This window comes from Zingiber officinale, chromosome 2B (assembly GCF_018446385.1).
Source record: "Zingiber officinale cultivar Zhangliang chromosome 2B, Zo_v1.1, whole genome shotgun sequence".
Classification (NCBI taxonomy): Eukaryota; Viridiplantae; Streptophyta; class Magnoliopsida; order Zingiberales; family Zingiberaceae; genus Zingiber; species Zingiber officinale.
The window spans coordinates 122731983-122804071 of NC_055989.1; the positions used below are offsets into that span (position 1 = coordinate 122731983).

The following is a 72089-nucleotide window of genomic DNA, read 5'->3' on the forward strand; positions in this document are numbered from 1 at the left end:
TACACACAACCACGCAGTTTATAATACAACCTACTCGACTGATACAATAAAACACGCAACCACGCAGTTATATGTAAAGCAGCCCACTCGGCTGTACCAAAACCAAAAATACAACGGAAAATGACAGACACCAAATACAAACCAAACACAAAACTGCTAGTCGGCTAGGCTTACACAACCAACAACCAATACAAAATATCACATAACAACTTCAACACTCCAGAACAAAACCGGAGCACAAACTAAACACACTGACACATAAAACAAACAAAAAATAAATGAAACCGATAGATCTTCTGAGGTGACGTGGGGACCAGCAGACATGATACTCCAAGCAACATCATAAACAACTTGGTACCTGAAAACAATAGTGTCCACGGGGGTGAGTTCAACAACTCAGCGAATACCAATAGACATGCCTAGTAAGATATATCTAACAACAATAAACATAGAATACAGCTTCCTAATCATATATAGAAAATATGCAAAACTGAAAGGTAACTGAGGAAGCTGTACTGACCAGGAACTCCTATCTAGAACAAAAGGGGTCGTCAAACCAGATACACAATATGTCTCCTGTATGCATGTCAAACAAATGCATCCACCAAAATACAGCATATAAGTGCAGCAAACACAAGCAAATAAATGCAATAAAATGCATATGGTGCCAATGACATGTCCTGGTCACCCCTACTCTCCAGTCAGCCGTCTCACACATGATGGTGAGACCGAGTGGGTAGGGCTGTGACAACCGTGCACTCTGCCATCACTACTCCTGATGAGTGACCGAGTGGACGGAATACTGTCGGAGTACACCTATCCTCCTTACCCCAAATCATAAATGGGGGAGCTCAATGCTCTCATCTCCCGGTACACGATGACGGGGAGGGGTACCTGTCCTGCTACAACGCTGCGTCACACTAACCCATGAGTGGACCAACGGAGCCCTTGACAGAGCACCTACTGCAACACACTCTGCCTGAATATACCACTAACCCATGAGTGGTCGTGTGTGCAGATACATGTAACTAGCGATGTGCTCAACAATAATGGAGCTGACAATCGCACAGCATGCAATCATGCGAATGGTCCATGACACTAAGCATGACAATATCCTGTACCAATCCATATATATATAAAATGCGTACCCTGGTACCAGTAAGTCAAATCCACAGATCTAGGTTATACAGGTCCTCTATGGTATAACAACCTAGGTCCTGAACATATCCACTTCCATAAAATATGTACCAACAATATACATGGATCAAAGCAAAAGAGTCTAGGTACACAGATCAGATATGATATAAAAATATAGGTACACATGCCAGATAATAAAAATCCATAATCTAGTCCTAAACTCAGTAAAGCATGGTATGTCACTTACTCTAGGAACTAAGGTACTCATGGCAATATTCGCGAGATATAAACATTGATCGATAACAAGCGACAAACAGAACATGCTATGGGTATCAAACTCTGACATACTAAAGGCAAACATGATCATTGCTTGTAGCTATAAAATACTATACATATCCAATTGACAATATCATAAAAGATAAGTCAAGAGGTACCCGCCTCCAATAGAAAGGTCCAATCCGAAATAGATCCCTCGTCGAGACACCGTCTCAAATCAAAGTCCTGTAGATAACGTGATATACAATTTAGCTAATTTTATAAACAACAACTAGCTAAATCCAACTCAACTTAATTAGGGAAAACCCTAATCGATCCATCATTAACTAATCCTAATTAATGATTAACTTGAATTAATCTCCTTAATCAATAATCCTCAATCAACACAATCATTTCCTTTCGCTGATCAACTTACGATTAGCAGTATGATCATCTCTAATAAATCCAAGGATTAAATCTAATCCAACATAAATCAACTGTACTTAATTCATCACAACTACAATAGATTAAGCCTTCACAACTACAATAGATTAAGCCTTCCATAATCACATTAGATTAAGTTAAACATGAATCCATCATAACTTACCTAAATCCACAACTAACCAAGCAACTGCAAGTTACAACATCTCCAACATAATCCGATACAAATGCATATCCTCCAAATATTCATAGAAATACAACCAAAACTCCACACATAGCTTACCTTAATCAACGACTGTGATTGTTGATCCACAGCAGTGAGTGTTGATACTGACAACAAGATGGCTACAGATGGAATAGCTGCCGGAACCAAGACCCTCCACCTAGACCAACCTCCTTGCTGGATACTTCACTGTTCGGATCAGATGAAATCAAGATTGATACTCAATCAAACAACAATCCTAATCAACAACCGAAGCTTACCTCAACACTGACCGTCGGAAATCCCTAGATCAACGATGGCGGTATGTGATCGGCAGAGGACCTCAACTTCTAGCTCCTGTCCAAAACCAACCCTTGCAAAGGTAGCAGTGGACTAAGTCTAGGGCACGGAAGCAAGCAATCTACAGCGATGGTCGGCGCTGCTCCGTGCGGCGGTGACCACGAATCGGGATCTAGGGCACGGCGCAGTGAACACACGGTGTCGGCGGAGTCAAGTTGATGGAGAGATCAGTGAAGGGGTGCTCTGCCGAGGGGCGTCCGTGCGGAGATGGCCGAAGAAGAGAGAGAAACGGGGCGGTCAGTGATCGGCGATGCCGGCAGTGAAGTCGACGTCGGTTGTTGGTTTTCGGTGGCAGCACAAAGAGAAGAAGGGCGTCGGCTATGGCACTCGAGATGGAGGAAGAGGAGAAGGAAGTGACCCAGCAAGGGAGAAGTAGGGAACCACCGAGTGCGGTTAGGGCACGGGCGTGAGAGGAGGCTCGGTGCGGGCATCGGGTGAGCATCGGCAGGGGAGAAAGAATACAAAATTTTAAAAGAAAAATAAAGGAAAAGAAATATAAATATAAACATTTCCGTACTTAAATGGGACAGCTTAAACAGGCTTTCCCCGGGCCCTCCGTATTTATCCCCGTAAACTCACCCATACGAGCTCTGAAAAATTCCCGAAAAATTTCTAAAAATTCTGAAAAATTCCCTTATCATGATTTGCCATTTTCCCGGTATTTTACAGCCACCTCATGAGGGAGACTAAGAGTCATGACTCTTGGTATTACATGGAGGTTTAAAACCTCTCATTTAGTGGCCGACCACATTAGTGGTGAGTGAATTCTCTTTCAAGGCTTCTTCTTCCTCTTCCTCTCTTCTCTTGCTCTCCCTCTCCTCCATTGTCGAAACCACTTAAGGGTGCTAGCACACTCTAAGTGGTTCTCTCCACCTTTTGTCCGTGTGGATACGTGTAGAGGAGTGTACACTTGACACTCTACGAGATCCGACAACCGTTTGGACGAGCGGGATAAGCGAAGGGCATCGCTACAAGGGTATACTTCTTTTCATGTAGATCTAAGGTAGATCTAGTGTAGACAAACATGTACATGTACAATTTTATTTATCTTCGCACGGATAATCATTCGATTTTAGATAAAACTGATTGTTGTACCAAACGTCAAATTGACGTTTGAGGATATTAATATAATCATAAGAGATAGACAAACATATAAAAACTAATTTCATATTAATCTGAGATCATTTAATCTATCAACTAATTTTATTTAAAATTAATTTTAATAAAAAAATAAAAATAAATAAATCAGTCGACGGACTTAGATTGGATTTAATTAAAAATTTGAATGTTTAAAATAACAGTCCACTGATAAAAATAAAATTTAAAATAGATATTTAATTTAATAATTTTAAAATTTATTTATATGATTTCTTAATTTTAAAAATTTACTTATGTGGTTCTGATAAAAAAAAGTTGAAGGAAAAAACTGAGCGCATGCTTATTCGCTTAATAGATCAAACCATCAAGATTGGAATTTCTAGGTACGAACACAATGAACACGTATACCATATTAACATCGAATACTTTTTTTTTAAATTAGATTTTTAATTTTCAGGAGGTAATCAATCTGGTACAAAATTTTTAACTGGCTAACAAAATAAATTCTAGAAGAGTACTGACTGACGGCAAACGGTACCAACCCAAAATATCGAATACATTTCTGGAACCAAGAAACAAAAGCAGGATGATACTCGTAGAGCCCAAAATATCTCGTGCCAAGCCTAAAATATATTTTATTCGTGGGATAAGGCAACAACAGGTAGCACCACCCATTTTGCTAGCCAGATAAAGAACTGATTGTTGAAGCTTTTCTTCAAACAAGAGATGGGCACGCTCTCGCACCACGTTGTATTCCTTCCGAGTTATCTCGCGGGAACGGCCTCCCGCCAGACCAGAATCTCCTCGATTAAATGCTCAAACAGAGGCTTCGCAACTCCGCAGCGCGCTCAAGGAAGCAGAGGCTTCGGTGTCCCGGCACCTGCCGACCACAAGTCTCGGTCCAAAGGAGATGACACCGCGCTTCGCGGCGACGGCAGCGGGAGCCGCAAAGGCAGCAGCGAAGACGACGAGATTCCCCAAGTGGTGTTGGATCGGATGCTCCGGCGGATTCTGATCTCCGTCGGGGGTCCGATGGCGTCCGGCTTCGTGTTGCTGTACCTGGAGGGGTTGGTGAAGAAGGGCGGGCTGTGGGAGGTTCCGGCGTGGCTGCCGTTCCTCACTATCTTGCTCTCGTTTGGGACGTCAGCGATGGGGATCGCCTACGGGACTCTGTCTTCGAGCTGGGACCCGGAGAGGGAAGGGAGCCTGCTGGGGTGGGAGCAGGCGCAGAAGAACTGGCCGGAGCTGTGGAAGGAGGAGAACGAATGATGCCATGACGTGTGATCGGAGTGCCGACGGCTTGGTGGAGGACCAGTGGAAATTGTATGTTCTTGTTCAGGTTTCCTTCTGTCTGATTAGTTTAAAAATATGATGAGACAGTAAAATTAAATCAAGTATAAATTGAAAAGAAGATAAAGGTAACGTTATTATGTTCAACAGAATGAGAGTTTTGGGAAGAATATGAGTATCTGGGTTTATGATCTACAAAGTGTGATAATGGCATAGTATCTAGTTTCTATCAGGAGACATGGTGGTGAATGAGCAAATGCTCATGCCACTCTGCTACCTCTCAACTCATAGTCCCTTAGCTTCTTTTGTCTTAAAATTTGAAACGAAGAGAAAAATTTTTGTCCTCGTACCGTTTTGTGAAATTTGAAATGAAGAGTTAATTGATCCCTCCTGCCAGGACAACACGCCAACGTAACACTTTGATACATGAAGATTTACAATCACCAGTTACACTGGGGATAAACTCCCTGAACTCTCCACTCTAATGGTATAAGTTCTTACTCTACGAGCTTTTTATGGCAGGCTCCAGTCCAATTATAATAGTCCTTGTAGTTATGGGTCTGAAAATGACCCACAGTGGCCTTCGGTATTGTACAATTAGAGCAAACGTGGTAACGCTCGCTCCTGACGGCTCAGTATTATCGTTTTCCCAGTTACATATATGCAGATAAATTATGGAAATTTTGAATCGAACTAAATCATTAAACACGAAATAAGAATATCGAATTAAAGTCGGATTGAATCCAGCAGTTATTCCACCCTTAATTTTCCTATTTTACTTTTCTTTCTGATCTTCCAGCAAGAGACTAGCATCAGCCCTCCTCTTCTCAGCAGCAGCAGCCTTCCTGCTTACGCTGCTCTTTTCCAGCAACCACAGCAACAACCGGCCATTACCAGCAACCCGACACCGCTGGTAGCCTTCTGTTTTTCTTCACGGCATCCAGATTCCAGTGACTTCCCTTCTCATTGATGGAATTATAATAGAAATTCATTGTGCGAAATAATAAATCATACCTCGTTACGGTAAAATTCAGAGAGGAGAAAATGTTGTATAGAGGAAGGCGCCTCTTGCGGTCAGAAGAGCGATCACAGAATCGAAAAACTCTTCATAATTTCACAAACTAAGTCCCGCAGCCTCATATGTTCTTCTACGTGAAAACAAATCTCATATTTACAACTACTCAACCCCTTCTCTATTCTCGTTGTTAGAGTGTATACTGAAAGCCTAAACTTTTGTAGACATTTATTTTGAATAAAGAATCACATTTGGTCAAATTGTCTATATTTGTTTGTAGTTGTTCAATTAATTTATATTGTAGATAACATAGTATGTGGTATCACATACAGAAGATAATGTTATCAGTACCTTATAAATTATAAACAGTAGCTCACGACTAAGATGGAAATGAACAAACCATTGGAAGGTCGTAGTGTAATTAGGTATTAGTTTATCTTAACTATATAATTACACTAGTACACTTAAAGTGTATTGAATAGGACCATTAGAGGTCGTTTTTTTTATACTGACTTTATAAAGGAACAAAAACCTCAGTTATTATGGAAGTGTGTGCTCTTAATCCTAATATAATAACAAGCACATATATTTGATATTTATTTCTTTAATTTATCAATGGGTGAGATTTAGTTTGATAAATCAATAAGCCCAATAAGTTGGGAAATGATATCACTTATAGTGTGTGTTGTTGATTATAAAAGGAAACTGTGTCCTAGAAATCTAGGTTGAGAATGTCCCCAAGAGGAGCTCATAAGGATTGTCATGTTAAACCCTGCAGGTGGACTTAGTCCGACATAACGATAAGGTTGAGTGGTACTACTCTTGGACTAAGATATTAATTAAATGAGTTGTCAGTAACTCACTTAATTAATGGACATTCGACATCCTAAACACAGGGAGACTAACACACTCATAATAAGAAGGAGCCCAAAAATGTAATTTGGGATTGGTGCGGTAGTTTAATAATAGTTCTCTAGTGGAATGAATTATTATTGATAAAATTAAGTTGTGTGTTTGGGGCGAACACGGGATGCTTAATTTTATCGGGAGACCAAAACCAATTCCTCCTCTCGATCCCTATCGTAGCCTCTTAGTTATAGAGTACTATACCCACTTATACCCACCTTCATACCCATGTTATAGGGGACGGCCAAGATAGCTTGGGGACCAAGCTAGGGCCGGTCAAGCCTTGGTCCATGGGTGGCCGGCCCTAGCTTGAACCCAAGTCTAGGTGGTCGGCCATTAAAAATACAAAAGGAATTTTAATTTTAAATATTTTCTTATGTGGAATACATGATTTAAAAGAGAGTTTAAAAATTAAAATATTTCCTTTTATAAGATTCTACAAAAGATTAAGAGAGTTAAATCTCTTTCCTTATTTGTAGATTAAAAGGTTGATTTTAATTTTGGTAAAAACTTTACTTATTTATCATCCATATGTTGAAAAGTTAAATTTTAAAATTATAGAAATTTCCTTTTATAGCATCAATCATGAAGGGATTATTAAAAAGAAATTTTATTTTAAAATTTCTCCGGAAGCAAATTAGGAAGCTTTAATTTTTCTAGCGAAAATTTTCCTTGTTTGCTTATTTGAGGTGGCCGGCCATATACACTAAGAAAAGGATTTTAATTTTAATTAATTAAAATTTTCCTTTTCAATGGCAATAGAGTTAAGAAAGTTTTTATTAAATTTTCCTTATTTGCCAAGCCTAAAGGATTATAAAAGAGGGGGTTTGGGTGCTTTTGTGGTAACAACCTCTATTCTATTTTCTCCCTCTTTTCTTCCTTGGTGTGGCCGGCCCCTTCAAGTTCTCTCCTCTCCTTGGTGTGGCCGAACCTCTCATCTTCCTTGGAGATCAAGTGGTGGCCGGATTTTAGCTTGGAGAAGAAGGAGAGAAAGCTTGCATCCCTTGGAGCTTGGTTGGTGGAAAAAGATCTTCATCCTTTGGAAGCTTTGTGCTTGGCCGAAACTTGAAGGAAGGAGAAGAAGGTGCTAGGTGGTCCTCGTCTCGGAAGATCGTTGCTCATACAACGTCCGAGATTAGAAGAGGAATACGATAGAAGATCAAGAGGTCATTATTCACAAAGAAATGTATAACTAATATTGTTTTCCGCATCATGTTAGTTTTGTTTCTTTATAAAAATACCAAATACAAGAGGCATGCGATTCTAGTTTTTCGAATTAGTTTTCGAAATTGTGTTCTTTTATTTTTTTTCTTTTCCTTGTGATTTGATTGTTCTTAGAGGTTAACCTAGGGTTACTATGGGAAGGTTAAATATTTAATTTCCTTAAAAGGCTTTGTCTAGTCGGTGGTGGTTGCTCCCATATCCAAGAAGGTCATGTGCCTCGCCATGCAGTACTGGAAGCCGATTTTGGAAATAGATATTTAATTGTCTTGGTGACCTAGGTGATTTGGATCGAACGTGTTAAGTTCTGCAGGAGATCCAAGTCTAAACCTAAAAGAACAAATAAATTAAACTTAGGATCAAACGTGTTAAGTTCCGCAAGAGATTCAAGTTTAATTTAAAAGAACACATGGTAGCTAGGAAAATGTTCAGACCTTTGTACAAAATTTGTGTACGGTGGAACCGTTAGGTTTTCCGAGTAGCAACCAACACTCGTCACGTCACATCTCTTCTCGTTAAATGACTTGGATATATTTATAATGGGAACCCTAAAGGGTAGTATGGTCATTTGCCCCAATTAAATGTGGGCATTATGCGCATCATGGGCAACCCCCATGATCTCATATTTCCATTAGGAACATCTCCCACTCATCCAAGTCAAGTTACCAAGGCTAATTAATTTCAAAGACTAAATAGAATTAAGTCACATAGACTATACGAGAATCTAGTCATAAAGACTATCTAAGAATCAAGTCATAAAGACTATATAAGAGTTAGTTATAAAGACCATATCAGAGCATCCAATTCATACTTAGAGAAAATGGTTCGTGCGACAGCAAGTACACTGAGCGATAGATGCTAAAAAGATTGTTACACCTTATATAGTCATTATTTGAGCAATCAATGCTAACAAAGTTATTACACTTTACTTAGCTGCTCTTCCAAATGAATCAGAGACACTCTCATAATGACATATAGTCTCTCTCCTAGCGGTACATATTTGTTATGCAGGAAGTATCCAGTCTCCCAGTGGCACACAACTATTATCTTGGAGATCTCCATGTCTTGCTATTTACCAATATTAAATAATCTTCATTTACATCAAAATGAACATCTCTACTCCTCATAATGACTATTTTGTCAAGAGTATATTCCATATTCAATATTCACAATCATTTCTATACATAACAGAAATAGGTCGACCAGTAATAATATCAAAAGATGTAAATCTATTTAATCTTCATTTTTAGATAGAATCTATTCATTCTAATCAATCTCTTTCCTAGTTATGCTCTATAGACCGAATCATCCATAGTCATAGGATACATGCTAAAATAACAGACACTGATTAAAACTTCAAGTAAACAGTTAAATAGTCACTAAGGGCAAAAACTGAGATTAACTTATAATCTCAAAGGTCTTACATAGTAGAGAAACAAGGATCCATTCTCCTACTACCCTTTTTATCGCAATGACACATGTGGTATAAATCACATACTACATCGTTTTTCTCTTTATAAAAAAGAGTGCATGCTTTTCTCAAATTTAACATCATACATATTTTGATCTAGACATACCTAATGTCTAATCCTGAATTCAATATATGAATTTCAATATGGTCTTTAACAGGTTCAATAAATGGTGGGTGCATTTACTTTGATCATTATTAACACATAAATGATCTCATATTGACACACTTATCAAGACAACCTTAACTTATGGATCCGTCTCTATTCACAACTACTGCCCATAAATAACGGTCAGAGACGGAGCCACTAAGGGGCTATCCTGGGCTGTAGCCCAACCCTGAGTGGCTCCATCCATGTACTATGTAAAGAAGGGAAAAAAAACAAAACCAATAATTCTTAACCATTGTAAATACCAAGTCAAAAGAAGAGAAAAAAAAAAAAAGCATATGTTGCTTTGTTTTCAATTTTTTTATTAATTCAAAATTTTTAATTTACACGTAGGGTTGGAGACATAGTTTACAAATTTATGGTTGACAAAAAATTTTTGCACCTTAGATTTTATTTTTAATTCAACTATATATTTGTTTAAATAATTTTTTATTATAATTATAAATACAGATATTTTCTTTCTCCCATCCATTTAGATTAAACTTACAACATACATACTTGCTATTTTTTTAGCTACCAGCCAACTCTAGACATGGACGGTAGCCATTGTTTCTACCCTCCTTATCTTTGACTCTGAAACCATAGTTCAATTCTTCGTCTCACTCACCTCGCTCGTCCCATTGTCGTTTTCTACTCATCCTCCCTCGACGATATCGTCTCCCTCCTCCCCCTTGTTTATTCGTCCTCATGCCCTTTCACTGTCGCTACTTGTGGCCAAGCCGTCACCCCAAAGGCGTAGTCATCAACATGATCACTTTCAACCGCGGCTACCATGTCTGGATTGACATGTCCTCTATGTCGGCATACCCTTACATCGACGCAGGAGGTAAGCAGTTATAGATTGAGCTCCCACATGAGACGATCAAGCATGGTCTCGCACTGGGCTCATGGACAGAGACTACCTCTACCTCATTGTCAACAACAAACTCTTTAACACCAACGTCAATGATCAGACCTTTTACGATGACCCCTAAATTTTCAGTATCTAAGAATTAGATATTATTATTGATAAATTAACTTAACAATTTCATAAATAATAAAAAAATCATTTAATAAAATTTAAAATTCAGTGAAATATAAGAAAGACGAGATGGTAACTTGATCGCATGAAGTGAACTCAGACCTCTTCTATGGTGTCCTTGGCATGACGGACTCACTCAATTCGGGATTAGCACAATCCATCTCTAATTTCTAGATCCATCCTTGGTAACAGTCTTATCTCTATTTGTACTTAACAAATAAAGATGATTGTCCATGTGAGTAGACCAATATCTACCTGGCACATGCTCACTGAGATCTTATATGAATGTAATAAAAATAACATATACACTGAATAAATTATGGCAAATAAGATAATCAAATCACAACATCTGATTGTTATTACAATCTTGTTATATTCTACAAAGTCCTAAAAACTTTACATGTTCTTTAAATGACTCTCTAGTCATTAACTTAGTAAAATGATCTGTAAGCATAGCACATGTAGGGACATACTTAAGAATTACTTTTTTTATCCACAATATCCCTCACAAAGTTATATTTTATAGCTATATGCTTGTCTTTGCTGTGATATTTGGGATCCTTGAAAAATGTTATTGCAGCTTGACTATTATAGTAGATAGTTACTGGACTTCCACTATCTTCAGTAATTTTCAGATGCTTTAGGAACATTCTCAACCAGAATGCTTTTTGCATAGCCGTTGAATATGCCACATATTCAACTTCGATAGTTGACGAATCTACATAAACTTGTTTCTTGTTGTTCCATTAGATGGTGCCACCATTCAGTAAAAACGCATAGCCTAATGTGAATTTTCTATCATCCAGGTCACCAGCCCAATCTGCATCTGAATAACCTATCAAACTCATATCTGATCCTTGGAAATAGAGACAATAATTTATTGCCGACTTCAGATATTTGAATATCATTTTTACCGCCTTCCAGTGTCTAGGTCCTGAGTTTGGCTGGAAGCGACTCACTAAGCCAACAACAGGGCTGATATCGGGACGTGTACATAACATAGTATACATCAAACTACCAATAATACTGACATATGATTTTTTTATTCATTTTAGCTATTTCTTATGGAGTTTTGGGACATATACTCTTGCTCAAAATAGTACTTTTCACAATAGGTGTATGTTCTACATTGTAATTTGACATGCTAAAATGATGTAACATCTTATTTATATAAGACTCTTGTGACATACCCAAAAGTCATTTAGGATAATCTCTAATGATCTTTATCCCTAAGATGTATTTAGCTTCTCCCATATTCGGTGTATCAAATTGTGATGGCAGTCACTTCTTAACTTCTTTCATATACCTTATGTCATTTCTTGCTATCAGCATATCATCAACATATAGTGATAAAATAACATATTTTTCTTTTTCTCTTTTCAAGAAAACGCAATGATCCTCATTGATCATCTCGAAATCATAAGATAAAATGACTTCATTAAATCTTATGTTCCATTGTCTTGATACTTACTTTAGCTCATATATAGACTTTTTAAGTCTACATACTTTCTCCTCTTGGCCTTAAGCAATGAAACATTCTAGTTGAATAATATAGATTTCCTTGTCAAACTCACCATTAAGGAAAATAATTTTTACATCCATTTGATTAATTCCAAATCATGATATGCCACAAAGGCCTAAATAACTCGTATTGATATAAATTTCAGTACGGGAGAAAATATCTCTTCAAAGTCAATAGCCTCAATTTGGACGTATACTTTTACAACCAAACGAGTTTTGTATCTATTAATCGATCCATCAGCTTTCCTCTTTATCTTGAGAATTCACTTATTCCTAATAGTCTTTCAGCTCATAAGAAGATCGACTAAGTTCCAAACATGATTCTGAATCATAGACTCTATCTCTTCAACTATTGCAACTTTTCATTTTTCTCTAACTTTACATCCCAATGCTTCCTCAATGGATTGAGGTTTGTCATCGTCAACTAAGAGTGTCATCAATGCCTCATTCTCAATATCAAACCTCTTCTTAGGTTTGATTTTACGAACACTTCTTTGTAAGTTGGGCTGTTGAGAAGTCAATTCATGATTTGGCATATCACTCTCACTTAGTTGACTAGACTCAGACATCCCTTTTGACACCTCTTTTGTTGATAATATCTCATCCTTCTCAAATAGAGGAACTCTTTTATTAACATCACCTCTGGTTGGGAACTCTGTTTAGAGAAAAATCGCATCTCTTGAATCTATTTCGGAGATAGTTTTATCTCGAATGTTAGCCAACTATCCATATCAGGCCCAACATTAACCAATTGTATTTTTCAGGACATATCAGACCAGACGTTAGACGTTAGACGTTAGACGTTAGCCAATTGTATTTCCCAAATTCTTATTTTCTTTATATTTTTATTAATTTCTTTTTGAAATTATATTTGTGTTGCTTTTTGACTGAACTTTGTTTTATCCCCTTCTTAAGATGATAAAAAACGGACATGGTTAAGTAGTGATAGTGCCTTGGCCCATTTTGAAGCTCTTAGACTTGAGAATAAAAAAATGGTATCTATATACAGGATCTAAGAAAAAATTCAGAATTGTAAATTTGATACATCTATAACCATCTGGTTCATCATATTTTGACTACACAATTGTTGTTCATGCTATATTTTAGGGTGATTTAGCTGTTGCAGATGATGGAATGATTATAGAAGAGAATGGAGATGACAATGAGGTTCCTCTTGGGAAGATGATGGAAATTCTCAAAAATCAAGGAGCCAAGAAGAAGAAAAAGAAGAAACAAGTGAAAAGGGACATATTTGATGATCTAGAAAATATTGACAGCGAGTTTGACATTTTGGGTGTGGTGAGAAAAATAAATTTAGACAATTTTAAGCAAGCTCAAGCTGCAATAGCAATAGTTACAAATCAGAGTCACAGAAGTAAAAAGGCAGTTGGTAAAATCAATACTGAGAAAGAAATATCATCATCAAAAAGAAAATAAGTTGGACCTGATATGAAATCATATTAGGCTCAATGTGGGTCTGATATCATTTTATATCAAGTTCAATTTAGACGATTCCATATCAGGCCCAATATGGTAGTTTTTAGCGATTCTTCTTTATTACATTTTAAAGCATTCAAAAAGTTGAAATAAACAATTGATAACATATTTGAACTCCTTGTAACCTCAAAAATTCACCGGAATTTAAATGTCTGCAATCAGAGCTCTCTAGATCTATCAATGGATTTTGATTAAAATCTACTGATGGACCCAAAGAGCTCCGATTGCACCCATTTCAATTTCTGTGTATTTCTGATATTGCAAAGAGTTCAAATATGTTATCTATTGTTTATTTCGACTTCTCCAAATGTATTAAAATGTTATAAAAAATTAATTAAACCTTATAAAATGTTATCTATATGTAATGCATGCATGAAAAAAAAAGAAGAGAAGAAAAGAAAAGAGAGAAAAATTAAGAGAAGTGGCATGCATAGGAGAGAGAAAATAGAAGAGAGAGAAAAAAGATAGAGAAAAGAAAAATAATAGAAAAAGTCAGATTGTCAGAAGGGTAAAATGAGAAGAGCACTTGAAAAGATACATCCTTTGGTAAATACTAGAATAACATGTATCTTTCATAAATTCAAAAACTTAGGTGCTCCGTTTGATAAATTACTGTTGTATTTTTGTTTTGTTCCATCTGCTGTTCCATCCATATATAGATTTCATTGCATACAAAGAAAATAATAAATAAATTTGATAAATTTATTAATCTAAATGTGTGGGAATTACATCGCGGAGCATGATAATCCTCATCTAGATCTTGATCTTAATATCTGAATAGATTCATTCTCCGCTATTGCAATAGCGCTACCTTCTACGACACTATCGTCACTTAAGAATAGAGAGGATTTGTTAGAAACGCCCTCTGACGTATGTTTCTGTGTGTAAGACAATCTTCATTGGGAAGGCATCCACTTCAGGATCCATCATGTATATTAGCAACATCATGTCCCTACGAGTAGCTGTGGTGGTCAGTCGAGGGGTGATTTTATTGGAATTGAATCTAAGTAATAAAAATCATAAGTTTAAAATGACGTAGGATATCTCTATTGATATGAAATTTTTTGAAGAGAACTCAAGAGTAAAGTCATAAAGGTCTAGGTCTAAAGTGGACAATATCATGTCATTGTGGAGAAATATGAACATCCTTTGATCGCAACAAATGGTATCAGAGCCATGGTCTAAACCAAATGTCATGTGGGGTGGTCTTGAAAGAAGTTGAGGTGGGCTCGGGATAGGTTAGGTTGATCGGATGCTTGCGGGAAGGTCCTGAAGCAGGTCATAATGATTGGATGTTTACGGGGAGGCCTGGAGAAAATCAGGGTGACCGGATACTTGCGGAGAGACGAGTAAGTCAGGGTGACCCGATGCTCGTCGGGAGGTCCGAAACAGGTCAAGGTGACCGAATACTCACCGGGAAGGCTCGGAGTAGGTCAAAGTGACCAGATGTAGATGCTCGCGGGAAAGGCCCGAGGCAGGTCAGAGTGACCGGATGCTTGCGGGGAGGTCCGGAACAGGTCAGCGTGACCGGATGTTCGCAGGGAGGCCTGAAGCAATTCAGGATGACTAATTGTTTGCGGGGAGGCTCGAAGCAGGTCAGGGTAACCAGATGCTTGCGAGGAGACCTGAAGCAAGTCAAAAAGTGATCGGACGCAGATGCTTACAGGGAGTCTTGAAACAAGTCAGGATCATTAGATGCTCACGGGTAGGTCCGGAATAGCTTAAGAGTGATTGGATGCTCGAGGGAGGCCCGAACCATGAGAGCAATTGTGGTTCGTCGTTTAAGAGAAAGATTGTTGGGATTCAATCAAAGTCCTATATTGGAAATCTTTGGTAAAGATAATTAATTTAAAATATATAGAATATCTTTATTGGTATGAGACCTTTTAGGTAAAGTCCAATAGTAAAAATATGAGGACCTAAATTTAAAATGGACAATATCACACTATTATAAACTTACGTTTCACCTTTGCCAAATATTCAACCGCATCAATATCTTTATTAAATTTTTGTCAAACTCGTTTCTTTGGTCATTATAGATAAATTAAATCACTCTCAATTTTTCATTAGAAGTATAGATATGATTCAACATTTAAAGTGAAAAGGGAAATAGAGGGGTGGAAATAGAGGGGTGGCAAAGTAGGCCAGTGGAGATCTCGGATGAAGTAACTGTGAAAGAGACTTTACGCGAAATCAAATTAATTAATCCTTTCTAATAACTCTTTTCTTTGGTCATTATCGATAAATTAAATCACTCTCAAATTTTCATTAGAAGTATGGATATATGATTCAACATTTAAAGTGAAAAGGGAATTAAAGAGAGGGGAGGCAAAGTAAGTAAAGCTAGTGGAGATCTCGGATGAAGTAACCACTATGAAAGAGACTTTACGCAAAATCAAATTAATTAATCCTTTCTAATAACCACAGAATTCAGGTGGATCTATTTTTGATCATTTGAAAATTCACATATCTTAAAGTGGAGACTCTTTTAAGTGTTAGTGTGCCAATATATTTAATTATTAATCTCTACATCACATGCCATGAGCCATATCACACTCCAACAACACCAATTAGTTATATATAAAAAAAACAAAAAACTTAGATATAGTTATTGTTTAAGCTTCATGTGCAATACATTAGGATGTAAACAATAATGATTTCAAATTAACATTCTTGATTCTTACTAATTCATCAACCATTTCATGTTAAAAGATTTACTTATGCTATTTATTTTTATATCATCGTCTCAGGTCATATATATATATATATATATATATATATATATTCTAAGGTTTTTGTCATCAAAATTATGTCTTATAATACTTTCTTCTCTAAAAAACAAAATTGTAAACTAGGATTGAGCTTAGCAGAATATGCATTTAGGAGCTGGGAAAGGGCCAAGCCGAGTTGAATTTAATTGTGCTCAAGCTTCTTTATTTACTTATCAAAAAATCTTATTGAATTCAAGCTCAAGTTCAAGCTCAACTTTTCTTATTTTTAATATTTTATAAACAATTTTAGATTATCAAAATTTATAATTTTTTATATATTTGAATAAAAAAATAATAAATAAATTTATTCATAAACAATTCCTATAATTAGGGTCTTAATTACATCCTTATCACCACTTGTAAAAGTCCATTGCGATTTCATTTGCGTACATGACCTGCCTTCTTAGATCAGCATTTCTCCCCTCCACCTTCCCTTGTAAACTTCCACCCTCACTTCCCTCCTTCTAATTCACTTGTAGAAATTAAACCTTCACTCCTTCTGATTCACTGGCCAATTGGGCAGCTGGTGGTGGCTTTTCTAAGAGAAGATGAAGGTGACTACTGTTCTTTCTATCATCCTCCATGTCGCTTCTTCTGCAAAGTGGATGGCTTACCAACTCTGTGCCATCTTCTCACCTCCTAATCCTTCAATGAATGTTCTTGTGGAGTTTAAGGATCTTAAAAAGCTCGTTCTCTGCTAAAATTAGCCCTCTCTTCTTCTTTCAAGTAAAGAAGAGAGGGAAGGATGAAGCTATTTTTCAACTTTAATTACCTTTTTCTTTTGGTCGAGATCATTCTTTTTCAACATATATATGCTGGAATTTAGCCATCCAAGTATCATATCCCACACCTTGCTGAATTGTTCATACTGATGTGTGTTTCGCCTGCAGAAAATTGTGGTCAAACTGAATTTACGTGATGGTAAGGAGAAACAGAAGGCGATGAAGGTTGTATCAACCCTTCAAGGTAGTATTTTGCCTTGTAATCCAACTTGTTGAATTTCAGACTCACTTTATGCTCATTGTATAGTTGCATTGCATGTGTTATGTGTACAGTATACTTGTATCATATTGTAGTTTTATGGAACAGGGATTGATTCGCTCGCCATCCATATGAATGAGAGGAAAATGACAGTGGTCGGGTCCGTCGACCCTGTGGATGTTGTGAGCAAATTGAGGAAATTCTGGAAGACTGACATTGTCTCGGTAGGGCCGGCGAAGGAGGAGAAGAAGGAAGAGCCTAAGAAAGAGGAAGCAAAGAAGGATGAAGCAAAAGAGGAAAAGAAAGAGGAAGGCAAGAAGGATGAGAAGAAAGAGCCCCATGAAGGAATGATCGAAGAGCTACTCAGCTCGTACAATCCTCACACGAACACCTATTACTTCGTGCAGAGCGAAGAAGAGAATCCAAATTCTTGCAGCATCATGTGAGGAGGACTTCCATCCTTGGAGTGAACCAGGGCTGTACAAATTGGAGGTGTCAATGTTGTAGAGATTTCTAGAAAGTCTAAGTTTAAGCAACAACATATGTTTATTAGAAAATCTAAGTTTATAATGATTCTCTAAGCAAAAACATGATATTCTAAGTTTATAATGATACCGTAAACAATATCTTTATATTCTAAGTTTATCATTCATTTACTTTAGTGTAGAGGAGAATTTTGGTAATATGATACGAAGATCATGAGATGAAACTAAGCTCAAAATGCTTTATTTAAGTTTATTTCAAGTGATACAAGTTTAATAATGTTTCAAATTATATTTTCATTAGGTAACAGTGTACATGAACAAAGCTTGGATGTATAATCGATTAGAAAATGAATTTCTCAAAGCTGATTTTATTGCTGAAGTTAAACAGTTTGTGAACTTTGTTAAAAGTCATCCAGAATGTATGAATGGTGCCGAATTACAGTGTCCGTGCAATCATAAAAAATGTCAAAATAGAGCTTTCCGTGATGATGATACCGTAAAAATGCATCTATGTAGAAATGATTTTGTGTCAAATTACTACAATTGGTATTGTCACGGAGAGCCTTATTTATATGAACCAATTGGGCCTTCTGGTGGGTTGTCATCTGGGATAACTGTTACCGCTCTTGAAGCATCAACTAATATTGATATTACAATGCAATCAATGGTTAATAATGCGATGAATGCAGTTGATTATTCCAATATAGATGAAATATCAACACCTGAATATCAACAACTATATGAGATGTTAAAGGCTAGTGAAAGAGAAGTGTGGGAAGACATTCCTTCCGGTCATTCTTAACTATCAGCTATTGCAAGATTATTGAATATGAAAGCAGAACATCATTTTTCTAAAAGATGTTACGATGATATCTTCCAATTGATGTCAGAGTTGCTCCCTGCTGATAACATAATAACTGATAGCTTCTATGAAATAAAGAAATTGATCAGAGATTTAAGTTTGTCTGTAGAGAAGATTGATTGTTGTATAAACAACTGTATGATATTTTGGAATTAAGACAACGATCTGAATGAATGTAAAATCTGTACTGACCCTTGTTTTAAGCATCGTACTCGCATACCAAGGAAGAAGAGGAACAATATTGCTTGGAAAGTAATGTATTATTTTCTATTAACTGCTAGACTTCAACGCTTGTATTTATCTGCAGCTACAGCTTGCCACATGATGTGACATCATAAGCATGAGCACGAAGAAGGTATAATGTGTCATCCTTGTGATTCTCCTGCATGGAAACATCTTGATACTGTATTTCCTTTCTTTGCAATGAAACCACATAATGTGAGATTGGGACTTTCTGCAGATGAATTTCAACCATTTGGTCAGTCAGGACAGCAATATTCATCTTGGCCAGTTATATTAACACCGTACAACTTACCGCAATAGATGTGCATGAAAGATGAATTTATGTTCCTTACCGTGCTTATTCCTGGTCCAACCAATCCCAAAGATAAGATAGATATTTTCTTGCAACCTTTAATTACCGAGCTGAATGAATTATGGAATGTAGGGTCGATGACTTATGATGTTGCAAGTAAAACTAATTTTACATTGCATGCTACCTTATTATGGACGATCAGTGATTTTCTAGCATACTCAATGTTGTCAGGATGGAGTACGGCTGGTAAATTAGCATGCCCACATTGCATGACAGAGTCCGATGCATTTTCATTACCTTGTAGTGGGAAGGTATCTTGGTTTGATAATCTCCATAAATTTTTACCAGTTGATCACCCTTTTAGGCGAAATAATAAAAAATTTCTAAAGAATTTTGTAGTCAGAAAATCTCCCCCAACAGTCCATGCTTCAGGTGAAGAAATTATTGAACAAATAGATAGTTATGGATTTCTCACAGTATCTCAGCCTAATTCTGATGAGATAAATAAATATCTTGTTAGGATGTGTAAGTACGGTTGGAAGAAAAGGAGCATTTTCTAGGAGCTGCCTTATTGGAAGTATCTACTCATTCGACATAATATAGATGTGATGCATGTTGAGAAAAATTTCTTTGATAATATCTTCAACACTGTGATGAATGTGCATGGAAGAACAAAGGACACTGCAAAATCATATGAGGAATTAAAAGAATTAGTTAACATGCCAGAGTTGCATCAGAATGAAACAACTAATAAGTTTCCAAAAGCGTGTTATACATTAGACAAAGATGGTAACCAAGCTTTATGTAGTTGGTTAAAAGAAATCAAATTCCCAGATGGATATGCTTCGAATATGGCTCGATGTGTTGATATGGACAAGTTAAAGATGTTTAGAATAAAGAGTCTTGACTGCCACATGCTCATGCAAAGACTTATTCCAATAGCTTTTCATGATTTACTTCCCAATAATGTTTGGCAAGCACTTACGAAGTTAAGTCTATTTTTCAAAGATTTGACAGCGAGGTGTATTATGATGACCGATATGCTTTGGCTAAAAACAGACATTCCTCTCATACTTTGTAAACTGGAGCGCATATTCTCACCTAATTTTTTTTATTCAATGGAACATCTGCCATTACATTTACCATATGAGGCACAAACAGCTGGTCATGTTCAGTATAGATGGATGTATCCATTTGAATGAGTTTTTGAGAAAATTAAAGAATAATGTTCGTAATAAAGCAAGAGTTGAAGAGTCAATATGTAATGCTTATATGGTTGAGGAAACATCTTCTTTTTGCTCCTATTATTTTGCTGATAATGTTAAAACCAGACGGAACAAATGTCCTAAAATTCCGATGATACTCAGAATATAGACCCATCGATGCTTTCTATTTTCAAATTTGTTGGTAAACCAATGGGTGCATCTATTTCTAGATGGTTAAATCAACAAGAATATCATGCTGCAAGAACATACATACTCTTAAACTGTGATGAGGTCAAACCATACATCAAGTAAGTTAACTTCTCCACTCAAACTTTTATCTCGTTATATTTGTTTTCTTAATATCCTAATTGTCTCAAAATTACCTTATTTCACAGCTTGTATAAACAACAATTATATCTACAAAATCCATCAATGAGTGTAAGTGAGGATGCTGAAAAGTTAGAGACTAAATTTGAATTATGGTTTCAAATATATGTAAGTTAGAGAAATCTTCATAATTCTTCATTAAATTAAGTTCGGTCCTAATTTATACCATAAATCTTTTGATAGGTGAAAGACCGCAAAATATCAAATGTGCAAGATGATATAATATTGAATCTTGCATCAAAACCCCTTTGCCAAATAATGGCCTACTCTGGTTACTATGTTAATGGTCTTAAATTCCATGTGACATAACAAGATTCACGGAGATTAACTTATAATTCTGGTGTTTGTGTTAAAGGATCTATCGACACCAATAACACTGAGTTTGATTACTATGGTAGACTTGAGGAAATTATAGAGGTTGAATATTCAGTATTACCTATAAAAAGGTGTGTGTTGTTCAAATGTTCATGGTATGATCCGACCCCAAGAACAGGTGTTAGAATACATCCATATTATAATTTAGTTGAAGTTAATGTAAATAAAAGGTTCAATAAGTTTTAACCTTTCATTTTTGCAATACAAGCGGGTCAAGTTTTTTATCTTGAATATCCTATGAAGAGAAGAAGTGCTACTGAATGGTTGTCTGTTTGTCAAATGAAGCCTCGTTCGACCATAGAAATGTCGAACATCATTACTACTCAAAAGCATAATGCATTTTAGAATGATGAAGTAGAGAGACATTAAGTTGATTCACAACTCCAATCTACATCACAATTACTTGTAGATGTTAATGCCACTGACGAGGAGATTGATGATGGAGAGACATCCAATAGTGAGGATTTTGCTGACCTAACAGAGTCCAACGATGACGCCTTACAAACTATTGATGTTGAGTAGAAATGCTTCCAGAGTCTAGCATTGATTAAATTTTAGCATTATTGTTCATCAAGTAAGTTATGCTTCAATCATGTTTTATTGCTTGATTATCATGTTAGTAAACTTTATTATGATGTACTGTAATGTTATTTTGTAGATATTATATCTCATGGCAGATCATCCAACACCACCACTCCATAGATCTATAGTTCTTAGGGTTGTTGGGCAGTCGTAAGTATTTTTTTATTATTAGTAATTCAAGTTCTTTTTTAAAACTTATATCTTATGTCTTAAATTGTTTATATGCAAGTTTACTGCTGACGGTCATCGAGTATCGACATATATTACCAAAAAATTTAAAGAAAGAGTCTGCATTGTTGGTACGACATGGAGACATGTAGATAGTGAGACTAAAGATTTTTATTATAAAGAATTTATGGTAAGTAAATTGAATATGTACATTATATTTATCCTTTAAAATACTAAATTTTTAATTTCTAATTACAAAAAAAATATATATGGGAGGATGGACACGAAGCAGAATTTGCAACGACTTGGAATATTTACTGTGCCAAGTTATACAAAGACCTCTTATATTATATGAGAAAGGATGACACTAGACCAGCTTATGTATTCAACGAGATTTGGGGTGCACTGGAACAGATTGACGGGGACATTGGAGGTGAACGTATTTACCTTTTGTCATCATGATACAATTTGATCAAGATCGGATTAGTAAGGATTGGATTGGTACATCATATTGTTAAGGTTTGGGACCCTTGGCATAAAAAAAAAAATCATAAGATAACTCAATTTAAAGGTCAATGCACAAAAAATTATTGATTTCATTAATTCCAACATGAATACCAATAGAATATAAGAAAATAAATATTTAAAGAGAAAAAGGAACAAATATTTTTAATGATTAAAGTGGTCTAACATCACCTAAATAAATATTTTAAATAGTCTCAAAACTCTAACTCGATGAAAGACGAAATCATGACTTTAAAAAAAAAATAATCTTAAATATAAAGTAGGAACCTTCGAAATGATTTTAAATAATATTTTTTTAATTTAAAATTAGATTGTTACATGTTATACTTAATAATAAATATAGATCTGAAATTCGATTTAATATATTATGGATCTCATAATTCCATCCAAATTAAAAATTATGATATCTTAAAATGTAAAATCATTTAAATATAACATTATTGGATCATTTTGGACTCAGAATCATGAGTTTACAAACCATGTGATATCGAAGGAGTATTGAGTCGAATATCTAGAGCGTTCTACCTGGCCTTATATAAGTCAAATACAGTACAAAATATATAATTAAATTAATCTAGGTATTTCCTTTTAGTGATCTCAAAAATTTATAAATTTAGAAATTAATTTGTAAATCAACTCGTGTCTACATTTAAAGCAATAATAATAATAATAATAATAATTTTAGACTTTTAAATGCTTGAAATGTGGTAGGTTATCTAAAAAAGCTAGGACTACTTGTGTCCATATTAATGATGCTGCAGGCAACGAACATAGATTTAGGGTTGCAATGCGTGGACCTGATCGACATCGCTCTGCTTGTAAAAAAGAAATTATTAAATTAAATAATGTCAGAAGTGGGATTTGAACCCACGCCCTCGTTAGAGGACCAGAACTTGAGTCTGGCGCCTTAGACCACTCGGCCATCCTGACTTTTGCTTTTTTTTAATACGTACATTTTATATGAATAAATTTTATCTAAAAGAACAGTCAAGATGACCGTTAAATCAGTGAGGATGATTCAGTTGTGGACCATTTAACGAAACGGCTGATCTTCTTGTAAACGGAATTTTGTATACCATTTTGATTAACAAGAGCTACTCATCTTAGCACTGTTTCTCGATAGAATTATTATTGTGTAAGGAGCCATATTTTAACATTATCTCTTACATCAATTTTGATAAATGCATAGGTAGAGTGTTTGCTTCTTCATATGAGGTTGATCTACATTGATAGTCGATGAAAAATTTTCATGAGATCATGTCAATCATTTTAAAAATAGTCAATGTGGCTGACTTAATTTATTATTATTTTTACTTCCCAATGTGAGAGTATTTACTATAATTCCTTAGACCTCCATTTTGAAATTGTCATTGTCAACATATAAATTCTTTTATATCATTTATTTTATTATTATTATTATTATTATTAAAAAGACGTTTGATATAACGATAAAGTTATTGTGTGATATGGAATTTATGTATTTGAGTTGTGAAAATAATCTCTTGTAATAAAGAATAAGATTGTGTATAATAAATCTAATATGATCCAGCTCTTTTTCGAGACCTCATATTAATGGAGTTTCGTGCATCGAACTACTCTTTATATTACTATCTAAGTCTTCTTTAATTTTTTTTCTTTATTAATATGTCTATTTATTATAGTCTTATATCTCTTAATTGAGGTATTTATTGGATGTCTAGTAAGTATTCATACCATTTTAAATATATATATATTAAAATTTTCTCAATATATATAATCCTAATTTTCTATCTAATATTTTTTTATTTCTTATCCTATTCATCCTTATATCATTAAAAAAAAAAAAACCATTCTCATGCCGCTCTCTTTGTTTTAGTCATGTATTCCTTTCCTATTTCAATATTTTAGGTATTCTTTACATAAAGAGAATGATTAATTTCTTTAGTTGTGAAATACCTATTAAGATAGTTTTCTTCCTTACTGTTCTATGCTCTTGGAGGTTTCTTTAAGTCATAGATAGCTTTTAAAGATAAGTTGCCTTTGTCTTCTTGCCTCTAAAATAGCTTTAAACTTGTTCACATAAACTTTTTCAAAATCTCTCTCTATAATGATGATTTAGCATCAAGTTGTGTCAATTGGTATATCATGCCTACAATTCCATGTCCAATTAAGGTTGTGCATTGGGGAGTCTCCGGGGCTATCGGTTATTTTTTTAAAATGATTAATCAAACATTATGAATTTTAATTGTGATATATTATAGAATTTTTTTTTCATTGTGATGATAAATCTATGAACATTGGCAGTTTGGATGAACCTATGTGAGCACTTCCTTATTTATCCGGATGATTAATAAAAAAATTTCATGAAATCAAGCTAATCATCTTCAAAATTAATCGAAGAGCTAAATATTTAAATTAAAAAAAAAATTAAATTTATGCATTGTGGCCAAGCAAGTTGCGAACACAACATTGATTGCATAGCAATAATAAGATTGCGAGCGTCTAAAATGTTCATAAGCATGCATATGAACAAATATAATCATGAGCATGAACATAGCATATCATGAACTTAACATATTTATATGAACCTAACATATTCATAACATATCATAGACTTAACGATTTCAGAGCATAACATGAATCTGAACTTAGCATATCCTAAACCTAACTTAATCATAACATAACATGGAAATTGATATTGTGCTCCTTCTGGGACCTTGTCCCATAAATGGGATTCCTCTGGGATATTTTTTCTCACAGTATTCCCATCAAATCCTCATCATTCTATCATAGTCGTCTTACCCGATATTGGGATCCTTCTGGTGTCTTTTCCCATAAACGGGCTCCCTCTGGGGTCTTTTCCCGTAAACGAATTCCCTTTGGGGCCTTTTCCCTCACGGTATCCTTATTAAATCATTATCATTATAATTATCACTTTTTTACAGTCAGCTTACCCGATATTGGGATCCCTCTGGGGCCTTTTCCCGTAAACGGGCTCCCACTGGGGTCTTCTCTCACGATATCTTTATTAAATATTTATCATTATCATTATCACTATAAGGTATCATAATCATACATACGAAGAACATGAATATAAACTTAAACACCAACATGCAAATTCATACATAAGCTTAATCATGGGTTTCAATGTAATTCTATGCAAAAACTTAGTGTGAGCATGCATTACATAAACATGGCATAATTGTGAATCTAAACATAAGCATGCAAATTTGTATCATATCTATCACCTACTAAACCCTCATGATGTGGAGTAAGAGTAAACACAAGCCTACTTAAACTAGAAATCTGAAAGTTACAAGTTCTAGGAGCTAGCATGATATCAACTTCTAAGTAGTAAAAGAGCATGGAGACTTATACAATCCGAACCCTACAAACCTATAAAAGTCAACAGAGTATCATCTTCTTAACCCATCCATACAACCAGAAATCGAAACTTACTTGGGGTATCCTAACTAGAGAGACTAACATAAACATACTATGAGATAGTCATGAAGAAACTACATCATGATATTTAACCCAGAAATAAAATTTAAACTTGCTTTTATCATGTCCAAAACATGCAAGATCTATAACTTCCTGTGAGCATTAACATGGTTGAAAGCATGCACAATTCATATGAACCGAAGCATGCTATCATGGCAAGAAAACAATCCAACCTTATAAGCTATAAAATTACCAACTTCACAAGATTATAGAAACTAACTAAGAGCATTAACATAATTAAAAACATGCACAATTCATTTACCTGAAACATGATATCATAACAAGGAAACAAAACAACCATACAAGCTATAAAATTTCCAACCTTCATAAGATTATAGAAGCTAATTAAGAGCATTGAAAATATGCACAATTCATTTAATTGAAACATGATATCATAATAAGGAAACAAGCCAACCTTACAAGCTATAAAATTTTTAACCTTCACAAGATTATAGAAGCTAATTGAGAGCCTTAACATTATTGAAAACATGCATCATTCATATGAAACCGAAACACGATATCATAATAGGGAAAAATAAACCTAACCTTACATGCTTCCTAATCCAAAACTTCAAAGAATTATAAAAACTAATTAAGAGCATTAACATAATAGAAACATACACCATTCATTGGAGCTGAAACATGATATCATAATAAGGAAACAAACCTAACCTTACAAGCTCCCTAATCCAAAACTTCAAAGAATTATAGAAACTAATTAAGAGCATTAACATAATAAAAACATGCGCCATTCATTGAAACAGAAACATAATATCATAATAAGGAAACAAACCTAACCTTACAAGCTTCCTAATCCCAAACTTCAAAGAATTATAGAAACTAATTAAGAGCATTAACATAATAGAAACATGCACCATTCATTGAAACTAAACCATGATATCATAAAAAGGAAAAAAACCCAAAACTACACAAGACTATAGAGGCTAACTACAACAATAACTGTTAGTACAGGAAGCATCCCACGATCAAACCTGTGTTTTGATTATGTCAAAGGGTCTAAAGTTAAGTTGTTTTATTATCTAATGTGTTTGAATGAGTTTGCAAAAAAGTCCTAAGTGTACTTAGGCAAAAGTCCTAGCTGCAGTTAGGCAGGTGGAAAACTCTAGGGGGTGGTAACCTTAGGTCCCAGGGGATGGTAACCCTAGGCAAGAAGTCTTGGCGGGTCGAGGGCTTCGGGCAAAAGTCTTAGAGTCGAGAACTCTAGGTGGAAAGTCTTAGTGTCGCGAACCAAGTGAAAGATTGGGCAGGTCGTGGAGCGGACGCCCAGCGGAAAGTTCTGGAGCCTCGGGCGCTGAGCAAAAGTCCAGTCGGTCTTGAGAACCAGTCTGGAAACAGGTATATTCTCTTGCGTGGAGTAGGTGAAGACGCGTTCCCTAATGAGGGAACAGTAGGCGTTGGTTTGACCTAGCGTTTTCGGTCAGAAATTCAAAGTCAGAACTGGATAGTCCGAAGACTGTCAAATATGTTATTTATCATGCCTAACTTTGTTTTGAAGGGTATTGTTAGTTTCTTGGACTAACGTATTTTGTAGGAAGTGAATTGGGCGTGCTTGCCTCAGGTGACCTGGAGAAGCAACCTCGTAGCAAGGGGCGAGGGTGCCCTTATGGAGCTTGAGGGGACCTTGGACACTGGCGCGAGGGCGTCCTGGATACTGGCGCGAGGGCTCCCTCTATGCGGTTGGATGCGCCCTAGGGAGGATAAGTAGTGAAGGGCATAGCTTAGCTGCGCGCGATTGACTCGGTGGGTTGTAGGCGCCCTCAATGAGCTCGAGGGCACCCTCCACAGGTTATAAAAGGTAGTCTCGAGCAGCAGCTTGGAGAACAACAAAAATTACAATTTGTCTTCTCCGTGTTGCTCAAAAGACAATCCAGAAAGGCTATAACAAGATTCCGACGACCAGGAGCTTCAAAACTTATTACTTTTATTGTCGGTATAGATTTTACTACTGCTCTATTACTGTACTTAAATTGTAAAAAAATTTCTGTGCTTATAGTGATTGTCCAAAGTAAATACTCAACGAGCATGAGTCTTGGAATAGGAGTCGCCTTAGGCTCCGAACCAAGTAAAAAAATTGGTGTTTGCATATTTGCAATTATCTTTCATATTTCCGCTGCGTTTTATTCTTAAGTCTTCCGAAACGAAAGTGAAAGTTATGAGCGCTATTCACCCCCTTCCCCTCTAGCGCTTTCGATCCAACAATAACATGGTTGGGAACATGTTTTAAATCTTAGCTATTAATCCCTCCTTTAGCTACCTTCTATTGGAGCCCTAGAACTAATGGAGTTGGGGTAGGGGAAGGCTTAGGGCCAGCGGAACAAGAAAGAAAGGGGGGGGGGGGGTGTTTAAATAGAAAAGAGGCTTAAGACTTCGTCTAAGTTTTAATTCTTATAAATTTTATAAACGCTACATAGGTATTATCCTTATAAAACTTATTACTAAGTATAGATAGAAACCTATATCCATGGTTATATAATTCTATGTATATTTTATTTAGTAATATAATTTTCATTCGTACATCATAATATATAATTTATAATACTATAATTTCTTAATTTGTCATGTGCGCGTTCTATAATTTAATTGCATTGAGATTTATATCATACATTTTATATTAGGTAATATATTATCTATATTTTATTTCTATATTAATTAGATGGACAATCCCTAAAAATTTATACATACTAAGTTAATCTCATTATAAATGCTAAGCCCTATAATTCCTATATACTAAGTTTTATCTATTTATAATTTACATATTATAGTTTCTTAATTATCATATACACGTTATATTAAATTTATACTCTATATTATATATATAATATATATTATTTATATTTCATTTCTATATTGATTAGATGGATAATTTACACATAAATACTAAGTCTTTATATATTTGTATCTTACTATTTTCTTAATATAATTCACTAATCCAATTTCCCTAATTGTAGGCTAACTTAATTAATTAGGTATATTCATGTAAATAAATTCTTAATTAAATCAAATGAACAATTACAATTAACCCAATAAATATCCTTAATTAAATAAATTTGAAATCTAATTAAATTGTAATTAATCTAATAAAATTGTCCTTAATTAAATAAATCCGAATTCTAATTAAATTGTAATTTAATCCAATAAATCCCCTTAATTAATTATGTGGTTTTGAACACTGCAGTTTGTGACTGAATGCTTGTTTATTATTGTATGCTTGAAGTCAACTCCTCCAAGACTTTACCACGTAAGGTCCACTCCTTACGATTTCATTTGGCAAGTATATGGTCACCCTTGATTTACTTAGACTTACCTTTACCTAACCTCTAGTTAGGACGAGTCACTCGATAGACTTCTCACCTGCTTAACCCCTAGTTAGGACTAATCACTTCGTAGATTTCTCACCTGCCTAATCCTTCTGACCAAGACTTTCTTTTCCAATCCCTCTGACTAGGATTTCCTTGCCCAATCATTCCAACCAAGACTTTCTTGCTCAATCCTTCTGACCAGATTTTCTTGCCTAGCCTCAACTAGGGCTTCATATCTTACTAGTCATTTGATTAACCTTGACCTGACTAAACTTCTCTCTTCTAAATATCAAGTCTTGTTTGGATCAACTCTTAATCAAACTGACCAGAGTTAAGTACATTTTCAAACATCGGAACTCTAAAGACTGATTACACCAACAATCTCACACTTTTTATGTTTGATAATTTTCTTAACTTTGGTATTGGTCTTTAGGGTTCTGTGCAAAGCTAGGAGATTCTAAATATTTCCAACTTAAGGTTCACTTTCCCCCTTTGACACACATCAAAAATATAAATTACCTAAGATCCACCTTAGGCTTTGCACCAACAATGAGTTTTTATTTTGAAAACACTTAAAAATAATTTTAGCTAAAGTATTTGTTTTCAAAAATTATTTTTGAAATAAGAATATTTCTAAGTTCTTCAAGTTTTTTTTAAAATAAGTACTAAGTACTAAAAATTTTCAAAAATTTCAAAGTGTTTTAAAAAACCTTTTCAAAGAATTTTAAAAATAAATTTTCAAATATTTTAAAGAGTTTTACATGTATTTTCAAAACATTTTCCAAACAGTTTCCAAGAATTTTCAAAAGAATTTCCAAGTATATATTTTTTTCAAAAGAATTTCCAAGTATATTTTTTCAAAAGAGTTTCCCAATAATTTTCAATGATTTTTAAAATAAATTTCTAGATTTTTCAAAGGAATTTCTCAAAGTTTTTTTTTAAACCAATTTTTCAAAGAATTTTGATCTTTTAATCAGAACTCCCGTTCAACCTGATACATACTTAGGAATCCTTATTAAATACAAGGAAAACTATCTATATGTTTTAGGGGTTGATCTAAGTCAAAATAAAAATTAAGGTACATTTTTCAAAATATTTTCAAACCATTTTTCAAAATTATTTTTCAAGACATTTTTTTAAGACTTTTCAAAACTTTTTCATAAATTTTCAAAAAGTCTCTAGATTTTTCAAAGCATTTTTTAAAAGGAACTTTCCTTTCCAAAGAATTTTCAAAAACATTTGAATAATTTTTAAAGTTACCTCCCCTTAACTTGACCCCCCTAGTTATCCTTGTTAGCCACAAGAAATTCTACCTAAGTGTTAGGGGACTTGTTTCCAATGTTGACTTGGGGATTCTATATCTGAGTGTTGGTCAACCAATTTTCAAAGATATATACATCTTTTAAAAATTTATCTAAGTGTTGGTTCACCTTAAGGTTCTTTCCCCCTTTGAATTTAAAAATTTAGGGGACTTGGTTCCAATTTATCTAAGTGTTGGAAGTTGCTCCATCTCATCATTGGTGGATTAAAAGTTGAGCTCATTAGGATTCACTATTTCTTTGCTCCTCCAAGATCAAGATGATGAACTTCCTCATCCTTAGCATTCTTCCATTGTAGTCGGAACTCAAAATTGGTGTCAAAAACGTATAGAGATTTCATAATTGAGAATAAGAGTAGAAAAAATAGGTATGGAAATAATAAAATAAACTCTCTATTTATAGAGTTGGAGAGTAATAGACACTAAATCATAATAATTAATCAAAAAATGGTTAAATGATCTCAACTGTTAAAAAAAATATTTATAAAATCCTCTCATTTATCCCCAATGGCAAGAACAACTCGTCCCAATGTTCAAACGCAGAAAACAAAATAAAAACCCCTAAATTGGCTAACTGATCTAGCAGTTAACCGCTAGTTTGGAGGTTATTTTAGCTGGAACTATAACCGACTCGGCAAGCTAGTTATGATTTTTGACCCAGAACTAGGTCAACGGGTACCCAACCCACTTTGGTTTGAAATATAAAAAAATACAAGATTTTATTATCAAATTGGGTATTTTGTCTAGTTGTATGATTCTCACTTAGGGTGCGAGAGGTTTCAAGTTCAATACTCCAATTTATATATTTTACTTTTTCTTATTCCTACAATTATACTTGAATTTATGATATTAGTTAGTTGCACAAATATCAAACTTAAATATTATAAACTTCAAAATATTAAATATTGACTAATAGCTTTCTAGAATTTATTATTAAATTGGGTATTTGGTCTAGTGGTATGATTCTCGCTTAGGGTGCGAGAGGTCCCGAGTTCAATTCTCGGAATACCCCAATATTTTACTTTTTCTTATTCCTACAGTTATACTTAAATTTCACAAATATCAAACTTAAATATTATAAACTTCAAGATATTGAATACCGATTAATAGCTTTCAATATTGAATATTTATTAATAGCTTTCTAGATTTTATTACCAAATTGGGTATTTGGTCTAGTGGTATGATTCTCGCTTAGGGTGCGAGAGGTCCCGAGTTCAATTTTCGGAATACCCCAATGCACATATTTTATTTTTTTCTAATTCCTACAATTATACTTGAATTTTCGATATTAGTTAGTCCAAGCACAAATATCAAACTTAAATATTAAACTTATAATGACTAATAGCTTTCTAAATTTATCAATGAAAACTTGTAATATCAGTAAATGGTAAGGGGATCCAAACCTCATTATTTCCATTTCTTTTCTTCCCTAAATTTCATTCTTTCTCTCTTCACCATTGAGTCTAAGGGGCTTTGTTGGACATCTTTGGCATGCGTTAATCTACGTGTTAATTAATCTACACATGCTTATCCATGGAGGAAGCTTCGACACCATCACCCAATGAGAAGGGGGATTTTGGATGGATCATAACACATAAACTCTCGAGCTCTCTACACACTCAAGATATTCCCTACGGATAGCGAGGATGAACTAAAAATCTATTCATCCTACCTTAATAGCTAGTGTAAGAGTTCTTCTCAAATTATTTTAAAATTATTTGCATAGACCAATTTTTATAAATTGATCAGATCACTTATTGGGAGAAGATGAAATAAGATAAAGAATCACTTTATTCTCTTCGGTTACACTCAAATCTTGTTTCAGTGATGTCATGTGTTGAGGCAAGATGCAACATCAGTTGATAATTATACATAGGAGTTTTGCCAGTTGATTACTCAGAATGATCAATCACAGAGACAGGAGCAAATAGTGGCATGATATTTAAAGGAGTTGAGTCAGCCCTTGTAAAATGTTCTCAATCTTCATTCATTGTGGACTATTTCAGAAGCCTACCAACATGTCCTAGCCATTGAAAAATAGTAATACAAGAAAACCAGTGAATAGGGGGGACCAAAATAGTCAGCTAGTTTGCTCTTAGGATTCACATCCTATCCAGCAGCAACCATGGGTTAATTCTAGCCTCCTATCAATTGTTTTCATTGTGGTGAATAAGGGCATAAGCAACCGATTGCAGGAAACCTACAAATCAAAAGGGTAAAAATTTATTAATTGAGGAAGAAGTGGAAGACGAGACTAAGGCGATTGGCGAGATAGTGTCTGATGATGATGAAGGTGACGAGGTGCTTTATGGAGATGACTATGAGACTTTAGTTATTTATAAGAGTTTGCTGACTCCCAAGGGAGATTCAGTAGAAGATTGGTTGAGGACTAACATTTTCCACATGACCTGCACAGTTGCGATAAAGTCTACAAAATGATCATTGAAAGTGGCAATTATAAGAATGTTATGCCCAAGGAGGTTGTCCATAAATTACAATTGAAAATGGATCATCATTCTAAACCAAACAAGTTATCATGGTAGAATAAAAGAAGTGAGGTAACAGTAGATAGATGACACCTCATAATTTTTCAATTGGCAATAAATATTATAATAATGCTTGATGTAGTGTTGCGGCTATGGATGTTATTGGTGTTGGGTGCATAACTTATAACTTAGGGTTTTGATATGCGATTAAGGTTAAGTTAGGTTAGTTATAGTCTAACCAGTTGTGTCAAGTTTCCAAGTACAAGATACTTGACAGATGTTAAATGCCCTAGTTGTGAACCATGCAATGATCAAGTACTAGTGGATCTAGGCATTTAAGTCTTGGTTGGAAATCAAGCATGAGCTAACTCTTGGTTGGAGACCAAGTAAACAAAATTCTTAGCTCGAGGCTAGGTGAATCAAATCCAAGTGATTAAGGCTTGATAGAAAAAATTTCTAGTTGGAGGCTAGGTGAATCAAGTCTAAGTGATTAATGCTTAACAAACAAATTTCTAGATGTAGACTAAGTGAAGCAAGTCCAAATGATTAAGGTTTGACAGACAAATTTTTAGCTAAATGTTAGGTGACTCAAGTCCAAGTGTGTGGAATTAGCTGGAGGCTAATTGCTTGGCACAAGTCCAAGTGTGTGGAATCAACTTGATGCTAATTGCTTTGCAAAATAGAACTAGCCCAGTTAATCTAGTTGAGTAAGTGTGAGTAACTTTATATTATATATCATACTCATTACGTGTAACTACTATAGGAAAGCATGCTTGACGGTTCTAAGTAATCGGATGGTGTCCAAGGCAACTGGCTGGTGTTAACTCTCGACGAAGGGATTTTGGAGGGTCCATCTGATCGTATGGGCTACAAGTGACCGGAGAATACGAGTGATCGAACTATCTTTCATGTGATTGGGAAGATAAAGTTATCGACAACCTAATTGAGTTGGATCGTAATGAGATTTGACTCCTCGAAAGTGATTAGGAAGCGGTCCAGTCAACCAGGAAGCCAAAGTTAACATTATTCATATATAAGTTGTAGCCACATCAGAACCTACACAGGCGACTAGGAGTCTCCTAGTCGACTAGGAGAGTCCTATATAAAGAGCTTTGAGACAAAACTTCAAGATATCACATCTACAAACAATTTACTCTTGTTCTCGTGCTTTGAGCGCTCTTTCGTCTTCTACGATACATTGTGACTTGCACTTCATTTCTGATCAGCAACACCTAGAGTAACATTTTCCTTTATTTTAGTGCTGCCTTAATCTATTTTATTGTGCTTAACTTTTTCGATTCTTTTTTTTGTAAGGTTTCTCCACCTAGGAGAAATTAGAAATAAAATCTATTTTTTTTAATTGATGCATGCCTATATTTTTTGACTTGGTTGATTGGTTTGCATACTTAAATTGTTAGATATTATTATTGTTTTTTGTCTTTAGTTGATTGAATCAGTCTAAGTTAATTTATTATTGATTGATTCAGTTATTCTCTGCTCATTTATTTTAAAACTTATTAACGCTATTTATCCTCCTCTATCATCGATTTCGATCCTACAATTTGGTATCATAGCAGATTGAGCTAATAGAAACTAGGAAAGCTTGGATAGTTGCATGTCTAGGCTAAGTTTCCATACCTGGTGCTTCTAATCAAGTGTTGCTAGCGAAAGTTATCTCATCTCATTTTAAACTAGCTACACCAAGGCATTGTATTAAAATTGATTTAGCTCCTAATTCTTAAAAAGGTTTTTGATCCGGTGATAAGGGCGGGGGACCCTAGTGGGCGGAAGGTCAGCGGCACGTGGAGGTCAAAGGTCAGGAAATTCAACCTCGAGACATAACCGAGCGGACAAAGCAGGCCGACCGACCGAGCGATGGAGGTCAAAATTGATTTATCACATGCCTCCCCTTCAAGTCTAGTCGAAGGAGGCTCTAAGTCCGACTGACTGGACTATGAGTTTGGTCGAGCGACATTCACTTTGCCGTTCCCGAAAGTGTATTTCCGATCGTCTCTAGGAGGCCCCTTCCTCCGATCGGTGAGTTGATGACCATGCCTTGTAGTTTTGATTTCCATTCGCTGCTTGTTGCGCTACTGTTTTGGGGGCGGTCGGAGTCGTCGGGTCTCCTCGAAATTCATGCCAATCCTCATTAAGCTGCCCACGCGCGAGTAATGGCTCTCATTAAATGCCGCCCAATAGCTGATCGCCACTTGGCAAATCCGCCGTCATCGTACGACGAGGGCGTCGGCTTTGATTGGACAGGCGTCGGTTCAAATCTGACGGTCTGATGCTAACGCTCGTTTCGATGACCTGGATCGGACGGTTGTAGTGGACCGAGTCCGGGGTTTATGAAGCGCCGACTCAGGTTTCTCTCCCATCTTGCCTGCCTTCGTGTCTTTGGTGCTCCCTCCCGTGTTCAGCTTCCCGGCATTCACTTGTCTCGGTGCTCCGACGAACTTCTGCCCCCTCCTTCGCGCTTCGCTCCCAGTAAGCCCTCTCCTATCTCTGCTTTCATCCGTTTTCTCCCTTCTGGTGGCCTTCACACCCATTCGATATAGTTTCGATCCTCTCCGTCAACCCTTTCATTTTTGTTTCCCTGGTCCTTCCTTCCTCGTTTCTGTTCTGGCGATGGCTAGCACCTCGCAGCCTTCTGATCCTCCTCCTGGCCCATGGTATATGACCATGGTAAGCCGGTTCGACGAGACTAACGCGGGACGCTTCCTTAACGAATTTGAACTCCCTCCTGACCATAGACTAGTTTTAGCCACCTCATCCGATCGGCCTCACAATCCGCCGATCGACACTGTTTGCTTCTTCCGCGACCAATTCATGGCCGGTCTACGCTTCCCCCTACATCCTTTTATCCGAAAGGTTTGTAATTATTTCCGCATCCCGCTCGGCCAGCTTGTCCCCAACTCCTTTAGGTTGCTGTGCGGCGTAGTAATCCTTTTCAAGCTACACGGCATTCCCTTAGTCCCCAAAATTTTCCACTACTTTTACTATCCCAAACAGTCCGAGTGGGTACTTTCCTCTTCCAATCGCGGATCGGCCTCGTCTTCTTCGATAAGATGCCGACCTCGAACAAGCACTGGAAGGAAAATTATTTTTACCTTCGCTTTCCCGAACTGCCATCCTTTCGCACCCAATGGCAGACCGCCGTGCCGAGCCCGCCTGACCTCGGTAAATACAAGAGCCAGCCAGATTATCTCCATGCAGCCAATCTACTGGCCGGCCAGAGGTTCAGTATCGATAAACTATTTCACGAGGGGGTGTTGTACATATTCGGTTTGAGCCTGATCCGAAAGAAGCTTCCGAGCAGCATGGGTAAGCATTGTCCTTGTCCTTTTTCCTTTTGGTCTAACTGATTTATTCTTCTGTTATGCAGCTGACATAATGTGGCGCGCCAAGGTTGCTGATCGACTGAAGTTGAAAGCTGCCGAAATGGAGGCGGTGGTGGCCAAGGAAATGGCCGATCGAGGCATCGAGCCGGTCGGCTCGCATGAGGGCGAAAGCGGAGGAACTCCCACTGAGGCCCGAGGGTCTGCCGCTCTGGTCCCTGCAACTGGAGCGGCCGGGGATGCTATCTCTTCGGCCGGTCAGCAGCCTACGTCAGAGGACGCGGAGCGCTCGGCTGGCGATTCCCCATTGTTAATACGCAAGCGGCGCCGGACAACCATTGCACTTGAGGAGCCGGTGGTTGGGCCAGTCGACGCCCCCTTAGAGGCAATCAACCCGCTACCCGCCGCACCTAAGGCCATCTCGTCCGATCGGACTCCCTCCCAGCTTGACCAGCCAGCAGCTTCAATTGAGGCGCAACCCGTTAGTTCTTTGCCCCGGGTTCGCCTTCGACTCAAGAGCTCGGACATTATTTCTGCGCCGCTCGGCGAGTCATCCAGCCGAGCCGTTTCTTCCCAATCGGATCCGAGCGGTCGCCGAGTGATCAACTTCGTCCTCCGTCTTCCTACCGAGGAGTTCCTTTTGGCGGCGGATCAGCCTACTGCTCCCGAGCATCAAGTTACCATCCGAGGGCCGCTAGCCAAGACGTGGGAAGATGCGAGGGCTCGGGTTGCCCTGATGACTCCCGGTCAACTAGCGGACAGCCATATGTAGCAAGCCACCGGGGTATGTTTCCTAACACGCTATTATGACGACTTCACCAGGTTCTTGACCTTATCCCATCCGAACGCAGCAATGGGTGGAGAACATTGCGGTCAGCAATCGTCTAGCCGAACTGGGGGAGGAGTTGAAGAAACTCCAAATTTCTGGAGGGGCGCCCGCTGAAGGGCCTCGTATGCTACGCTTAGGTCCGAGCTGACCTAGACAGAAAAACTGCTAGCGACCGAGCGGCACAAGTCTTCCGGACTGGAAACCAGGGTAGCTGGACTCGAAGTCCAAGTCAAGTCCCATGACCACCAGATCACTGTGGCCACCAACAGAAAAAATAGGGTCGTTGCTGATCTGGACACGAAGAAGGTGCAGGTCCGAGCGCTGGATCAGCGCGTTACAGAATTGACCGACCTGCTATCAGCTGAGAAAGAGAGTCGATCTGCCACTGAAGCTAAACTGCAGGCAGATAAGGAAGATCTCCAAGGAGCTCTCGACGCCTCCCTAGCGGCGCTAAAGGAATACCAGGACGGAGAAGCTGACCGCTTCCAGGTGATGAAACATAACTACCTTAGATCGGACGCATTTGGTGACAAGTTTAGCGATCGGCTAGTTCTGTCCTTCGAAGGGGCCATCCAGGCGACGACTGTTTACCTGAAGGCCAAAGGCCATCTCCCTGAGGATACCTCTATTCCTCCTCGAGACATGGTCGGCCTACTGGAAGCTATTCCGGAGTCCATCTTCGAGCCCATAGAGTGAGGAGCGTTTATGATTTCCTTAAGAGTGTTTTTTGTAACCCTTCCGATCGGCTCTAAGGGCCTAAATTTTAATGAAGATGTGTCGTCTTTTTGTTAGCTTACTCCTGTCAATGCTTATGTCCTCCGATCGGAGCGCGAACTACTGTCGTTCGCGTCTCCCCCTTTTTCTTCTCGTTAATCGTTTCTCGTCTTGCCTTGCTTTCCAAAAGAATTTTTCACTAAGTATTCTCTATAACTAGGCCGCTCGCCTGAACACCCCCACTTCTTTAAATTGAATCCCCGCTAGATGTTCACGAAGTACCTTTGGTAACTTGGACGATCGGCATCTCGACTCACGGGTTGCCCCTTTTTATTATCTTTCTCTGGCCAGAGGGTTTACAGTCGCCGGTTCGACTCCCAGGTTTAACGTTAATGCTTGACGGTCTTCCAACCGGGGGGGTTTATAGTCGCCGGTTTGACTCTAGGGTTTAACGTCGGAGTTCGACGGTCCTCGAGCTGGGGGGTTTATAGTCGCCAGTTCGACTCTAAGATTTAACGTCGCTGCTCGACCGTCATCAGACCGGGGGGTTTATAGTCGCCGGTTCGACTCTAGGGTTTAACGTCGGAGCTCGACGGTCTTCAAGCCGGGTGATTTATAATCGCCGGTCTGACTCTAAGATTTAATGTCGCTGCTCGACGGTCTTCCGACCGGGGGGTTTATAGTCGCCGATTCGACTCTAGGGTTTAATGTCGGAGCTCGACAGTCTTCAAGCCGGGTGATTTATAGTCGTCGGTCTGACTCTAAGATTTAACGTCGCTGCTCGACGGTCTTCCGATCGGGGGGTTTATAGTCGCCGGTTCGACTCTAGGGTTTAACGTCGAAGCTCGACGGTCTTCAAGCCGGGTGATTTATAGTCGTCGGTCTGACTCTAAGATTTAACGTCGCTGCTCGACGGTCTTCAAGCCGGGTGATTTATAGTCGCCGGTCCGACTCTAAGATTTAACGTCGTTGCTCGACGGTCTTCAAGCCGGGTGATTTATAGTCGCCGGTCCGACTCTAAGATTTAACGTCGCTGCTCGACGGTCTTCAAGCCGGGTGGTTTATAGTCGCCGGTCCGACTCTAAGATTTAACGTCGCTGCTCGACGGTCTTCCAACCGGAGTTTATAGTCGCCGGTCTGACTCTAAGATTTAACGTTGCTGCTCGACGGTCTTCAGAAATGAGCTTATAGCTCGGATAATATACACCCGGTCGAACGACATAGGGTCTTCGCACCGAGCATACGGCTCGGATAATATACTCCTGGCTGAACGGCACGGGGTCTTCGCCATCGAGCCTACAGCTCGGATAATATACTTCCGACCGAACGACACGGGGTCTTCGCCATCGAGCCTATGGCTCGGATAATATACTCCCGGCCGAACGGCACGGGGTCTTCGCCATGCCTTTATACAACTATCTGATATGTGCACAATGCTCATGCCTTTGCTTTGTTCTTATAACTTTCATTCCTACAGCCGAAAGATGCATCCGAACAAAATATTCATGAAAATATATTACATCGGCGCACCTCTCATCCGGCCCGATAGGGGTGGAGGTGGTTTGCGCTCCATTGCCTATCCAGCCGTCGTCCATCCTCATCCTCCAAGTAGTAGGCTCCAGATGAAGCTTCTCGACGACCTTGAAGGGTCCCGCCCAGGGAGCCTCCAGCTTGCCTACGTCCCCGACCGGCTTCACTTTCTTCTAGACCAAGTCGCCCACTTGGAATGCTCGAGGAATCACGCGGCGGTTGTAGTTCTGCTTCATTCTCTGCCTGTAGGCCATCAGCCGGACGGATGCTTTGGCTCGCTCCTCGTCGATCAAGTCCAATTCTAGCTGCCTCTGCTCGGAATTATCTTCGTCGTAGTTCTGGATCCGGACGGACTCTACACCGACTTCGACTGGGACGACCGCCTCGCCTCCGTAAACTAGGTGGAAGAGTGTTACTCCCGTTCCCTCCTTAGGGGTCGTGCGGATTGCCCATAGGACCCCCGGAAGCTCGTCCACCCAGCTTCCTCCCATGTGGTCGAGCCGAGCTCGAAGAATTCTGAGTATCTCCTGGTTGGCTACTTCGGCTTGACCATTGCTTTGGGGATACGCTACAGACGACGCCAATTTGATCCTGTCCGAGCGCTGAGTCGACGGACGCTGGGGTCGTGGCATGCTCTGCTGTCTCCGACTGGTGGTGTAGATCTCCGGCGAACTTGTAAAGAAGCCGAGCCGGGAGGGGTTTCCCGGCGACGGCCCTGCGACGCTCAAGTCAGGCAACGAGAGAAGCAGCGTAACTGTGGCTACAGTAGAGATTTGTCCATACCTTTGTCGACGCCTGGGGTCCTTATATAGGACCCCGGGGGAGCGCGGGCACGCTTCCCGATGCGTGCACGCTTCCCTAAGCATACCTTAACGAGCCTGTGTCAGAAAAGTACCTCTGGCTCCATTCCGCAATCGTCCGAGCATATCCCGGATGTGACGGTGGAAGCTTTCACCGTATGATCCGGTGTACGGCTCGGCCGCCAACTCTGCTGCATGTCGGCAGCAGACGTCTCGAGGCTGATGTTATCCCCTGTCTTCTTTGTCCTCTTGCGATTCCTGTCTGTTCCAGGGCCGAGCGGTTCGGCCGCTCGGCGAGCATGTCACTTCTACCTCGGTCGTATGCTCGGATGAGATTGCTCTTGCCTCTGTTGCTGGGTGCCACGGCCGAACGGACGTCCCGCTTGGCCTTAAAACCTTTTTACCTTGAGCATCGGAAACCCGACCCCCAGTCGGGTTGTCTTCGTTCGGTTCGGGGGATTCACGACCGATCGTCCTGCATCGCTCGGTCGGTCGGCCTGCTTTGCCCGCTCGGTTATGTCTCGGGGTTGAATCTCCTGACCTTTGACCTCCACGTGCCGCTAACCTTCCGCCCACTAGGGTACCCTGCCCTTATCATCGGATCAGTTTTGTTTAGGAAATGGTCATTGCTCCGATGCTCAAGAAGACCATGTGTCTCATCACGACCTAGAAACTAATTTATTTGAAACTCTTGCTAAATTCACCCAAAGCAAAACCTAAATCTAACCTATGACGAACTTTGCACTTAGAATTAGGGACAAATAAATTAATTGATTAATAATCTGAGTCTAGCCCATACCCAAATCAAAACCCTAATTACAATCATACCAAAATCAAACCAAACTCATATTCTATCCTAAGTATTAATATGGCTTGAACAAATACTTGTTTGCAGACATGTCTTTATAGGAAGGTTTTAGCATAACCTGTTCGTCATTTTTCAATGACAACGATTTCGCCTATTGAAAAAATAAAATAGAATACTATCTGATGAATGATATAGAAAATTATCTTATTATCAAAATAGACTTTACACTACCTAGAACTCTAGATGGCACTGAAGTTCATTTTGAAAACTACATAAGCAAAGATAAGAAAATGGCTCAAGCCAAAGCCACAACTACATTGCAGTGCAGGCTAACACAAGAATAGTTCACTAAAGTCGACCAGTTCAACAGTGCTAAAAAGCTTTGGGAGAAAATAATTAAACTACATGAAGGTTCACATGACTCAAGAACTGCTAAAAGAATCTATTGCTAAGAAAACTTCAAAATATTCAAATGAAAGAGGGTGTAACAATAAGTCGACTACACAACCACTTTAAAGAGATACTAAATGGTATCCATAGAATTGGCGAATAGGTAGACAACCACAATTTGATTAGGTATGCACATAAAGCATTTCCAAGGACCACCTTGTGGGCATCTATTGTTGATGCGTATAAAGTATCTAAGGGTTTGTCTACTATTAAGCTAGATGAATTCTTTTGTGATTTTAAACTTCATGAGCAAACTAATTTTGATCAAAAAAAGAATGGTATATAGCTTTGATTGTAGGTAAATCCAAATCAAAAGCCAAATTCAAGCCTGAATCAACATCTAACAAAGATGATCTCTCTTAAGAAGTTACACACTTAGTTAAAAGGATGATTTGATGGAAGAAATTCAATCGAATATTCATGAAGAAAGAGATCTCGGACAAAGATCCGACGAACATGCGATACTTAAAATTCAAGAAGAAAGGACACTTTACGACCAACTATCTTTTATTAGAGAAGAAAGAAAATTAACCTGAACAGAAAAAGAAGAAGGTACTAAAGGCAACTTGGGATAAATCATCATTTAAATTTGAATTAGACTCAGACCATGTCAACTTACTAGCATTAACGGCAATCCAAGAAGATTCAAGTTTAGAATCAGAGTCAGAATATAGCTCAGCATTAGATTCGAGTAAGGTCTGTTAGGACCAAAAGTAGCTAGAGGGGGGGGGGGGGTGAATAGCTCGTCTCGTACTCGTTGCTCGGCGTTGCTTGTTTCTTCTAAGATGTGCAGCGGAAAATACAAGGAAACAAATCACACAACGCTAACAAGGTTGGTTTACTTGGTATCCACCTCACAAGAGGTGACTAGTCCAAGGATCCACACCACGCACGCACCCTCCACTATGAAAACACTCCTTTTCGGTAACTACCGAGGGCGGAGAAGCCCTACAAGACTCTCAGTACAAGAAGAAAGGAAAGGGAAATAAAATACAAGCGCAAAGCTTACAATGAGTACAGAAAACCCTAACCCTAGCTTCTCTTCTTGCCTTTGATCCGCCTCTTGACTTGGAAAGCTTCCAAGATCCTTCAAGAACTGGCGATCTGATCTTTGAGAGCGCTGTGAAGGAGTTGGCGAGAGATCTGGAGTGAATCGGTGAAGGGATACCGCAGCCATCGCACGCCTGCAGCTTAAATCGACGCCAACGGTCGGAACCCGATCGATTCAAATGTTCCCAATCGATCGGGGAGGCTTTGGATCGATCCACGGATCGATCCAGAGCGCCTCTGTGCTCTAGGAAAAACGCCTGGATCGATCCAGCGCTTATCGCGCGAAGCAGCCGCGTCCCAATCGATCCACTGATCGATTGGGACATCTGGATCGATCCACGGATCGATCCAGAGGCTTTCTGTTCGCTGGGAAAAGCCTGGATCGATCCAGCTCCTGGATCGATCCCCTGATCGATCCAGCACTTGGTTTTTGCCCAAAACCAAGTTCCAAGACTCCCAAACCAACATCCGGTCATCCTTGACCTGTTGGTGCATCATGCCTAGCATCTGGTCACTCCCTTGACCTGCCAGGACTTCCCACCAAGTGTCCGGTCAATTCCTTTGACCCACTTGGACTTTTCTCGTCATGCCAAGTATCTGGTCACTCCCTTGACCTACTTGGACTTTTCTATTCAGATGTCTGGTCAATCCCTTTGACCTATCTGTATTTCCTCGTGCCAAGTATCCAGTCAATCCTTTGACCTACTTGGACTTCCCAACACCAGATGTCTGATCATCCTTGATCCATCTGGATTTTCCCTTGCCTGGCTTCACTCACCAGGACTTTCACCTAGCTTCACTCACTAGGGTTTTCCATCTGCCTAGCTTCACTCACTAGGTCTTTCACCTGGCTTCACTCACCAGGACTTTCCATCTGCCTAGCTTCACTCACTAGGACTTTCCTTCTGTCTGGCTTCACTCACCAGGACTTCCCAGTCAAGTATTCGGTCAACCTTGACCTACTTGACTCTTCTTCAATTAACATCTTATTGTCAAACATCTAAACTCAAACCAAGACTCAGCTTGGTCAACCAGGTCAACCTTGACCTGAGGGATGTTGCACCAACAATCTCCCCCTTTTTGATGTTTGACAATACCACAATAACACTTACAATACCACATGTAAGTCAGGCTAATCCCATAGCCTCATTCTTCATGCCACTAGGTAATGAAAGCATAAGTTAAGCTCTTCATTCTCCCCCTAAGAGGGCACACTCCCTCTTAGATAATGAAAGCCTAACTTACTCCCTTTCACTAGTCTTTTCATTCTCCCCCTATTGGCACACATCAAACTCCCCTGTAGGGCACACTCAACCCATCTTTAGGCACACATCAACCCATGCCTCAATTTCGGGTATACTTCAACAAATCCATTGTTGAAAGACTCTCCCCCTGAAGAGTTGCTCATCGTTGTTCACAACATCACTCGTTGTGATCAACACGATAAAGAATGTCCCATACCCTTCATTTATCCTTAACTTCTCCCTCATTGTAGACAAATACTCAACCTTGAGCATTTTCTAACCACGTGAGTTCCCACTTGAAATAATGAGGATATCCACTCCCCATTTCAAGTTCAAAAGCTCATACATGAGCATTTTCTTTAAAGAAGGTTAACCACCTTCCAAGGTTCATGAAAAATAATTTTTCATGTCTTTAAAGAGTCCCTCCCCCTAAAGACATGGTGGTAACTTCTGTCATTGCACCAACAATGACTTGGAATCCCTAAACCTTTAGGAAACCCAAATTTAGAAGTTTTGAGGTTCAAATACTCAAAAATTTGAAGCAAACCTCAACCTAAACTTCAATGAAGCCTTCCTTAACCAATCCATCCTTGTTTTCACATGAAAACACCCTTTGTATGTATACAAATGTATTTTAGGGGTTTGGAATGGTTACATAGACTAACCATGGTTCAAAGATGCTGAAGTCAGGCCTTCCCAGCCAAAATCAGCAACTTGGATCGATTGGAGTTGGGATCCAATCGATTGAACCAACCGAATCGATCCACTGATCGATTCAGTATGTGTGGATCGATCCACTGATCGATCCAGCGAGCTTCTGCTTACGAGATTTACCTTCTGAATCGATCCACGGATCGATTCAGGAACTCCAATCGATCCATGGATCGATCGGAGTTCTGATAGTTGCTGAAATTCCATTTCAGTCAACTTCAGAAACCCCTAGAAAATTCTACAAAAATCCAAAAATCATGAAATTTCGTGTAGACATTATTTAGGGCATACTTAATCATGGAAAAATAGCTTTCTATGAAAATACTTTATATTTTCAAAGATTGACACAAACTTGAAAACTTACAAAAACTTTAGCGTTTTCTTCAAGTTTGTGTCTAACTATTCAATGGTGATTACTATCAAAAGATAGCCTTCACCAAAGTTTTCCAAAAACATTTTCAAACCAATATCCCATCATGTTCCTTGGGCATAATGCACATGACTTGTACATTAGCTTTCCCAATGATGGGAAAGCACATAACTATGTGTTTTGATGAACTTAAAACTCAAAAGAATGCACTAAATCAACATCTTGAGTTTTGTTCATCATCCTAACATCTCACTTGTATCTAATGTGCACTGAAATACATACAAGTCATCTTATAGGTCTTTGTGAGATGTAAGATTTTGGTTTTGCCCTATTCTAGGGATCATGCATATCTATCTAGGCATTTTGAGAGGTAGACATCCACAAAGGATGTTACTTGTTGATTTACTTGTTAAACAAATGTCACTTGTTTATTCCACTTGTTGTAAACAAATGCCACTTGTTTAACTAATGCCATATGTCCTTAATTTTTAAGGAAATAAACATAATGCATGATAATGTTATTGCATACATCAAAATAAAATAACTTTCAAAGGAAAGATTCCTATAACTACATGATGTATGAATGTCATGACATGGTATTTTTTTTTGGATTTTTCATAACAAAACATGAATGCAAAAATAGACATGATGTCATGACATATGATGGGCAAACAATCATGGCAAGATTTAGCATAAATAAAATATACCTAGATTAACTATCTAAGTATCCTTAAAACCTTAGCTAAACTTACAACTTAAACCTAGATTTGCCCTAAAGTGCTTTAAGAAAATGCCAAGGCCTAAATTGGCATTTCTAATTCCCTTGATTAATTTATGCCAGTCGAAAGTAAGCATATCCTCAAATGTTGGCATATTTCATTTTTCCAAAAGAGTAGCACTTTTAAATTAAGGCCCGGATTGCCTTAAATTTACTAAGAACATACCAAAATCCCAACTTGGTAATTCTTATGAATTTCCCAATATGTGCCATTTAAGATTAAAATCAATTTTTCCACCATTAGGCACATTTTACTCTTTCAAGGAGTAAATAATAATTCCATTTCATTTTCAAAGGTTAACAAAAACCTTGAAAATGCTCCTTGAGTGTCAATTTCCTCAAAGTTGGGTTAACTACCCTTCTATTCGGAGTTGACACTCTCTAACCCATCTATGGGGTAGAGAAGATGCTCCTAGGAACCCAACACCTATTGGTGCTCCTTGGATGCTCTACGTATTCAGTAGGGATAACTTCCCTAGATACCTTCCTAGTGACCTTGTTTGGCTTCTTGGAGACCTTGGTCACACTTTCTAGGTCAACTCGAGGGATAGCCTCCCTTGTGACCTTGTTTGTGACTTTCTTAGACTTCTTAGAAGCCTTAGTCACATTTATTGCAAAAATACTCTTAGGGATGACTTCCCTAGTATTTTTGGCTTGACCACTAGACCCAGGGTTTGTTCCATAACTATATGGAACTCTATGGTAAGAGGGCACATCCTTCTTAGCCTTTGGTTTGTATCCCAAACCTCTATGGCCATTGGATGGCTTTTGTACCCCTAAACCTAGGTTATGCTCTTTTTGCCCTAATAGGATATTTTCCATCCTTTTTAGGGTCTTTTCCATTTTATCAAGTCTTGACCTCAAGACTTGATTTTCCATCACTAAGTCCTTAGTTTTTGTTTTTCCATTAAGTTCATGAGCATTTTTGTTTCTAGGCTTGTAGCTACAATCCTTAGAGTTCTTGCCTAGATTTTTACCTACATTCCTAGCCTTGAGTGTAGTAGTTTTGGCATGTAGGGCCACATGCTTTTCCTTAAAGCCCTCATGCTTCCTATTCTTATGGTAAATCGCATTAAAATGATAAAAGTTAGAACTATCATCCTTTTTACCATAATGTAAAGGGGTAGGCTCAATAAATGTTACCTTCTTCTTTACCTTGGAGGCTCCCCCTTGACTAATGCCTCCTTGAGCCTTGACCATCTTCTTCCCCTTGGGGCATTGACTTCGGTAATGCCCTTTTTGGTTGCAAGAAAAACACACAATGTGCTCCTTGCTCCTTTTTGTTCCGGGGATGGTCTCCTTGGGCTTCTCCTTGCCCTTTTGTGCCACTTGGTCCTTCTTCTTGGCCAAGTTGGGACACTTGCTCTTGTAGTGCCCACTTTCCCTACACTCAAAACATATTATATGATTTTTATTTTTAATTGAAACATTTATACCTTCTTGTGTAGGGATGGCACTTCCTCCTCCATTTGCTATTTCTTGAATTTCGGAGGTGGCACCACCTTCTTCTTCTTCACTTGACCCGGATGTCGAAGCTTCTCCTTCTTCTTGATCCGGCGTCACCAAGGATTGCTCCCCCTCAATCCTAGAGGTGGAGGCTTCATCATCTTGAACATGAAACAAGGAGTATGCTCCCTCCTTGTTTCCTTCGTTGCATTCCCTTGAGGATGAAGCTTCTTGGATTTCCTCTTCTTCGGAGGTTGAGCATCTCTCAACCTCGGAGTCCTCCTCTTGGTCTTGCTCCAAAGAGTCACCCTTTCTGGATTCTTCATGATCTTGTACAGTGGAGGGGATCTCTTCATGAAGCTTGTCCAATTTGCTCCATAATTCATTTGCATCTTCAAATTCTCCAATTTTGCAAAGGATGGTGCTTGGCAATAAATTGACCAAAAGCTTGGTCACTTTGTCATTGGCCTCGCACCTTTGGACTTGCTCTTGGCTCCACTTGCTCCTCTTGAGAACTTTGCCCTTTGAATTTCTTGGAGCCTTGAAGCCTTCCATTAGAGCAAACCATTGCTCTATCTCCATCATAAGAAAATTTTCGATTCTTGATTTCCAAGAATCGAAACTCGTAGAAGTGTATGGTGGAGCCACCCTTGTGTCAAATCCAAGTCCATCTTGGAATTGCATCTTGAAGTTGAGCTTGATAAAGTCTTGAACTTGAAGAATTTGCTCCAACTTCTTCACCCTCTAGCTTTTCTTGTTATGCTTGACCCTTCCGGCGATGATTCCGGTGAAGAGCGGCCTTGCTCTGATACCACTTGTTAGGACCAAAAGTAGCTAGAGGGGGGGGGGTGAATAGCTCGTCTCGTACTCGTTGCTCGGCGTTGCTTGTTTCTTCTAAGATGTGCAGCGGAAAATACAAGGAAACAAATCACACAACGCTAACAAGGTTGGTTTACTTGGTATCCACCTCACAAGAGGTGACTAGTCCAAGGATCCACACCACGCACGCACCCTCCACTATGAAAACACTCCTTTTCGGTAACTACCGAGGGCGGAGAAGCCCTACAAGACTCTCAGTACAAGAAGAAAGGAAAGGGAAACAAAATATAAGCGCAAAGCTTACAATGAGTACAGAAAACCCTAACCCTAGCTTCTCTTCTTGCCTTTGATCCGCCTCTTGACTTGGAAAGCTTCCAAGATCCTTCAAGAACTGGCGATCTGATCTTTGAGAGCGCTGTGGAGGAGTTGGCGAGAGATCTGGAGTGAATCGGTGAAGGGATACCGCAGCCATCGCACGCCTGCAGCTTAAATCGACGCCAACGGTCGGAACCCGATCGATTCAAATGTTCCCAATCGATCGGGGAGGCTTTGGATCGATCCACGGATTGATCCAGAGCGCCTCTGTGCTCTAGGAAAAACGCCTGGATCGATCCAGCGCTTATCGCGCGAAGCAGCCGCGTCCCAATCGATCCACTGATCGATTGAGACATCTGGATCGATCCACGGATCGATCCAGAGGCTTTCTGTTCGCTGGGAAAAGCCTGGATCGATCCACTGATCGATCTAGCTCCTGGATCGATCCCCTGATCGATCCAGCACTTGGTTTTTGCCCAAAACCAAGTTCCAAGACTCCCAAACCAACATCCGGTCATCCTTGACCTGTTGGTGCATCATGCCTAGCATCTGGTCACTCCCTTGACCTGCCAGGACTTCCCACCAAGTGTCCGGTCAATTCCTTTGACCCACTTGGACTTTTCTCGTCATGCCAAGTATCTGGTCACTCCCTTGACCTACTTGGACTTTTCTATTCAGATGTCTGGTCAATCCCTTTGACCTATCTGTATTTCCTCGTGCCAAGTATCCAGTCAATCCTTTGACCTACTTGGACTTCCCAACACCAGATGTCTGATCATCCTTGATCCATCTGGATTTTCCCTTGCCTGGCTTTACTCACCAGGACTTTCACCTAGCTTCACTCACTAGGGTTTTCCATCTGCCTAGCTTCACTCACTAGGTCTTTCACCTGGCTTCACTCACCAGGACTTTCCATCTGCCTAGCTTTACTCACTAGGACTTTCCTTCTGTCTGGCTTCACTCACCAGGACTTCCCAGTCAAGTATTCGGTCAACCTTGACCTACTTGACTCTTCTTCAATTAACATCTTATTGTCAAACATCTAAACTCAAACCAAGACTCAGCTTGGTCAACCAGGTCAACCTTGACCTGAGGGATGTTGCACCAACAAGGTCAACCACTCAGATGAGTCAGTTGACAAGGTAACAAATCCACTGTTCGTCGGCCCATGGTTTAGCGTCAGTGCGTGACACGATTTACGTCCACTTCCCTTTCTAAGTCCATCACAGAACTCTTAGCCGGGGAGGACATCGTCGAGCTTGACGGCAAAGAACCATTCCTAGTCAATGAGATTGATGGCAACACCATCGGCTCTAATGGTATCCCACTTAGGGAGTTTCCATTGAACTTGACTCTAATATCAATATCGAATATTTTTTCAACATAGCCGAAACATATAATAGATTACAAATTCGAAATGAATTGAATTCTCGATATACCTCAATCGACATTGTCATAAACTCCAAAAACAACGAACAACTCGTAGTCGACATAATAGTGACGAGTATCAAATTATTGCCACTGCTTTACAACATTTCAACCCTCGACCCAATGATTTGTGATTGCGAACAATCAACTCCTTCTGCAAGTGATCTACATCAACCTCAGATAATCTCCTTTCTCCACCACTACTCTCTTAATACCCAAAACTCTTTTTATACAACTATATATTATGAGAATATAATGGAAAGGGGAGGTTATAGATAATGCGATCATGGGTCATGATCCCATTATCCTCCTTGGCATGTTAATATGCCTTCACGTGGGCATTTCCAACAATTTTGATTACGTTGCAGCTCATATTGCTACTCTATACAATTATACATTTTTTTATATACATTTGTACATTTGTTGACTTTGATAGATTAATTTATGGTTATTAAATTTTAAAAAAAAAATTGAAGGCTTTGCATCTGATCTCGCCTGGAAGCTACAGAGAGTGGACTGTTGGTAAGGTGTTCCTGGTCTTGACCAAAAAGAGGATTTTTTTCGAAGAACTCCAAGAACTATTTATAAATATCAAGGAATGGAGGAGAAGAAGAACTCTAAGAACTACTTATAAATATCAACGAATAGAGGAGAAAAATCATCAGTAAATAGGCCAAGGGATTTCTGGAATAGCTAATCCGATGATCAAGTCAAAAAAAAATAGTAATGTTTTAGAAAGTAGTGATAAGTAGAAATGGGTATACCCACGTACATGTACCACTTTAGAAGACCCCCCTTCTATAATATCTTTTGTAATCTCCACATTTACCCCCAGGACATAGCACAGATAGTGGGCGCATGACATCTCTGGTGTAATAGTCAGGAGTCGATTCTCAAAAACTGACGACCTAGGGTTTACCCCACCATGCGCATTATGCCTGTGTACCTGCATACACCTCCCTCTATATCTGTGGGGCCGGCACTAGGGGATCGTTAATGTAGCGGATCTACATTTTTTGTAATCTCCACATTTAATGAGACATTATCCTATTGTCAATCAAGTTGTCTCATCACTATGCTTACACCACATCCAGTAGTCATATTGTAAGTATGGGAAGGGTATATTGCGTATATTGTGTATATTGTGTACTATATACTGATATGATTTTCTAACTTTCTGACAAACTCACGTGCTATATTAATGGCGAAAATGGACTCTTGGGCCATGAGGCCATTTGTTAGATAGAAAATGAGTTTATGAGAGAGTCCATTCCTTTATAAAGCCTAAATGGGCTATGGCGACGTCACCAAAGGGAGTAGACGTCTATGGGTAGTACATGTAAGTCATGTTAATTCTTTCACCGTTTGTCCAATAGGCAGAACTGATCGGGAGAGAGTCCTATCTGACTAGAGAGTGGGGGGTCCATAAAGAGCTTGTCCGATCGGTTAGGCCAATTGGGAGAGAACGGGGAGCAGAGCCCCGAGCGAGTCTGGTCCAAACCAGGAGTAGAGCCCATAGAGAGAATGTCTGATCGATAGGGCCGAAATTGGGAGAGTGTGGGGATCGGAACAGAGCCCTGAGTGAATCCGATCCAAACGGGAAGTGGGCTCATAGAGAACTTGTCCAATTGGCCCTGTCGATCGAAAGAGTGGGGCTCTACTAAGCCAACTAACTACCCGGTCTTTTGATCCATCTTAAATTTTGACTGATACCTATATTGACATATTAATCCCTAAACTCCACTGAAGGCCTTTTCCTATTGGCCGTATCACCATCAGTTTTGTTTTGTCATAATCCCCGGTCACGTTTCATATATATTGTTATCAAATATAAACAAACCTATCATGCACAAATTAATTGATCATATCAAAAGCAACATACAATTCATCATTAAGCAACACATTGTTTGGAAGCAAGTTCCAAATAGAGAAAGCCTTGGCATGGGAGTCAAGTTATGATGAGGTGCTTCATAACTTTATCCAACGCCAACATTAATTAAGCTTCCATTGATTGATCACCTCCTCGTTCTTTTCCCTTTCCCTGCACCATTACAAATACCCACTCAAACTCACCTCCTTCCTTCATTCCACACTACTACAAATTACAAGCCATACAAATTAAACTTATCGATATATGGCCAACTTCCCATGCCGTCCTTTTAATCCATTCTGTATTCCACCTCCTCCTGGCAGTCGTAGCCCCCCTCCACCTCCATCCCTGCCACCTCGCAGGAGCCCCCCGCCTCCCTCTCCAATTATGATCCCACCACCTCCACCACCACGTCGGAGTCCCCCTCCTCCCTCGCCAATTGTGACCCCGCCACCTCCGCCACCACGCCGAAGTCCCCCGCCTCCCCCTCCAATTGCGATCCCGCCTCCGCCGCCGCCTCGACGAAGGCCCCCACCGCCATCACCTGCAGCTGTACCCCCACCACCCCCGCCCTCAAGGCAGCCACCACCGCCACCTCCTAAACTGCCACCGACTCCTATCCGCCCGCCGCCAGCCCCAGTCGCACCACTGGCTCCGCCTCCGCCGAACCCAAGCAACAATGTCGTCATCGTGGTGGTCGTCTCCTTCGGCGGCCTCTTCTTCCTTGCATTCCTTGCGGCCGCCATACTCTGTTTCTTGAAGAAGAAGAAGAAGAGGAAGCAGAAGATGGCGGCGAAAGAAGAGTTGGTGGAGGTGGAGGATCATGTGCACGTGCATGAGACGGTGGTTCCGGGGCCGCATGGGCAGCAACTTGCCGCTCTCGTCGTCGATGAGGACGTCGTAGTCCGCGAGAGGTCGAAGAGGGGGGAGGCGACCGCGGTTGCTAAAGCTTCGCGCGGTGGGCCCGTGGACCTATCTGCGGGCTCCTCTGCCGGAACCAGTCGCCCCGGCCCGGCCGGTTAACAGAAAAGGTTGATAGCGGTCCACCTGAAAGTTGTGGGGGATGGGTTGATTCTTTAATAACTATATAATTGTGTGTTTAATAACTTGTATAATTGTGTGTTTGGAATTTCATAAGAATAATTGTGTTTAGGGAGATGGGTTATATTTCAGTGTTTTTATGCTCATATATATTCCATTTCGTTCTAATTCTTTTACCAAATACAATTTTATAATTTGATAAATTAATAAAACGTTATTTATAGACTTTAAGATAACGTAACCTATATATTATTCTTCATTATACTCCAAATATGTTTACTCTAATAGAATTTACTTTATTATATTCAAATGAAAGAGTGTCTCTTCTAAACCTAGACTAACAATAAGTTTGAGTCTGGATTACTTTATTATGATCAATCAAACATCAGTCATATTGCTTGTATGGTTAGACATTTCATGTCTTCTCCAAGATTGACTCGTTATTTTATAGCATTTCATGTCCTTTTTAAAGTCAAGAATAGCATTCACTTCTTAAATATACCATAAATGACTACCAACTTATAGAATATTCAATTTGATTTTGGATAAGAGGTGCATTATGGATTTTTTATGTTTATAATTAAAGACCATTTATTTCAGTCCTTTAATTAGAAATCAAAATTTTTTAATTAGTCATTATTTGACAATCATTATGAAATATCATAAGCAAAACAGCAAAACAATTTTAAAATGTGGTCCCTAATAATATAGTAGAAAATAAAAACTAAAATGATTTTTTTTTTAACTACGTATAATAGTCCAGTAATTAATTAGAGCTCTAAAGTTGGCTTCAGTCATCGTAGAATTTCGTATTTATAGCAGTGTCTTCTACCAAGAATTGTTAAAAATTATTTAATGATGGTGAGTCAATGGAGAGCAATTATCACGAAGAAGATTTTAGATAACACAACAGCAAGGAGGCCACATGAAGATCCTCTAGACATTCAATGAATGGGTTAGAATGGGTATAAAGATTAGACTCAACGTGACTACTTCGAGGCTCAAAGTTATCACAGAGATTAGGGAAAGATGAAAGCAATAGAGTAGTCAAAATGTCTAAATGATGTCTTTGCATGCCTGTGCCCGCGAGGCTGAGCGACTTTATATAAAGCTATTGTTGTGCCTTTACATTATCCATGTTCTCCGAGAGAAACAACTATGTTACCCACGTCCTAAATAAACAGCTACGTTTTGCCCACTTTCTCGGAAAAAAAATGGTGTAGCTAGTTACATAGGATGCATATCTTAACTAAGGGTCTAGATGGCCAAGTTGAAGAAATCATATGACCCGAGCTTAAGGAGTCAAGCCATTGAGCTAGAGTGATGCCAAGTAATATAGCGATTATCCTGCGAACTGACGAGAAGACAAAATTAAGGAAAATGCAAGAAGAGAAAGCACCAAAACAAAGAGAAATCGGTCATTCTCAAGGTTTTACCAAAAAAATGATTCATAATATATAGACTATTGACCCTAATACTTAAAGAAAGAAAATAAATCCCAATATATAGACCTCAATTCCTCTTGTAAAGAAATAAAAAAAAAATCCTATTAGAAAAAGAAAATCTCATAACAAAATTCAACGCTTATACAAATAATCTATAACCCATAAATACCTAACATACCAAAAATATCCTAAATACCATAGAAATTACTAAAAATAATATAAATATTTAGATTCTCTAAAAAGTACTTAAACTGTGTTTCTATCTGAAACTTAGTGGTTACAGGTTCTCCATAGTAAACCTAGATTTTTAAATTTTGTATGCATGAGTGTTGACAGGGCCTGATTCTGAGTCCTGAGTTAAAAATGATGACATGTTGAAGATTAGGTACTCCTAGGTTGGTCCTACATCATGACGAAATTGAGTGACTGAGTTGGAGAAGTCGAGCGACAAAGCTGGAGGAGTCAATCGATCAAGTTGGAGGAGTCATGTGACCCAAGCCGAAGGAGTCGAGCGACTGAGCTAGAGGAGTCGATGATCACTTTGACCTCCATTTCTATGTGACTATTTATCAAGACCTTTGACCGAACGACACCACATATGAATTTCCGTATTCCCACATCAATGGGCAATTTAGATTTATCGTGCACATATACAAAGGTATGAATTAAATGCTATATTGTCGTAAGCACTTTGATCGAGTACGATTCCACCACTCAATTGGAAGGGGCTAATGATAGATCCAGATATACTAGCCTTGCCTAAGTAGCGTATCCTTGGATGCCATTAGCACTACTTTGATCTTCACACTACTTGCATGTTCAAAAACCTTTGCTTTAGGGTTGACCTCCCAATTAGTTAAACAGGTCACAATCTCTCGAAGTCGAGTGGATGCCATTAACATAGCTCCCTAAGCTTTCTCCACTGACTATTCAAGACTCCTCCAACTTTTCCCTATGAATGCGCAGAGTTCTCTGAGCACTCAAAACTCCTCAAGTTCATCAACTCAAACTCCCCTCAAGCTCTACCCTATTGAGTTCTCTTTGAGCTCTGTCTTGAATTGCTGATGTTGATGTTGCTTTGAGCTATTCTCAGGCATGACCTCCCGGTTGGACAATCTTGTAATTGGAGATAGAGGAAAAAGATCTCAATTTATAACAACTAGATTCAGACTTATCTATTGAGTTAACCTAAACTAATAATCTTAGGCTACCAAGCAGGGGAGCAAGAGTTACTTAGGATGACTGAATTGGCTAGAAAACTGGGTTCCCTTATAAGCCCGACTCCCGACTCCGAGTGCAGACTCTCGAATGTCGAGTCCGAGTGCAGACTCTCGACTCTCGACTCCGAGTGTTGAGTCCAAGTGCTAAGTGGAAGAAAGAGTTGTCGAGGCTTGTGTGGTGTTGTTTTCTTAAAATAGATTTTGTAAGTATCCCGTGATAGTTTTGATGTGATCAACCAAATCAAATTAAGTCATGTTATGTTTTGATGCCCTATGTCTGAGTGTGCAGGAACTTAGGAGCACAGAAGATCGAGCAAAAGATATAGCTAGCGAGGAGAATGACACAGGAGAGAGTCGACGGGCTCGATGCGTCCGAGGGACGAGGCGCTGCGAAAGAGTACCCCGACAGACAACAAGGAAGCGCTCGGCGGTTCCGAGGGATGAAAAGCCGGAGCGAAAGGTTGCTCGAGAAGGTTGGAAAATGGGTTTGGGTGAGCCCTATTCCGTATGGCCGAAATCACCCTAGTAAGCAGAGCCAGAGCGAAAGCCGGACGAAAAGTCAACTTGTTGTTAATTGTGGTCCGGACGCCCTCGATTGTAGATCAAATTTAATAGGGTTCGGCTGCCCGGAGTGAGTCCAAGCGCTCGAGCCAGAAAGTTTATTGAGACACCACTTATTGCGATTCAGTGTGACGTAGATAAAGTTCTATCTACATCCAGGTGCCTGGAACCCTTCCAGGTACCCCGACTAGGGCTATAAATACAACCCTGATCCTAGTAGCTAAACACTGTAGGATCGAGATGTGCTCGGGGGGTGAATAGCACTTGTGACTTTTTCACTCTTTGTAAACACAATCAGAGATAAACACAGCAGAATAAGAACAAGTAAGAAAACAACGACACAAATTGGTTTTACTTGGTTTGGAGTCTGTGACGACTTCTACTAAGGCCCACACTCCTTGAGTGTTTACTTTGGACAATTCACTAATAAATCAAAGAATTACAAGTATAATAATTTAACTACAATAATTAAAATTATACGGACAACTAAGAATGACAAATTTCAAGCTTCTGGTTGTCGGAGTCGCGTTACAGCTTTATCGGATCGTCTTTAGAGTAGCGCACAGGAAAAAGATTGTGAAAATCAGTTGTCTCTAAGCCTCTGGTCGAGCACACCTTTTACGGGCTATCGAAGGCGCCCCCAGCTTTGCAACTTATCCCTAACTTATCAGTATCGATAAGCTCCATAGCCTGCACTGTCTATCCATCCGAAGGTGCCTTCAAGTCATGGAAGGCGCCTTCCATCCTAGCTCCAAGGCTCCTTCTGGCACACGGAAGGCACCTCCCCGCCTCTCTGCATGAGCCTTCAGCCAAGGTGATCGAGGAGCCTCCAACCTCCCCGAAGGCACCTTGAGCACTGTTCATCCAAGCTTATTTTGTGCTTTTCACTCCCTGTAAGTCGTGTTAATCCAAAATACAAAACATACCCTGCAAGATAAAGTTAGCACAATAAAATATGAATAATAGAACTTCTTGTTGGTCTCCAGACTGTCTGGTTCTAACTTTCAGATTTCCTGAAAACCCTAAACCCTAAACCCTAAACCCAAGGTGATCGAGGCGCCTCCAATCTCCCCGAAGGCGCCTTGAGCACTCTTCATCCAAGCTTATTTTGTGCTTTTTCACTCCTTGCAAGCCGTGTTAATCCAAAATACAAAACATACCCTGCAAGACAAAGTTAGCACAATAAAATGTGAATAATAGAACTTCTTGACAGTCTCCGTACGGTCTGGTTCTAAGTTCGGATTTCTTGAAAACCTTAGGTCAAACCGACGTCCACTGTTCCCTCAACGGGGAACGCACATTCACCTACTACTCTCAGGAGAGTTTACCCTTTGCCAGACCGATTCTCTAAACCGACTGGACTTTTGCTCAGCGTTCAAGATGTCAGAACTTCATGCTGAACACCCGATCCCCAACCCGTCCAATCTTCCACCTAGTGTCCACGACCCCCAAGATTTTCATCTAGAGTCCTCGACTCTAGGATTTCGCCCAACGTCTTCAACTTGTCAAGACTTGTCCAGTCCCCCGGACTAGGACTTCCTTGCCTAACCGCAGTTAGGATTTTCCATCTGTCTAGAATCCATTAAGACTTTTGCCTAAGACAACTTAGGACTTTCCTGCAAGTTCAGTCACATTTGTTAAATAACAAGATAACTTAACTTTGAACCTTTTTCCATTATCAAAGCATAGATTTGATCGTCTGGTACTCCTTGCACCAACAAACACAACACTTGTAAATGATTTACTTTTAGTTTAACTTTGTAATTCGGTGCTTTAACTTTTGTAAGAGGATTCTCTACAAGAAGGAGAGTTTAGTGAGTTTTCAACATCTTGGATTAGCAGTCTCCTGATTGTAAATCAAGTAAAAGATCTTCCTCTTCCTTTTTAATTAGCTCCTTAATTCTATTTATGCAAGTGTATATTAAATTAGATTAAAAAGTCTAGAAAGGTTTGCGTTTATATTTGCATGGTAATTCACCCCCCTCTTATCGGCCGTCAGAGGACCAACAAGTGGTATCAGAGCGAGGATGCTTAAGAAGGATTAACCGCCAACTGAAACACAAGATATAGCCGCAGCTAGCATTTACCCACCAATGTTCGAGGGGGGGGGGGTTCACGTTTTGGAGACATCGAATGGAGGTATATTTCAAAATCGATTTCAATATTTTACTAATGATCAAGTACAGTTTTGATATGCCCAAAAGTGAAGAAGGAAAAGAACTTGAGGCGCAACGATGGACTGAGAAGCAGTGCAATGATTTTATGGAAAATGGTAAGGCTAAGTTTCACCTTTTGAGTGTTCTGCCTGCTCAGGATCTTGATAGAATCGACAACTACAAGAGTGCTAAAGAACTTTGGGAAAAGTCCTTGAAGCTCTACGAAGAACTAAAAGAAGACGAATCCAATTCCTCAATGAACACTGAGTCATCGTCAGAAGAATATGAGTCCGAGGAAATTGTTGGAACAGCTCTTATAGCCGAATACCTACCTGAAGACAAAGAAAGCTTGTCCAAGATGAACATCAATGAAGAGGGAAAGTCTTCGGAAGAAAGCAATGATAAAGGGGGAGCATCTACCGACGAAAATGATATGGTAAGTCAGGTATGTAAACTTCCTCCAAATCAATTGTCTGAATGCATTAAAATGATAAGCAGATCTTTGTGTAAAACCATATCTAAGTATGTAAAATCAAAGAAAGAATATGGATGCCTAAAAGAAGAAATTGAGAAATTAATAGATGAAAATATAAAATTGAAAAATAAAATTGAAATGCTAGAAAAAGATAATTCATTCTCAAATCTTTCACATACTCCAAAAAAAATTCAAATATCATTGAAGGCTTAACTAGTATTTTAGATACCATAAATGTCAAATTATAAAAGTAGAAAGACAATCTATTCTTAGAAAGTATTTGATTAATCCTGTTGGAAGGAACATATATTGAGTTCTAAAATCATATTTAAATTAAAAATCATTATGCATGCTCTATTTTTAATTTTATTTTCTATTTTTCTTGCTTAAAATTTTAAAATTGTCTAACATTTTTCTTATAAATTCTATTCAAAATTAAAAAGATATTAATTTTCTAATAAAGATAATTACATCTCTTCTCTATAATTTTTTTTAAAATTTATGTTCATTATATTATTTTTTATGAATTTTTAACGAAAATCATATTTTTCAATTTAAAAATATTTCTCAAGGTTATCTTTGTGAACTTTTTTTTGTGAAACCTTATTATTTTATATATCTAAGATAATTTTTCTAAAATTTTTTGATTGTTGTATCATATTATATGAATTTTCTAACCAAGATTGTATTTTTCAATTTAAAAATATTTTGCAAAGGTATTTTTTGAAATTTTTTTCAAGATTATCATCTTCTCTATCCATGGAAAAATTTTCAAAATTTTATTACCATTATTGAATTTTATATAAATTATTTATCCAAATGCTAACTTTTAATATTAAAAATTCTTGAAAAGTTATGTATTGAAAATTTATTTTTTCTACAATAGTACTTGCTCAAATATATTCTCAGATTTTTTTTCAAAATTTTTGAGATTTAAAGTTATTTTTAAACTTTTTTTTTAAAATGCATCTTGCCGAGGACAAGAATTTATTACTACTTAAATTTATTTTAATTTTTCATGAAAATTTTATCTCTACTTTAGATATGTCTGTTGAAGCGTTATAAAATTTTTTAACTAATAAATTTTTTTTTCAAATTATTTTGTTTAAAATGGGTTATAGATTGAAAAAAAATCAAGATTTTTAAAATTTAAAGTTCTTAATTTTTCTCCCTTAGACTCTGTATTAAATTTGTTTTAAATTAGTTTCATGGAATATTCCTATTTTTAATGTGATCAAAGGGGGAGAATTAGAGATTAAGTTTAGGGGAGGGGGGTACATTTTGAATTTTGTATTTTTTTTCAAGTTGCAACTTATGTACTTGCTATTTTTCTGTTAATTGGTTTTAGTTTACCCTAACTTAACTTGGGGTTGCTCACATCGAAAATGGAGAGATTGTAAATATCTCGTGATAGTTTTGATGTGATCAACCAAGTCAAGTTAGGTCCTGTTATATTTTGATACCCTGTGTCTGAGTGTGCAGGAACTTAGGAGCACAGGAGGTCGAGCAAAAGACGCAGCTAGCGAGAAGAATGACACGGGAGAGAGTCGACGGATTTGGTGTGTCCGAGGGACAAGGCACTGCGGAAGAGTATGCTAGCAGACGAGAAGCGTGCGGCGGTTCGGAGGGATGAGAAGCCGGAGAGGAAGGTTGCTCGAGAAGGCCGAAAAATGGATTCAGGTGAGTCCTATTCTGAATGGCCAAAATCACCCAAGCGAGCTAGCCAAAGTAGAAGCTGGACAAAAAGTCAACTTGTTATTGACTATGGTCCAGGGACCCGGAGCTAGTTCGGGCACCCAGACCATTTCGGGTGCCGAGGGCGCCCTCGACTGCATATCAAAATTTTGAGCTCTCAGAGCGGGTCCAAGTGCTCGAACTAAAAAGTTTATCGAGATGTCACTTGTTGCGATCTGATGCGATGCGAATAAAGTTGTATCTACGTCCAGACGCCTGGAACCCTTCTAGGCATCCCGATCAGAGTTATAAATATAGTCATGATCTCAATAGCTAAACACAACACTTGTAAAATGATCTACTCTCAATTTAGCTTTATAATTGGGTGGTTTAACTTCTGTAAGAGACTTCTCCGTTTAAAGGAGACTTTAGTGAGCTTTTAATGTCTTGGATTAGCAATCTATTGATTGCAAACAAAGTAAAAGATCTGCATCTGTTGGTGTAGGTTGCACTAATAATATGGTTTTGATGTATGCCAAATATCTTAAAGTTAGATGTGGTATTTGTCTAACTTTTCTACCAAGTGTGCATGAGTTAACTGGTCTGAAGGATATAACACCAGATTGAAATCCAGCTAGGTCTGCAAGACCTGATAGTTGGTGTAAAGTCCAGATAGGTCCATGGGGCCCGATATCTGGCGGGAAGTCCAGTCAGGTCCACGGGACCTGACAATCAGCTGAACTCCAGTTGGGTCTGTGGACCTGAAAACTGGCGGGAAGACCTGGTGAGTCAAAGACAAGTCAAGTTACTACAGTTGGTAAGTGAAGGTAAGTAACTAGTGGAGAGATCCAGTGAGGACGTGTTCCCCGTTGAGGGAGCTGTAGGCGTCGATCCAACTTAGGTCTATTTGAAAAATCTAAGTTGAATTCTTGACTAGATCCTGGTCTTGAGGAGACAGGATCTAATTACTACTCCTATCTACTGTTTTGCACGATGAATCTATTTTTGTTGCCCAGGATTAACCCTTTTTTGCTGAAAAAAAGGAGCTGAAAAAGGGGGTTCGGGTACCTGGAGCTGGTTTAGGCACCCAGACTAGTCTCGCCCAAATGGGTACCTAGGGCACCCTATCGATCCGGGTGCTCGGAGTCGGTCCAAGCGCTCAGACCTTAAAATTCATCCACAAGCAGATGTGGAGTGTGTCGATTGGTTAAGCCACGTGGTCCAGGCGCCTGGAGGGGTTCCAGGACCCCGGAATAGGCCTATATAAAGGCCTTCGACTAGGAGCTTTAGAATAAGAACTGCTACAACTTTCATTCCCATGCGTTGCTTCAAAAGGATCTAACGACGCTGCAACACTCCACTGACAATTGGACTTCAACTTTACTTAGTATTCTTTGTTGTTGGTAATTTTCATATATAGTTCTGTACTTAATTTAAAAGCATTTGAATTATTAGTAGATTGCCCAACGGAAGCACTCAACGAGTGCGGGCCTTGGAGTAGGAGTCAGCTCTGAACCAAGTAAAACTAACTTGTGTTAGCGCTTTGTTTCTCTATTTCTTTTCTTCTTATATTCTTTCGCTGCGTACTTCTATTTAATTCGTTATCGATTTTCGACGATTGCTATTCACCCCCCTCTAGCGTCTTTTTGATCCTACAGCCTCTTCCTTTTTAATTAGCTTCTTAATTCTATTTATGCAAGTGTTTATTAAATTAGATTGAAAAGTCGAGAAAGGTTTGTGTTTTTATTTGCAAGGCAATTCACCCCTCTCTTGCCGACCGTCAGGGGTCCAACAGATTTGTTCCACCTTTGACTGTGCTTCAAGGTTGTTATGGGTTGTTTGTTTCTCAGGATATAATGAAAAATTGTTAATCTCCATTAAGCACTAGTGGTCGCGGCAAACTGAGATAATACCCGAAGGCTATCACAAGTGGATCTGCCAAGCTAATGCATGGCATGGAGAAAAATAATAAGGGAACGAAGGTGGACAGATCACTTGGTTTTCATTTCTTCTTTCTACTCAAGATCTCGCCTCCTTATATAGGAGCATTCAACCCCTGCTGCGTTGAATGATCAAGTAATGGATATTCAATGCATAGGTTAAATGACAACCACTAACCATCAATGGTCGATCATTACTGTCAGAGAGGTTACAGAATCATCATTAATGTCTGATTAATGCTTCTGTTATCACACTTAAGCAATAGCAAAAAATGATTCATGTCGTAAAATGTTGGTTGTTCCACTTGGCTAAAATTTATCCCGATCGATCCAGTATTTGACTCTACAAGTCATGCTCGCACACTCACACGTGAGAGAGAGTTTCTCTCCATGCATTTGTTCACATCATGCATGCATGTACAACAATATAAAACAATAATAGTACCATGAAACTCCTAATATGGGACTAAACTCATATACAAAAGGAGTTTCCTTCTTCAACTTTTTATTTTCATTCACATTTTCAATAATACTCCACATGAATGAAAATAGGGTATGTGATAACTTTCGACAATTGAGTCCAGTATAGGACAAGTAAATTTTATCCTTTGAACCTTCCCTTGTGAAGATATATTTACTTACTGGCTGACAGTAAACATAATATCCTTGAACTATTCGACCATTTGTATAAGCATTGTCATATCTCACTTAGGACTCTCCCTGATACATCTTAGTCCTCGTGAGTGTGTTCGTTCTTGGACATGAACATGCTTGGTTATGTGAGAAACTCTAAGAATTGTGCCTCCAATTCTCTTCGAAGCAACCCTAAGTATTTCTACATTATTCTAGTGGATCATTAAAAGTCATTAACTTAACCTCTATCCTTCACTGATCTATTGGATCATTATCCGATAGTAAGTAACTTTGTCAGTGCAGTTAGGTTGCCCCTTTGAATTTAGTTTTTGGGGTCTCTAGTTTGGATAGGTTAGGTTTTCTTTACACCAACATTTTTGGGATCTCCAGTTTGGATGACTTCATATAGTCAACAACGATAACTCCTGCTGAGAGTAGTTGTTTGATGGTATTATATCTACGACGTATTATCTAGACTTACCATTATACAGTTGACTCTACACCTAAACCATTGTTGATTGACTATTGTAATGTATGTAAATTACCGATACTAGTTTCAGTCATCTCGGAACATCCTTTAAGAATTATCATAGTCATTCAGCCTCTTCAACACATTTATCAAGAGTTACAAACTCAAATTCTATCTGGTTATTATGGTTTGCTTAAAAGATTTCTAGAAAATGGATGCATTTCCCAGAATGAATATATATCTACTCGAAAACTTAGAGTCTTTTATGTCAGATATCTAGCTCACATCAATGTATCTTTCAATCATAGTAAGATATCTTCTATAGTGTAAGCCATATACATGAGTGTACCTAAATTATCTCAGTACTCTTGTTATCCCTTTCCAATGCTCAACATCAGAATTACTCATGTATCTTCTCAGTTTACTTGCTACATCGGCTAAGTCTGGTCTGTTGGTGCGGGAAGCATCCGACGATCGAACTCATGTTTTGATAATGGCAAAGGGATTCAAAGTTAAGTTTAATTGTTATCTAATGTGTATGATTAAGTGTTTCAAGAAAGTCCTAGCTGCGGTTAGGCAAGTGGAAAACCCTAGGGGGTGGTAACCCTAGGTCATAGGGGGTGGTAACCCTATGCGGAAAGTCTTGGCGGGTCGGAGCTTCGGGAAAAAATCCTAAGGGGCAGTAACCCTAGGTTGAAATCCTGGTGTCGTAAACCGGGTAGAAGTCTGGACAGGTCGTGGACCGGACGTCCAGCATGAAGACCGAAAGCATCGGACCGGACACTGGGCAAAGGTAAACTCTCCTGAGTGGAGTATGTGAGGACGCGTTCCCCGGAAGAGGGAACAGTAGGCGTTGGTTCGACCTAGGGTTTCCGGGTGGAAATCTGAAGTTAGAACCGGACAGTCCGGTGACTGCCAATTACTTAATTTATCATACTTATGATATTATGTGCTAACTTTGTGTTGCAGGATATTTTTGGAACTAACGTATCTTGCAGGTACATAGGAGCAACCTTAAGCCTCGGATGAACAGTGTTCGAGGCGCCTCCATGGAGCTTGGAGGCGCCTCAGGTGCAAAGGATAAGCTGGCTGCGAAGCAAGCTTTGAGGTGCCTCAAAGTAAGGTTGAGGCGCCTTGGATGCAGGCTTTGAGGCGCCTCAGATGGTAGTTTGAGGCGCCTCAAGGTGGACAAAAGTCAACGATTTGAAGCTCATCTCAGCGGTGAAAACGGGATAAAGCTTCATGTTTGAGGGGCCTTAATGGGGCTTTGAGGTGCCTCCAGTATGCTATAAAATAAGACTCGAAGCAGTAGCTTAGATAATCAACGAACAAGCAACCTTTCTCTGATAAGTTGCTAACAAGACAGTCCGACGAAGCTATAACTTGACGCCGACGACCCGGAGCTTCCAAATTTCTTTTTCCCATTGTCGTTGGTATAACTCTTATATTGTGTGTATTTAACTTGTAATAATTTTACTATATTATAGTTGTTGCCCGCAGTAAAAGTTCAATGAACTTGGGCCTTGGAGTAGGAGTCGCCACATGCTCCGAACCAAGTAAGCAACCTGTGTCTTTGTGTGTGTTTGTTATTTCTCTCTATTCCACTGCTTAAACTCTCGAACGTTTTACGAATCCGAAATGAGTGAAAGTCACGAACGCTATTTACTCCCCCCCCTCTAGCGCTTCTCGATCCAACATGGTCATGTACAATTTGTTGGTGCGGTTAGCACTAACGATTTAACCCAGATTTTGATGAATAACAAATAGGTTAAGTTAGTTTTGTTGTTGTCTGACACTTTGATCGAGTGTGCAAGAGAAGTCCAGACAGGTCGACGGGCTGACCGGATGTCTGACACGAAGTCCAGCTAGGTCGACGGGCTGACCGGATAGCTGGCGAGAAGTCCAAGCGGGTCGACGGGCTGACCGGACGCTTGGAGAGAAGTCCAGCTAGGTCGACGGGCTGACCGGACGCTTGGCGAGAAGTCCAGACGGGTCGACGGGCTGACCGGACGTCTGGCAGGTAAGTGAGGTAAGTCACTGGAGGGGAGTGACTGCGAGGACGCGTTCCCGGGAAGGGAACATTAGGTGTCGATCCAGCTTAGATCCATTTCGGATATCTAAGTCGAGATCGTGACTAGATTCCGGTCTCGGAAAGACGGAATCTAAGTCATACTAACTTGTGCTAATTCATACTATTATAAATGTGCTAATAATCTATGTTGCAGGGTATATATTGCCTCGGACTAACTTTGTTTTGCAGGAAAAGGGAGTTTTCTGGAACAAGGTGGTCCGGGCGCCCGGAGGGGATCCGGGCGCCCGGAAGGCAAATTATATCCAGCCGAGTCGTCGCCACGTGGAGCATCACGGTTTGTGCAGCTACGTCACATTCCAGGCGCCCGGAAGGGATCCAGGCGCCCGGAGCAACATATAAAAGAAGCCCCAGGCAGGAGCTTCAGATCAATCATCAATCTGAGAACTCTTCTACTGCTGGTCATGCTGCTCTACGTTCCTGCGACGCCGACAAAGCTCCGACAAAGTGCTCCTTCGGTTTTTGGTTTATATCTTTGTCGGTATTACTTTGTTTCATTAGCATTTCCTGTATTCATCTTGTAACTATATTCGAATTGCTAGTGATTGCCCAACGAAAGTGGTCAAGGACCACGGGCCTTCGAGTAGGAGTTGTCACAGGCTCCGAACGAAGTAAAAAAATATTTGTGTTCATTTACTTTTCCGCTGCGCTTATACTCGGTGTTTTTTCGAATCGATATTCACCCCCCCTCTATCGAATCTAACGGTCCTACACAATTCTTTAATATATTAGACTTTCAATTACTCAAGAGTACTCTATTTGAGAGAATCTTTTTCCTCGATTCTTTGATAGATGTTGACTTATTTCTATCAACGTTCATGCCAACGTAGTATCACTCTTGGTGAATTTCTCAAGAATATTATTCACGTAATGAGACTGACTAAAAATAAGTCATTCTGCTATTTTAAGAACTTTGATTCGAAGAATCACATTAGCTAGGTCCATGTATTTCATGTCAAATCTTGAATTTAACATGTCTTTAGTAGATTTAATTATCTTATCATTACTCTCAATGATAAGTATGTCATCTATATATAGATACAAGATGACATAGTCATTCTCTGTGACTTTTATGTAGATACATTTATCACATTCATTGATTTTGAATCTATATTCCTTCATGACATTATCAAATTTTCCATGTCACTATTTGGTGCTTCTTTCAAGCCGTCTAACAACTTCACCAATCTACAAACATTATTTTTTTACCCTAAGATAGAGAACCCTTCAGGTTGCTTCATGTAGATTTTCTCTTCTAAATTTCTATTTAGAAAGACTGCCTTTACATCCATCTGATATATTTTTAGATTTCATAAAGCGGCGATAGCCAACAAAACTCTAATGAAAGTTAAAGGGGGAGAAGAAAAAGATTAAGTCTAGGGGGAGGTAGCTTAAAAAAAATTAAATTTCCCATTTTTTGTGCTTTATTATAGAATTTATTGTTTTAAACTTTATGTCTGTTTACCCTAGCTTAACTTGGGTTGTTCACATCAAAAGAGAGAGATTGTTGGAACCCCAAGGTTATTTTGATGTGATTAAAAAAGTTAAGTTAGGTCATGTTAGTTTTTGATCCCTATGTCTAAGTGTGCAAGAGCTTAGGAGCACAGGAAGTCAAGCGGAAGACGCGGCTACCGAGAAAGACGACGCGGGAGAGAGTCGACAGGCTCGGTGTGTCTGAGGGACAAGGCGCCATGGAAGAGTACACCGGTGGACCAGAAGAGCGTGAGTGACGTTGAGGGATGAGAAGCCGAAGCAGAAACCTGCTCGAGGAGAAGGCCGAAATTGGGTTTGGGTGAGCCTTATTTCGGTGGCCGAAATCACCCAAGTGAGCGGAGCCGAAGCGGAAGACCTGGACTGAGGTGAGCAGCATTGGAGCAAAGGGCCTGGATTGAAAAAGTCAATCATGTTGACTTTAAGGGTTCGGGCGCCCGGGCCCATTCCGAGCGCCCGGACCAGTTCGGGTGCCCGGAGTGATTCTAGGTGCCCGAAACTTGATTCTATCCAGATCGCATTTAACCGTGATCCGTTGTGAAGGGGATAAAGTTTCATCCCCCTCCAGGTTTCTAGAACCCTTCCAGGCGCCCCGACCAAGGCTATAAATATAGTCTTAGTCCAAGAAGCTAGAATCAGCAATCATTCTTGCAACAACACTTGTACATGCTCTAGTTTTCATTTAGCTTCTAATTTTTTGTGCTTACACTGCTGCAAAGAGGCTTCTTCGTCTGAAAGATAGTTAATGCATTTCACTTCCTTGGATTAACAACCTCTCTGGTTGTAATCAAGTAAATTCAGGTGTCTCTTTCTTTTTAGTTCATTTTCTATTCTTTATGCAAGTGTTCATTTAAGTCCGAGAAGGGTATTTTTTTATTTTATTTTGTGCAAGGCTATTCAACCCCCCTTCTAGCCGGCCCAACGATCTCAACAGGTGGTTCCATTGTACTCTCCGATCGCCAACAGAGTGTAATGTTTTGGCAGAGGGTCGCTCAGAATCCCCTCTGAAAACTGCCAATTGACCTACTCGGGCGAATCATCCTCTCTGGGTGCCTTCCCTTTCCTTGCGTCCAAAACGGGCGCGTTGTCTGAGGAAGACCCTCGGTTCTTGTCCGCTCGGCCCCTTTCCTCAGATGGGGTCTGGAACAATACTCGGTGGAAGGGGATAGGCGCATTCGGCGCGCCCCCGTACGTGCCAGCCAACTTCTTACTATTACCCCGAGCTGGTACTCTGTCCGCTTGGTCACCTTGCTCATCCGATCGACCGACGGCTGATGCTACTGGCTCCTGCACTTGGCGTTTGGCCATTGCTTGTTAGCGTTCGGCTAGCGCCTGTTGTTGTTGTTTCTCTACTATCTTTGTCGCTTGAGCTTGTATCAATATGTCGAGCTCCCACTACAAGAAAATCATGATTTAACAATACTCAAACAACAATGGTTTTATGACAAATTTTTGTTGTTTTTTCCTTTTAACAACAGCTTTAACAAAAATCATTGTCTTTTAGCAGTTTTTTTGGCCTACGACAACGGTTTTTAAAAACTGTTGTCTATTTATGTTTTTTTGAGACTACGACAATGGTTTTTAAAGGCTACGGCAACAGTTTTTGAAAACTGTTGTCTATGTATATTTTTTTTTGTGATTACAACAACGGTTTTTGAAAACCATTGTCTATTAAGTGATGTTGAATACTGGTATTTTTTTTCCTTCGCCGTTTTCCCCTTCGTCAATTTTTGCCGCCGCATTTTTTCTTTCCCTTTCCCCGAAATTTTTTTGCCGCGCATTCCCCCTTTACCTTCTCGATCCCTAAGCATTTCCGTCCCTCTTTTCTCACAATCTCTCGCTCACCGAAGAAGCGCAAGAGTAGCAGCAGCCGGGAAGAGCAATTGTAGGGCGACAGCGAGGGTCTGGATCATGGGAGCATGTATGACATATCCGACGAACTATAACTCGCAACGCTGCGCTTCTCCCGTCGGGCACTACCTTCCTTTCGAAACCCTAGATTTCAGCCAGATTCGCGAGGCAGCAGCTCGCCTACCAATCTATCCAATCCCACGTCCTAGGGAACCTGAAGCGTTTTCGAGGTAGATTCATATCTTCTATTCTTTGCTTTGGATGCCTTCGTATCAAGAGTTAGTCATAGGCTAGCACATGGTTATTGTTTCCCATTGTTGCAGTAACAATTAACTGGTGTGGTGTTGTATTTTGGTTATGCGTTGGATGATTGGGCGGGATAAGATGCTCATAAATAAATTGAGGTTAGTGGACGAATGAATCCATATGTTGGATTATGATTTTGTCTTGTGGACTTGAAGTGTATTTGTGTACATGAATACCTTCTCGAATGGCATATTGCGATGACAGCCTCAGTGGGGCAGGGTAATGTTTGGCTTTGGAGTGTTGCGCTATGTGGTTTGTGACTTTGTGTGCTTTTGCATGAGAATGGCTGCATGATCAATGTACCCAGTTTAGATGCCAGAAAAATAGAGATGCTTGAGTTGTGACCAAGGAGAGAATTGGTGGTTAAACTGTAGTGTTCAGTTTTGTACTGTCAGTGTGATCAATGTTGGTTCAACAAACTGACTCCTGCTTGATCCTTTCCTACCTTATTGTGCTTTCTGTTTGTCCTGTTTGACTACCTTTGTGCTTTTGTTTCTCTGTTGTTCACATAATGACATCCTGTGATCTATAATGATGTTGGTATTTTCATGTGCACTTGTGCATACGGTGATAGTTAATCTTGTTATAAATATTTAACTTCTGGGCAATTGATTGTAAAAATTGCATATTTTGGCAGCAGCAGTGGTGATGGGCAAGTCTCGTAGATCTTCTGCAGAAGTGGTGTTTCTAGTCTCTCTTTCTGTGTTTGATCATCATCTTTTTTCTTCATCATCATATTCTGATCTCTTTATTTCAAATACAGGATAAGTTAGACAAAAAGTTTTCGAAGGATGCTACTGCAAATGGCTACATCGAAGGAACCAGTGACAAAGATGACCGAATTTCTTAGCTTTTGTGGTCGTTATTTGTCAAATGGGCGCAATCCTTTTGATTAAACAATTACAAGGGAAGTTGGGAACTTTATCTGACTTTTGTTGCTTGCTATCCAGTCAATGCTTTACGTGATCAAAAATTTTATGTTATGTGTAACATTACTTAACTTTCCTATTCGACTTCGTTGGATTACTGACATTGGCATTGTGGAGAATAGCGCCTATGTTCAGAAATAGGGGTTTATGTTTGTATGCACTTAAATTTAATTGGTTCATGTTTTTTAACTCTGAAGTTTATTATGCACTGAGGTTTTTCTCTAAATAAAGCACTGATTTTGAAAACCATCATTATATGTGCTATTCTTTAACTTGTTGGAACTGTGTGCCTTGATGTGAATGATTTTTTTGCTCATTGATTTTATTTTTCCGATCCTCCTTGGTCCATTATTTTGTAAGGTTGAAGGCCTCAATTTTTTTGTTCTCTTAAACAACCCCAGTTTTTTGATAAATTTTTAGATAGAGTAACTTTCATTGTCCTGCTCGATCTCTTCATCTCTTATATGTAGTGTTATTCATAGTTACCCTTTTTCATTTTTCATGATTTTCAGCTGTTCATTAGCTTTTCCTTTAAGATCTCACAGTTTTATGCATTCTAGTGATAGCATTTTATTTCAATTGTATGCATATCTCTCTATAGTTGGTTTTGTTGTGGAAGCTCCCAGCCATGGTCATTGTTGCCAAGATATTCTTTGCAGGTTTGCTTAATACTGTATTTTTAACTCCCCATTTTATGAGTGTTAATGTATCATGGAAACATTTTCCACTTTCATAGTTGTGAACAGATGTGTACCAGAGATATTCAATTTTTTGTTTTCATCATTCTTTTCCTATAACATGTTTTGGAGGTTAAGTCTCATCAACACGCTTTGTCTTCTGTGAACTAGAGATATTAAAAAATATATATCATTATTTTTTCAGTAACATGTTTTGGGGATTTTAATTAGTGTCATAGATACACTATTTGTTTTCTGGCCTCTAGTTATTTAGTTTGCATGTGTTACTCCTATATCCAGTTTAGCCAAGGCAAGGCTTGGGTCTTAGCTTTTCGAGTCTTTTGTGTTTACATGTTTGTTGGTTTTGACCCACATCCAATTCCTAGTTTATGGGCAACCTAAAATCCAAACATGCAAAGTGTCAAAATGTTTCCAGCCATCTCGAGGGAAAAAGAACCCTTGTATGATGCTACAGTACTTTCTTATGAATGCACAATGCTTCATTATTATAGCTCCTTTTGATTTGGTCAAATTTATGGTGGCTTTTAACTATAAGAATGCCTTTTCTGATTGTCATGATTTGTAAATGCTATAGAGACTTGGCATGGAATCCTAATTATTGATTTTGTAGATGTTCATCAATGCTTTTGATAAAGCTGCCGACTTGGATGTTTTAGACCACCCAATTCCAAACTTCATCTACTGCATGGTATTATATTGTTTTGTATTGATAAACTATTTTGTCTCAGTTTTTCTAGCTTTGAACTATGTCATTAGGGATTTTTTTTCTCTCAGTTTACTGAGCTTCTATGTTAGTTGCTAACTCTTGCTTGATTGCAAGTATTCATGTTCCTTGAGTAACTCTAAGTATTGACCTTCATATTTATTGTTTTACAATTTTTAGTTGTTTTATTTTTGCATACATGTTACTACCAATTATGTAAATCAAACTTCTCGTTCATAATGAATCTCAGCAAGCTTCTGTTGTTGAGGAAAATGATGCAGTGTTCATAATAGTTCATTATGTCTATGAAACACGTATACTTTGAATAATTTAACTCTTTTATATAGTGTTCATAATAGTTCTAAATAGTTTGGTTGTTTTCATTATTAATTGTGTAAAAAGTTCAGATTCCTTATAGATAAATGTTTAATACTGTGTGATCAATCACTTCTTAATGCAAATTGTGTCCCTCTTTTTCACTTTTTTCTTGCAGATTTTTGAATTTTGATGTTTTATTCCCGTCACAACTGCATATGCTCATGATTCACATGATTCTTTCTTAAAGGTTGAATCTTGATGTGAAATCTATCTCTTATTGTCACCTACACCCTTCCAATTTGATTAGAGTTGCAAGAGGTCTATTTTTTTCATACAATTATTCTTCTATTAAGGTCTATTTTTTCTTAGAAGCTTATCTTGAGATGCATGAAATGCAATAATATTACATTTCAATTATTTGATGGTTATGATACATTTAGGTCGTGCAATTAGAATCTGGTGTACAATTTTGATTTCTAATTTGTAATATATATATCTTTATTCGA

General features: G+C 38.9%; 3 protein-coding genes and 3 non-coding genes across 6 annotated transcripts; 5 read left to right on the forward strand and 1 right to left on the reverse strand.

The window, feature by feature from the left end:
• Positions 1 to 4140: 4140 nt before the first annotated feature.
• LOC122049494 (uncharacterized protein PAM68-like) lies at positions 4141 to 4955 on the forward strand. Its single transcript, XM_042610869.1, has one exon. The coding sequence runs from the start codon at positions 4220 to 4222 to the stop codon at positions 4760 to 4762; it is 543 nt and encodes a 180-aa protein (XP_042466803.1). The 5' UTR covers positions 4141 to 4219; the 3' UTR covers positions 4763 to 4955.
• An 11819-nt stretch (positions 4956 to 16774) lies between these two features.
• On the forward strand, positions 16775 to 17979 carry LOC122049495 (heavy metal-associated isoprenylated plant protein 39-like). Its single transcript, XM_042610870.1, has 3 exons — positions 16775 to 16926; positions 17263 to 17338; positions 17462 to 17979. The coding sequence occupies exons 1-3, from the start codon at positions 16921 to 16923 to the stop codon at positions 17797 to 17799; spliced, it is 420 nt and encodes a 139-aa protein (XP_042466804.1). The 5' UTR covers positions 16775 to 16920; the 3' UTR covers positions 17800 to 17979.
• Positions 17980 to 23323: 5344 nt separating this feature from the next.
• On the reverse strand, positions 23324 to 23407 carry TRNAL-CAA. Its single transcript has one exon. It is a non-coding gene; the product is annotated as a tRNA-Leu (tRNA).
• An 8131-nt stretch (positions 23408 to 31538) lies between these two features.
• TRNAP-AGG lies at positions 31539 to 31610 on the forward strand. The gene has a single exon. It is a non-coding gene; the product is annotated as a tRNA-Pro (tRNA).
• A 149-nt stretch (positions 31611 to 31759) lies between these two features.
• Positions 31760 to 31831, forward strand: TRNAP-AGG. Its single transcript has one exon. It is a non-coding gene; the product is annotated as a tRNA-Pro (tRNA).
• A 19981-nt stretch (positions 31832 to 51812) lies between these two features.
• Positions 51813 to 52756, forward strand: LOC122049496 (protein TRACHEARY ELEMENT DIFFERENTIATION-RELATED 7A-like). The gene has a single exon (XM_042610871.1). It carries the CDS (start codon positions 51849 to 51851, stop codon positions 52605 to 52607), a length of 759 nt encoding a protein of 252 aa, XP_042466805.1. The 5' UTR covers positions 51813 to 51848; the 3' UTR covers positions 52608 to 52756.
• Positions 52757 to 72089: the final 19333 nt, after the last annotated feature.

Coding starts and splice junctions, on each gene's coding strand:
- LOC122049496 (XM_042610871.1), top strand. CDS start 51,849: ATGGCCAACTTCCCATGCCGTCCTTTTAATCCATTCTGTATTCCACCT.
- LOC122049494 (XM_042610869.1), top strand. CDS start 4,220: ATGGGCACGCTCTCGCACCACGTTGTATTCCTTCCGAGTTATCTCGCG.
- LOC122049495 (XM_042610870.1), top strand. Junction 17,339..17,461: donor GGTTGTATCAACCCTTCAAG/GTAGTATTTTGC, acceptor TTTATGGAACAG/GGATTGATTCGCTCGCCATC.